The sequence below is a fragment of the Amborella trichopoda genome, chromosome 9 (assembly GCF_054954075.1).
Source record: "Amborella trichopoda isolate Santa Cruz 75 chromosome 9, AtrichopodaSantaCruz75HAP2 v2.0, whole genome shotgun sequence".
NCBI classification, from domain to species: domain Eukaryota; kingdom Viridiplantae; phylum Streptophyta; class Magnoliopsida; order Amborellales; family Amborellaceae; genus Amborella; species Amborella trichopoda.
This window is the reverse complement of record NC_142344.1, coordinates 44,055,862-44,121,647: the sequence shown is the minus strand read 5'-3', so window position 1 is coordinate 44,121,647 and position 65,786 is coordinate 44,055,862. Positions and strand designations below refer to the sequence as shown.

General features: G+C 37.9%; 1 protein-coding gene and 2 long non-coding RNA genes across 5 annotated transcripts; 1 reads left to right on the top strand and 2 right to left on the bottom strand.

Annotated features, from left to right (window-relative positions):
* Positions 1 to 23,848: 23,848 nt before the first annotated feature.
* Positions 23,849 to 32,249, bottom strand: LOC148780545 (uncharacterized). Of its 2 annotated transcripts, none has more exons than XR_016040528.1 (2): positions 32,021 to 32,249; positions 23,849 to 23,999 (listed from the first exon to the last, which is right to left on the bottom strand). It is a non-coding gene; the product is annotated as an uncharacterized LOC148780545 (long non-coding RNA). The 2 variants fall into 2 exon arrangements; XR_016040529.1 differs by lacking the exon at positions 32,021 to 32,249 and adding an exon at positions 27,347 to 27,426.
* Positions 32,250 to 38,709: 6,460 nt separating this feature from the next.
* On the top strand, positions 38,710 to 39,888 carry LOC18439021 (transcription termination factor MTEF18, mitochondrial). The gene has a single exon (XM_088847814.1). It carries the CDS (start codon positions 38,710 to 38,712, stop codon positions 39,886 to 39,888), a length of 1,179 nt encoding a protein of 392 aa, XP_088703940.1.
* Positions 39,889 to 42,864: 2,976 nt separating this feature from the next.
* Positions 42,865 to 49,988, bottom strand: LOC148780544 (uncharacterized). Of its 2 annotated transcripts, none has more exons than XR_016040527.1 (6): positions 49,550 to 49,988; positions 47,743 to 47,992; positions 46,850 to 47,586; positions 45,463 to 45,983; positions 44,284 to 44,648; positions 42,865 to 44,017 (listed from the first exon to the last, which is right to left on the bottom strand). It is a non-coding gene; the product is annotated as an uncharacterized LOC148780544 (long non-coding RNA). The 2 variants fall into 2 exon arrangements; XR_016040526.1 differs by having other exon boundaries at positions 47,750 to 47,992; positions 49,550 to 49,986.
* Positions 49,989 to 65,786: the final 15,798 nt, after the last annotated feature.

Below are 65,786 nucleotides of genomic sequence, written 5' to 3'. Positions count from 1 at the left end.
GATTTTTGTTGTTATTATTGGGTGTTTTGGACGACGATTTGATGTGAGGCTTTATTTTGTCTTCATAGAGCCTAGGCCTTATAGAAACCTCAAAACAGGGCTCAGGGCAAGAGGATACCATCAAAGATGACTAGTTAGCAACCCCCTTTTCAAGGCAAACCTAGGCCTCCAAGGTCATCTACAAGCTCCCTTCTTCTTAGATGTCATACGTTACAGGAGTTGATCGACTTTGCCCTCATCTTCGTACAGCTAGCCAGTCAAGAAGGGAGTCAAAGTCAGTTCCAATTATGGGAGAAGGTCTACTGGAATTTGCAAATTAAACAGACAAAGAGGATGGAAGTCTTGCTATGAAAGGCCGAAGTAGAGTCTTCAATCTCAAGGGACCCACTACAACAAAATCGGTTCTACTAATTGCAAAACATGGAGGAACTTGAAATCAACGACATTGTTCATTGCTACGTCATCGAAGTACAATAAGATGGACACACTCCATCCAATCTGCAGCCCCAAGGCCATCACGAGTAAGTGAAAGACATACGGCCCCAAGGCCGTTTTGAACGATGGCCCCAAGGCCTTCAAACGCCAAGCCTAACAATGATAGAGCCTCAGCGGCCTCTCGAACCTAACTTGAGCGAAGGAACTCAAAAAAGGGGAGCCCTTCAACATATGAGGCGTGCCATCAGCTGGTATTTCGTCAAGGATGTACAACAGCTCCGGTTGACCAAATATGGTTGCGATCAAGAAGAAGGCTAAAAACAACCCAGAGGCCAGCCCCATCTAAACCCTGAGGAAACTGCCAACTCTCCTGAGTATCTATGATGCCCTGATGTTGTTTAAAGACTTTCAAATGGCCCTGGTATAGGCTCTCTCCAGCCCTAAAGTATATGAAACTGAAGTCGAATGGGTCGAGGTAGACCCTTGAATACTCAACACTTGCATGGCCATCACGTTCTCAGACGATGACCTACAACTATGAGAGAAAATCCACAATTGACCTATTTTCATGACTGGTGAGCTGCACGCCTGTTAGGTCAACTAAATCATGCTAGATGGGGGATCAATAGTGAACCTTATGCCTCGAAGGATTCTTACCCGGATTGGGTTAAGTCTGGAGCAGCTTTAGCCTACAAGCCTAACAGTTCAAGGATTTAATCAGTCCGGAGAAAAGCCGGTTGGTACCATCTGTCTTAAGCTTAAGATCGGGGATTTGGATGCCTCCACATTATTCCATGTTATTCATCCTACTGGGCCGCCCTTGGCTACATGATCATGATGTGGTTCCATCCAAAATTTATCAATGTTTCAAATATAGTCGGAATGGAAGGCAACACACGGTCTATGCTGATAAAAGGCCGTTTCCCGTTGCTGAGTCACACCATGCTGATGCAAAATATTATTTTGCGAAATCCAATACGCTTCTAAGAGCCGGCATTGCCTGTGAAAATCAATGCGGACCCAAAATTGAGAGAGACTGCACCAACTTCTCATGAAGACATGGAAGACATGACAGGATAGCTTAATCATATTTTCTAAGAAGAAAAGAGATATGGAAAAATAATCCCTTTGATATCGGTTAATGGAAATTTCCCCACAACCCCAAAACACATGCCATGAAAGAAAAACGAAGGGGAAACCTCACCATCTATTCCCTCTGTACGAGAATGTCTACCGGTGGAAACTTATAGTGAGCATGTCTACAGTTACTCATGCTCATAATGGCATGAAGGTGTTACATATCCCCATCCCCTTTCTCGAAGCTGAGACGACACACATGATTGAAGAAAATAGAAAGCCGACCAGAGGGCTTTGCACATTCCAGTCTCCCTAAGGGGGGAGAATGACGCTTCCTCCACCCCTCAGGACGACTATTCCATAAAGCAGCTCAAGGTATTACAAATACCTAAAGTCCTGCACATTGAAAAGGACGGTGTAAATTGGTTTCATTCCTTCCTTATACATCGGCAAGACTCCCCCAATGTCCTACAGATCCCTGAAGTCCTGCCTATCCTAGTCCTTGAAAGGAAGGAGACGATGCCAAGCTCACAAACCAGGTTTACCACACGGGAGACTCTCAAAAGAATCTGTATTTTTCAATCTTCGTGTTGGAAGCTCGAATTGGCTGTCAGGAAGCAAGAAGTGGTTCGTCCTCTCCTGTTCGCAATTTCACTGTCACCTTTGATCAGCAATATGAGCCTCAAAGGCGAGTCTTGATTGTAGCGCCAAAGGAACAGGCACAAGAGTTGCCTGACCAAGACGAGGCTTTAAGAAAAGGAAAATCTAAGACGAAAGAGGTTGCCACCTTGAAATCCATTACCGCTCCTTTACCGGGTTTAATCCAAGAAACCCAGGAAACAACTGTCCAAGTAATCCTCTTCTAGATGCCGAAATCATACCCAGATGGGACTTGTACTGTCCCGAAGCTAATCAAACCATGAGAAAGATGGATTATAAGTCGTTCAACAACCAAGGGTTGAATGATGGCAAGGGGATGCTAGCACCCTTGGTTGTCATCGAAACTATGACGTCTCAGCATAATCAAAAGGAAGGCCTTGGTTACTCGGGGCAGCTAAGCCTACCCCCGTGCCTCTTCTTCACTAACCACATCTCTCATGTGACGATGTCACAAGAGGTGCCACCATCCCCTCGAGAACTTACTTATGAGGAAGTCGCTTCTCGAGAACCTCAAATGGTGATAGAGGTTGCTCGAATCAATCAAGAGTCTACGGGTTTGAAGACCGAAGAAACAAAAGAAGAAACACCACTTGGGGGGTGGATAGTCGAAGCGCTTGAAACGCAAGGGTTGACTGTCGACCCACCTCCCCTCGGTGAAGAGGAGATATACGAAGCCCCAGAAGTCTTAGAAGACAATGGCCAAGTCATGGCATATGACTTAGAATAAGTAAATTTGGAAGAGGAAATTGACCCAAGGCCTACTTTTATCTTAGGCATTATGCCTTCTGAAGAAAAGAAGGATGTAATGACCCAAACCGCATTGATGGGGTCGTTGAGCTCGCACCCCTCATGCTTTTTGATCTTCTAAGAATTGCCTGCGTGCACTCCGGTGATCACGAATGTCCCCTCCCAATTAGTTTTGAACCTGCCTAAAAGGTGTGGGTTTGCAGGAATGTGAAAGATTTTCTTGAGTACCATGTCCCCTTCCCTGAACTGTAAAGGAACCACTTTACTTTGGTAGGCCCTCTCAATTCTACGCTGGTAAGTTTAGACATTTTGTGTTGCTCGTAGTCGTCTTTCATCCAAATTAATGAGGGCAGCGATTCGTGCTTCGATCTTTTGTTCCTCATATGAATCTTTATGAATAAGCACTTGGAGAGATAGTATCTGAACTTCAATGGGTAACACTTCTTTCATACCATACACCAATGAGTACAGGGTCATGCCAATAGAAGTCTTCTCAATTGTCCAGTAGGCCCATAGTGCGTCATTTAGTTTTTCATGCCAATCTTTGTCACCTTTTTGTTATTCTATCTATAATTCTGAGAAGTCCTTTGTTTGTAGCCTCTGCTTGTCCATTTCCTTGAGGGTAGTAAGGTGTGGAGAATTTCTGCGTTATCCCAAACTTTTTGCACACCTTAGATACCTTTTCACTTTTGAGATTGGATCCATTGTCAGTAATGATTGACTCAGGAACATCGAACCTGAATACAATATTGTTCTTTATGAAACTGGCAACATGCCGTCCCTCAATTTTGACAAATGATGCAGCCTCTACCCATTTGATAAAGTACTCTGTAGCCATTAATATAAAATAGTGGCCATTTAAGGCTTTCGATGAGATCATTCCAATGATATCAAGACCCCACATGGCAAAGAGCCATACAGACGGTGTTGAGTGGAGTGGTACAGACGGTGCATGGATGAGGTCTCCATAAAGCTTACATTTAGGACATCTCTTTACGAACTTCCAACAATCTTCAGGCATGGTGGTCCAGTAATAGCCTTGACGCCTGATTTTCTGAGCTAAGGCGACTGCGCCAGAATGACCTCCTTCATTGTCTAACTCTGTCAGTACTTGATCGATTCCTAACTGATCAAGACACCGTAGAATGATGCCATCGAAGGACTTTTTGAACAAGAGACCCCGTTTTACTAAGAATCCCATAGAAAACCTTCGAATAGCTTCTTTATCCTTTTGGTGGCTCCTTTAGGGTATAACCCATCCTTTAGTCAGAACAAACATCATCGAACCATACTTTTGCCTTAAATAGTGCATTGAAGCCACGAGAGACACTTCTCTATCGTTCTCATTTGCTTGCTCTATTTCTTCTTCGATCCTTAGTGGGGAAGGATCATGTTTGTTCCTGATATAGAATGACAACGTCGTGATTTTTTAAGGAATATCAACCATTGAAGCAAGGGTCGCAAGGGCATTGGCGAACCGATTATTTTTCCCATCTATTCTTGATAGGGCTTGAGCTTTTCTTCTTTCACCTTCCAAATCTCTTGAACTTGGTTTATGATGAGTAAGGAGTCACCAATCACTCATATTTGTTGGATTTTCCCATGGCGTTCTCGACCTCGACTATCAAGGCTTCAAATTCAGCAACATTATTGGCATATGAGAACTTCAATCTGATGGCTGTTGGCATTAAAATTCTCGCGTGAACATATTATGACTCCTATACTTGACCCGTATTCATTCCTTGCACCATCGAAGAATAGCTCCCAAATTGATTCCTCAATTGTGAAGAGGCTCTCATCAGGGAGATCCGTGTTGACGGGAGTGTTATTTGGCAGTGTGTGTTCAGCTAAGTGGTCAGCAATGACTTGTCCTTTGATTGATTTTTGAGTAACATATTCGATCTTGAACTTACTCAATAGCATTCTCCACTTCGCCAAACGTTCGTTCAGGACCGGTCTCTACAATAGGTACTTGAGTGGGTCTATTTTTAAGATGAGCTTGACTGAATGAGATAAGACATAGTGTCTTAACTTTTGCATGGCCCACACAAGCATCAAGTAATGCTTCTCCACATCTGTGGATCTTGTCTCATAGTCCACCATAGTCTTACTGATGTAGTATATCGTTTGTTCTTTTCCATGGTCATCATACTAACATTATCCTCATGGTCTTGTCTCTCACTGACATGTATAGGAACATGGGTTTATCTAAACTTGGAGGGCTAAGGATGGGAAGTTTCGTGAGGTACTTCTTGATTTGAGCATACACTTCTTGGTACTCATTATCCCATATGAATGGGGTATCTTTCTAGAGTAGTCTATTGAACGGCGCACACTTATCTGCTAGTTGTGAGATGAAATACCTTATGGCTTGTATGCAACCTTGCAGCCTACGAATTTCTCTGATGTTCCGGGGAGAGGGCATTTCAGTGATGGGTCGTATTTTGGATGGGTCTACCTCAATGCCTCTTTGGCTTATTATAAAGCCTAGTAATTTGCTGGATTCAACCCCAAAGGCACATTTTTGTGTATTGAGTTTGAGTTGATGTTTCTAGAGCCTTTCGAAATGGTTTTCAGGTTGGTAAGATGATCGGGTCTGGTCCTCGACTTGACGAGAATGTTGTCGACATAGTCTTCCATGATGGTGTGTATTAAGTCGTGGAATATGCTTGTCATTGCCCACTGATAAGTTGCCCCTGCATTTTTTGAGGCCGAATGGCATGACTTTGTAGCAGTAAGTTTCCCATTACGTTATGAATGAAGTCTTGGTTTGGTCTTCTTCTACCATGAAGATCTGGTTGTAACTTGAGAAGTCTTCCATGAATGACAACATCTCATGCCCTGCAGTGTTGTCGACCAAGGCATCTATGTTTGGTAATAGAAAATTGTCCTTTGGGCATGCCTTGTTGAGGTCTTTGTAGTTAACACACACTTGGATCCTCTCGTCTCTCTTGGGTACGACCACTATATTGGCCAACCATTTTGAGTAATCGATGGAGGTAATGAACTTCACTTTGAGCAACATGCCAATTTCTTCTTTAATTTTGAGCTCAAGATGGGTCTTTTGGCGTCGGAGTTTCTGCCTTACAGGTTTGGCCCCTTCATATTAGGTGATGTTGCACCAATGTGGGATCTAGCCCTAGCATATCATCGTATGATCAGGCGAAGACATCGTGATATCCTTGAGAAAGGAAATCATATTTTCCCTCTCCTCAGGAGATAGGGAGGTTTCAATCTTGGTTAACCTTGGGTCATTCTTAATTCCTAGGTTTATATCGATCGTCTCTTCAATGATAGCCGTTAGGTCACCATCAAACCTCTTCTTAAATTGCTCAACATGGGAAGTTAGTTCCTCAAGTTGAGGGATTTCTTCAGACTCTTGGCTCTCTTGATCTTCGTCTTGGTCATATCATCAATTGAGTGTTTGCCGTTTTTGAAAATTCTTTTTCATTATCATCAATTTTATCATGTTTTGATTTTTCAACGGCTTTGAAATAGCACAAGAGGTGTCCCTTATGAGACTCGCAAGAGAAATGTTGGGGACTGGACGCGCAGGGTGGTTAGATGGCCACCCTACGCTTATCCGATTTTGGCACTAGAACTTGAAGGTGCCGCTGGTATGCTTCCAGCGATTCTCGAGATATGGGAGCGATTGACCAATTCTTTTCCTGGGTTTGAATAGGTGGATTTGCACGCTTGGCTGTGTTAGAGCCGATTGTGCATACCTTCAAATCTAGGTCAGCTAAGAGGTCTTCAATTCTCAGTCTTGTGTATGCTGAGATGTGGAAGAAGAGTTATTCCCTGTTGGGGATTCAAGGATCACCTTAGGCCGTTTTGAAGGATAGTCATAAAGAGGATCGAGACTTTGAATGCCTCCAGATGCAAAGCCCGGATAGCTTGAAGGCTTCATTCGGCTTTGCAATAAGGTGAGAGAACACTCGAGACCTCTTCGATCTCCATTTTCAGTTTTGGCTTCGAATGATTCAAAAATTGCCTCTGTTACGCATTACCCTTGACTACCCAAGCCTTGGCCTAGTTGGAAGCCTTGGGAGAAGAGCATGTGTCAAGCTTCGAGGGACCCAAAACCGTATCGATGTTGACATTGGATAATGTCATCCATCGATGCAGAAGTTTGCAAAATTTGAGGAACAGGATTGCCGACCTCTAGGAGTAAGGTGACACAATCGGCTTGCTTGAAGGAAGCGAGCGGGATTTCTCCGAGCTCGACTCTTACAACTAGCTTCCCTATATGTCTACTAGGATTGAGAAAAGTAGGGTGTTCAGCACCTACCTTTGCGACGCCGTTTTTAGTTAGAAATTTGAGGTATTGATGGAGTGTAGAGGCGACCACGAGGTTTTCATGCAGCCACGGTCTTCCTAACAGCATGTTGAAAGAAAGTCTTATGTCTAAGACATAAAACTTTATCACTTGGACGGAAGGGCCGATCTTGAGTGTGAGAGGCAGTATGCCTTCAGCTTGTCGCTTGGTCCCGTCGTATGCAGCGATAGTTAGTTGACACGGCTCAAAGTCATCCGGGCCTTTGCCTATTCATAGAGCATATGTTTAAGGATGCCCCACACTCTTCATATCTCATATCCTTGCATGAAGATGGTGATGTGCAGAGGTTGGACGTGAAATCGGTTGAAGCTGGCTGGGATGTCATTGTTTGTGAACACGATTGGTGTTGGTGTCATCAGCGGGTCGATCATTTCGTACAACTCATCCGACTGTGTGTTGCTCGGGATGTGTGTCTTAGCGAGGACCTTCTCGATCTGAGCTCTATGTGCTAGTGAATTGGCGAGTAGCTCCAAGATGGAGATTTGAGTCTGGATCTTCTTGAGATGAGCTAGTAGATCATAGGTGGTTGTAGATCCTTGAATTTCCTTGTTCGGCTCGTATTCTACGACCCCTGCTGATGTTTGGTTTTTGAGGTATTTCCCATTTTTTCATCGAGAGTATCGGCCATCAATTGAATGGGTTTGAACACTCGGCCTCTTCGGGTTAAGGTGTCGACCTTGCCAGCCTGAAGCTCAATAGGAGACTTTGGGGTGTTAGCCCCTTGTTTGGAAGATGACGCCTTTTCATGAGTCCTGACCATATCAATCTCTAGTGTGTCATCTTCGTCATATCGGTCCCATTTGGGAATGTTATCGAGGTTTTGAGATGAAGGGCTTCCTCTTAGGAGGCCCAAAAGATCTTCTTCGGGTTCTTAAAAGTGATGATCACAAGCCAATATGAACTCACTGGGATCCTCTTCTTCGTCTCAACACTCAATCATGTGAATGACAATGTTCTCTTCTGATTTGTCTTGAGCTCCCAGCTTTTCGGTCATTGTGACCATATTTTTAGGGAGTGGATTTGTGAATATACCTATCTATTGATTAGGCTCTTCGACATATTGATTTCTAATTGTGACAGTGATGTCCCCCCTATTGATTAACCTTTGAATGACCCGTTTCAAATATATGCTATTTTGAGTATCATGAGCATTACCACCTGCTCTTATCCCTTGCTTGAAATGGTGGTTCAGATGGTGGCGGGAGATAAACCATATTCTTAGCCAAGAATAATTCCAACACTTCTTCTAATGGGTCTTTGAGAGGGGTGAAATTATCCTCTTACCGTTGGTTATTATCCTCTTACCTTTGGCTCTAGGTTGACCCCTTCGGTTTTGATTCTGATTGTTGCGTTGAGCAGCTGGACCTTGGGCCGATCCGTTAACGAAGATCTCATTAACCTGACCAGAAGCATTCCCTTTGTTTTTGTTCTTATTTTGGGGAGTTGTTATGGGCTTGTTGTCGGGCTTGGTGTTGAGGGGTGTCCCTCTGGCCCTTTCCTGTCGTGCCACCCGATTTATCATGGAGTCGAAAGAGTGGGGGATAAGTCTTTGGTTGAAGAATGTCATATACTTGGGAGCAGCATTCTTTAAGACTACGAAGATCTTGGCTGGGTTTGTAAGTGGACATTCTATGACCTACATTGCCACCTCGCGGAATTGACCGATGAAATCCTCAAAGGATTCTCTTGGGTTTTATTTTGTTGCATTGAGTTCACGTAGGTAGATAGGTCTTGATGTCGACCCGCAATAGTGTGAGACGAATAGGTTGAACATTTCGTCTGGAGTGATGTGTGGTCTAGCGGACATTGTTCTCCGATGCAAGTTCAAGGCCTCACCGGTCAATATTTGTGAAAGATGACCTTCAGTTGGTTAGGCATATCTCGCAAAGCTCGAACGGAGAGGAGGTACACATTGACGTGATTATCTCGATCGCTCTTTCCATTGAACTTATTTTTAAATTCTGGGACGACAAATCCCAAGGGAAGGTCTTCTATGCCTCCAAGGGTCTCATGAACATAGGCCTTTGGGGGTAGAATTTCACGCATGCCCATTCTTACAAGTATATCCTGTATTGCTTTTAAGGTGACTTCTTGTTGAGTATTTGGCATGGCAGTAGGCCCACTGGTTGGTGGGTTCCCAAGTGTAGACTGATAAGTTGAAACTTGGGGTATATGTTGGCCTGCATGGGCCTGAGATTGATGAGCAGCAGTCACCGGGGCAGTTTGATACATTGGTGCCTGAGGGGTGTACTGACCCATAGGTGTCGCCATGGGTTGCGAAAATTGCACGGTTTGTTGGACCGGATGAACCAGAGGGACAAATTAAGGAATCAGCCGACTCGACTGTGCTAAGGGTTGACCTACACCACTAACTTGGTTTGGGATCGACCCGTAAGCTGGGGCATGAACAGTGTAACCTAGGTCAGCTAGACTTTTGAGGGCAGCTTGGATGCCTATCTCACCTAAGGGTCGGTTTGAGTCGACACCTTTGCTTCGTATAGGGTTCAGGACATCATGAGCTGTACTATGGTGGCTCGAGGTTAGGTTAAATCCCCTAGACCTTGGTGGGTCTTGGTTTTGAGATCGCTGCACCTTAGAGTTATCTTGGTTCGAGTTACGGGAATTGGCTATTCAAGGTTTTTCGGACCACACAGATCTCAAGATTATGAGTGGATGCTTGGGAATCTGCCTCTAACTGAAGACTTGGGCATTGGATAATGGATTGTCCTAAGGTCAGTTGATCACTCCAAGGGATTGTAGCATACTGGTCCCTAGGTTGGGCAGCTTAAGCTTAGTGTCGGTCGTGGAGTAGTCATCATGGTCGCCTTAAGTGACTAACATGGTGAGTGCATTTGGCTGGGTTCTAAAATCTAGACTTAGGTAAGATCTAAACTGGACGACTTACGGCAAATCTAGCTTGACACTAGGGGCAAAAACCTTAGCTAAGACCTAGGCTAAGACTAGATTGAAACCTAGACTTACTAGACTCAATGGATTTTGGTTAGGACCCTGAACTAGGGTAAACATAGTCTAACTCTAGAGGCAACTCTTAACCTTAGACCTATGCTAAAACCTAGACTAAGGTCTAGACTAGATGGTGCACAAGTCTCGGCTCGAACCAAGAGTGGGTCTAGGTTTGGAGGGGTAAGCAACCCTAATGTATTTTTTTAAAATTTTTTTTATCTTTTTAATTTTGATGAAAAAAAAATAAAATAAGCATGGTGAAAGCAGGGAAAATATGATTTCAGTCGAAATTAACAAACTAAAATAAAATCAAAAGGGCATAAACAAAACAGATCTATCTGAAGCAATTTTTTTTTTTTATATTTTTAAAAATTTTATTTTAGGTCAAAACTTGGTCAACATGAAGCCAAAAGTCCCTGGAATGTTCTTGTGGGGTCCTATAAATGTTTTGGGATACTTGCAGTTGACACCACCCGGGCGGCACTAGTGGTGTCACCCTTGCAGGGTGGGCGACACGGCTGGTGTCGCCCAAAACATTATTATTTTTTATTTGTTATATATTTTTATCTTGTTAATATTGATGAAATAAGACGAATTTAAACTTGGACGAAGAATTAAATAGAAATATTTATGATGAAATAGATTAAAATAAAGTAAAATAGAAAAGCCTAGATTGAACTGAAAAATAATTTTTTTTGTATTTTAAAAAAATTTATTTTGATATGAATTTTTTTTTGCAGTCACAAAAGAATCTCTAGAACAGATCCACAATGTTTCAGAGGTTTCTGAGATCTTTGAATTTGGGCGACACTGGGAGTGTTGCCCAGAAAAAGCAGGGCACCGTCACAGCTGACTTTTGGGACCTTTTGTGATTGAAAACAGTGAAAAACAGTAAATAAAAATCATATTTTGAAGCTTGGATCAAGCTCGAAATAGCCCACGGTGGGCGCCAAACTATTTACAATGAAAATCTGACAGATCTTCTGATGAATATCTCTCGAATTTTAACACCTTTAACTAATTAAAAAGATGTAAATAAAGTGGTAGAGAAAGTGGGACAGATCAAATTTATATTTGAGGTCAGATTTGCCTGGAAATAAGTAGATCTACTCTCAGATCTGTGGTGGAGCCAGCACGATCCAAAGCATTAAAATCCGAGTTTCAAGACAAGTTAGCCGATCAAAAATAAATAAAAGAAGAAAAAAATTTTAAAAAAAGAAGAAGGAGAGAGGAAGAAATAATACCAAATCCGACCGGATGGCCCAGGACTCCCGAGCCTTCGAGGGCTCGCCCGTATCAAAACCAGTCATCTTTCCTCTCTAATTCGAATATTGACTAGCAGATCTCTGGTGTAGAAGGGTTAGACTAAGGGTTGTTGTGTCCTAAGTGTAGTTTTGATCTAGGGTTGTTATGCACTAGGTCTAGGTTTTCTCAAGCTTCGGGGTTAGGGTCTCAAGAGGCTAGGGTTTCTATCTTCTCTAGGATTTTCAATCTAGAGATTTTTCTAAAGCTATCGGTCTTTCTAGTGTCTGAAGGAGAATTTTCTTAGCTTTTTAAAGGTTTTGTATTCTCTAGAGGCTGAATATGAATTCTTAGATTTTTTATATTTTTTTGGGATTTTTGGAGATTTTTCTTAAATTTTTAAGAATTTTCTAAGAGTTTTTCCTATTTTGGGTAATTTTCCCAATTTCGAGAATTTCTAAGGTTTTTTTGGTATCTTTTTCTCTCTCCTTTTGCGTTAGGGAGAGCGGGTATTTATAAGATTCAATTGGTGATTTTTCCTAAATGTTTTGGAGTTTTTTTTCAGAATTTTTTGGATTTATCTTGAAGTTTTAGCCTTAGCTAATTAAAGAAAACGTGTTTATTGCATCATCAGATGCATTGATTGTGTCATCGGCTTGGGTCTGGGCATGTCAGGCCCATTACCGTTCAGCCCACGGCCCGACAGTTGGGTCTCACAGGGACTAAATTGCTATTTGTTATATCTTTTTATCCGTAAGTTTGATTCAGACGATTCTTTGACCGCTGGAAAGCTCTTGGGTTCTACTTCAAATTGGGATAGGATATGGGTAGTTTTAGGGTAATTAAATTGGGTATACTTGGATAATGTAGTCTTAATGGTCCAAAAAACCATAAAATTTGCCAGATTTAAAATTGGGTGTCTACAAAGGTAAGACCTCCACCTTGAAGATATTCACAGGGTAAAAGTGATCAGAGAAGTGGTGAGACTCTAAAGACCTCCTGTGGTGGTGTCGAACAGAACCATCTAGTGCAATGTGCCTCATGTGGGAAGCAGGGTCACGTGGCTTCCGAGTGTTGTATAACGATGAAAGCATGCTTCAAGTGTGGCAAGTCAGGCCACTTGATTAGGGATCGCCCAATAATCAGAAACAAGTCTAAACTAGGAACCCAGGGATGGGCTGTTGCACCTGGAGGAGAGGAAGCTTTAACCTCAATTTTGAAGACTAGAGGTATGCTTTTGATTTGTGATGTAGAAGTTAGAATTCTGAGTCTTGATCATGTTTCCTCTCACATTTTGCTGCGCCACATTTTGCATACAATATGAATGTTAAACCTATAAAACTTGATTGGACATTGGTAGTATACACACCTATGGGAGAATCTATAAAACACTGACACTATTTATAAACATTGTGAGGTTTTGCTTTAAGGGTGTGTGCTGTCTATAGATATAATATTGTTAGATATCCAAGACTTTGATGTTATTTTGGGTATGGAGTGGCTATCCACACACCATGCTACTGTAAATTATCGTGATAAGATTGTAACCCTTAAGCGCATAAACCAGTCTAAGCTAGAAGAATACCGGTGGTGAGAGAATATCCAGAGGTCTTTCTTGAAGAATTAACCTCTCTGCCCCTAGTCAGAGAAATAAAATTTGAAATAGATGTGGTCCATAACACTGCCCCCATCTCTAAAGCCACTTATAGGATGGCCTCAGTGGGACTAAAGGAATTAAAAGAACAATTGCAAGAATTACTGAAGAAGGTTCATTGGGCCTGGTGTGTCGCCCTGGGGTGCACCCATCCTATCTGTTAAAAGGAAAGATGGGTCTTTGAGGTTATGTATTGACTATCGGCAGCTGAACCAGGTCACTGTGAAGAATAAGTACCCCCTCACCGAGAATTGACGACCTTTTTGATCAACTCCAAGGGGCCCAAGTATTTTTCAAGAATTAAAGAAGAGGCTAACTAAGGCCCCAATATTAACCTTACTCGAAGGAAGGTTTTGTGGTCTACATCGACGCATATCATAAGAGACTTGGGTGTGCGTTATTGCAGCAAGGAAGGTCATAGCTTATGCCTCCAGACAATTAAAGCCGCACGAGCAAACCTACCCAACTCATGACTTAGAGCTCATGGCTGTGACTTTTTTGCCTTGAAAGTTTGGAGACATTACCTTTATGGGGCTAAGTTTAAGTTATTTACAGACAAAGAAGATGGATGGATCTACTGAACAATTATGATTGTACCATTAATTACCAACCGGGCAAGACCAATGTAGTAGCCTACGCTTTGAGTTGGAAACCCTTAATATCAGTAGTACATCTGATGGCCCAAGAAATGAAACTGATAAAACATGCAGTGGAGTGGTGCCCGACAGTACCCTCTAGTTCTGAATTAGGAATAACTGTGGGTATAAGAGTGTGACCTCAACTCTTTCAACAGATCAGGGTAGCCCAAAATACAGACCCCCAGCTTATGAAAATCCTAAAAAACTTGAAGCAGGAAAGAAATGATAATTTCTCTATCAGTAGTGATGATCTTTTAAGATTTAAAGAACGAGTATGCGTTCCCAATGATGACAATAGAAATAGAGTCATTTTGGAAGAGGCACACCACCCTTGTTACACTGTACACATAGGAAGCACAAAAATGTATCAGGATTTAAGTAAAACTTTCTGGAGAAATAACATGAAGAGGGATGTGACACAATTTGTTTCTAAATGTTTGACCTGTCAGCAAGTAAAGGCTGAGCACCAGAGACCTGTTGGACTGTTGCAGCCCTTGTCTGTGCCTGAATGCAAGTGGGAGCACACTTTGTGTCCGGTTTGCCAAGATCAGGCACTGGACATGACAGTGTTTGGGTTATTGTGCACAATTTAACTGAGGTTGCACATTTCTTATCGGTCTGCACTACCTATACCCTAGACAAACTAGCTCAACTGTATGTCAAGGAAGTTGTAAGGCTGCATAGAATACCTATTAATATTGTATCTGACAGGGACTCTAGATTTACTTCAAGATTTTGGAGTAGTCTGCAATCAGCTTTGGGGACAAGACTAACTTTTAGTACTGTTTTTCACCGCCAGATTGATGGACATTCAGAATGGACCATTCAGACCTTAGAAGATATGTTGAGGGCCTGTGTTACAAACTTTAAAGGGAACTGGGACGATCACATACCTTTGATAGAATTTGCATATATCAACAGTTTTCAAGCCAATATTCAAATGACACCTTTTGAGGCCTTGTATAAGAGAAAATGCAGATCGCCAGTATGTTGGGAAGAAGTTGGCGAAATAAACCTGTTAGGGCTAGAAATTGTTCAGGTAACATCAGAAAAGATCACCCTAATTCTTGCAAGGCTTAAAACAACTCAAAGTCCGCAGAAGAGTTATGCCGATAATCGCTGAAGGGACCTTGAATTGGAAGTAAGTGATCGGGTCTTTTTTTTTTTTTTTTTTGAAAGTGTCACCAATAAAAGGAATTATGAGGTTCTGCAAGAAAGGGGAGCTAAGTCCACGATTCATCGGACCCTTTACAATATTAGAAAGGATCGAAGTCGCAGCATATTGACTGGCCTTATCACTCAAGTTGGCTAATATTCATGATGTCTTCCATATTTCATTGTCGATAAAGTATCAGCCCGATCTGTCCCATGTCCTGAAGTATGAACCAATGCCGATCAGGGAAGACTTAACTTATGTTGAGCAGCCAAAAGAGATTCCCTTAGTCCGGGTTTTATGGCAGTATCATTCGAGGAAATAATCGACATGGAAACGAGAGGATGAAATTCGGGAAAAAAAAAATATCCCCAGTTATTTGATTAACTAAGGCACAATTTTGAGGACAAAATCCTACTTAAGGGGGGGATAAAGTAACGACCCAATTTTTTTTAGCCTGATGAAGTCGCTGTCGATAAGAGAGAGAAGAAAAAGAGTGCGCGCGGCGATAAGAGAGAGAAGAAAAAGATAGTGAGCGCGCGACGATAGTGAGGAGCACGCGACGATAGTGAGGAGCGCGCGACGATAGTGAAGAGCACGCGACGATGGTGAGGAGCGCATGGCGATAATGAAGAGCACGCGGCGATAGTGAAGAGCGCACGACGATGGTGAGGAGCACGTGGCAATAGTGAAGAGCGCGCGGCGAAGAAGAGGAGCGCACGACGATGGTGAGGAGTGCACGACGATGGTGAGAAGCGCGCGACGATGGTGAGGAGCGCGCGACGATAGTGAGGAGCACGTGGCGATAGTGAAGAGCGTGCGACGATAGTGAAGAGCACACGAAGATGGTGAGGAGCGCACAACGATAGTGAAGAGCGCGGGGCGATAGTAAGCGTGCAACGACAGAAAAGGGCACGGCAGTGTGCGCACGACAGTGAGAACGCAGCACCGCGAGTGAACAAGGGGCATCACTGTGAGGTAAGGAGTAGCGCCATGCAAGGAGAGGTCAGTGCCGTGCTTATACTACCATGAGTGTTGTGGTTAGACCACCAGGACTGTTGGGGTAGGGTGGTCCTTGAGGGACTACCTCTTTTCCCTCTTTTTCCCCATTTTATTTTCCTCTCCAAGTGTCACCCCTTGTTGCCACATCATCCCCTTTCATTTGCCACTTGGAGGTGGCTTGTTGCCACCTCTCTTTCCCTCCTCTCAAAAGTCATTTAACCCCCCAGCTCTCATCTCTCTCTCATAGAGCCTTTCCCTTAGGACTTTTATGAATCACTTTGTGGCTTGAGGAATTGGTTGGAGCTTGGAGAAGAAAACTGTGGAAGGAAAGATTGGAAGGCACTTTTGTTGTTCAGGTAAGTGGATTACTGCCTTGTAGTTCCCTAAATGTAAGCCTAAATGTAATTTAATCATGAACTAGCATGCAAATGGAGATGAATAATAGTACAAGTGATGGAGGTTCCTGCCGCTGTTAATTTCCAGCAATATAACTTGCTTTTGCATGATTACAATGAGCATAAAATTTACCTTATTCTTCATGAAAAATCTGTGATTTGGTGTTCTTAAGTATCTATTTGAAAATTGGAGGTTTATGTTAAGAATTTGCACATGTAAAGGCCATTTGGGTATTGTATTATGTGGTAATGTGACTGTGCTCTGAATGTTCAAGAAGTTTTCATGTTTTTTACAATCCACTTTTGACCTATCAAACAAGGTCCAATTGGCTTCAAACCCTATCATTGGAATGATTTATGAGTCTATTTCAATATTCATTTTCACATCTTGTTCTGATTCTTTATGTATGTAAAGCTATACTTTAAAACATACCAATAGGTCACTATGGACAGTTTTGGTAAAAACATGGAACTGATGTCTCTAATGTCATAAGTTTTGACCAATAAAATGAAATCTGTTTTCCTTCAAATCATTCCATTTGAAAGATTTAGGAGTATGCTTGAGATTACATGTTGAACACTTTTTGAAATTTCTTATCGATTGAGAGTTATAAAGTAATTTTCAAAGAGATGTCACTATCTTTACTATATAACAGATTTCTGATGGAATGTCTTTATTTTCTTAAACGTTTTAGGGGCTAAACAAGGTCCAATTGCTTTCAAACCTCCCCCATTTGAAAGATAGTTTTGTTTAGAGTAAAATTGGTTTCGAAACCATCTTTAAATTCCAAACGACTTAAAAGTTATGACCCTATTTTCGATCGGATGTCACTGCCTGGAATTGCAGGAAATGTGACCTCGACACTGAGATACTGTGACTCTGATAATGTGATCATATAATATTGATACTGTTATAACATGATACTTATACTGTTATTCTGTGACATTAACACTGTCATTCTGTAATACTGATGTTACTAAAAGGTGATACTGATATTGTTATTCTGTGACATTAACACTGTCATTTTGTAATACTGGTGCTGCTAAAGGCGATACTAATATTGTTATTCTGTGACATTAACACTGTCATTCTGTAATACTGATGCTGCTAAAAGGCAATACTGATATATTATTCTGTGATATTAACACTGTCATTCTTTAATACTGATGCTGATAAAAGGTGATACTGATATTATTATTATGTGACATTAACACTATCATTCTGTAATACTAATGCTGCTAAAAGGCGATACTGATACTATTATTCGGTGACATTAACACGGTCATTATGTAATACTGGTGTTGCTAAAAGGCGATACTGATAATGTTATTCTTGACATTAACACTATCATTCTGTAATACTGATGCTGTTAAAAAGCGATACTGATATTGTTATTCTGTGACATTAATACTGTCATTCTGTAATATTGATATTGTTATTCTGTGATATTGATACTATCATTCTATGATATTGACACTATCAGTATGTGATACTGATACTGTCATATTGCGATATCGTAAATATGACATTGGGATTCTGTTATATGAATATTGATATATGTATCATGAACGCTATGCAATGGGTCCACCATTGGTATTGAACTTTCTGATTCTACTATATAAATACTGATATCTGACGGCTACACAATGGGTCCTCCATTGGTAGTGGATACTATGATTTTGTTATATTGGTATTGTTATGTCATGACCGCTACACAATGGGTCCTCCATTGGTAGTGAATATTCTGACTCCGTTATATAAAAACTAATATTATGTGATATGACCACTACGGAATGGGTCCCCCATTGGTAGTTGGGTATATCGTACCTCAATTCCTATGATAGGAGTGGAGTAGATATGTAACTGTAAATAACTGGTAGGTTCGCGCCCCCCAATTGTCATAGGCACTATGCATTGGGTTCTCCAATGTAGTGTACCGCCCTCTCGCTTGAGGGCATAAGGAGAGGATCGTGTCTTGCAAGGCCGCAGCCTATTGAAAATTCCAAAGCGCACTGGGATTGTGTGCGTGAGTGAGGACATTACGAAGTAGGGACCCCACTTGTCATTGTTCTCCTTCCTGAATGAGGGTAGAAATCCCAAGTTCAGGAATGGTTTGGCCTGATCGATGTGGCTTCTACTTCGGGAGTATCTTAATCTGTTTTGTTTGTCTGAATTCTGTATTCTGTATGAACATCTGACTATAACTGTGATATGCATAAAGGTAATGTCATCTTGAGAACAACTAATGCTTCGATAACTGAATCTTACCCTCTTTACACAACAATTATATGTACTCTGATGTATGACCATACTCTGTGTGACAAATGTGATTTCTGATGGACTATGGGTATGTTATTATGTATTTACTGATAGTCGAAAATGCTAGGGTAGTGATTTACTTACTTGGCTTATTGCTCACTCCGCTTATTTCATATGTGTAGAGTGTTTGTAGCTGACCACGTGTGGTGAGCCACAGACCAGTGATAGCAGGTGTTCGGAGTTCAAACCACTTCAGAGCTTTTTTTGGCTTTGTAGGTGTCTGGTGGCGTTGCCACATGTTGTTCTGTTTGATGTAATATTTTGAGATGAATGTTAGGCTTGTAAGCCTTAAACTTTATTGTAAAGACCTTTGAGGATAAATGAAGTTAATGGTTTTAATTTATTCAGTTTTTCATGCTTATTGGATGAGTTTTTATTTATTTCTCGCGGTTTGCTTTGATTTCATCGTCTTAACACGTGTTGATGCCACTCCCACGTGAGTGACGCACGCGACCTCCTATCACGATCTCGTACCCTGTTGCCCTTCGGTTTGGGACGGTAGGGGTCAGGGGGCAGGGTCGTGACAAAGGAATATACTAAATTCTTGAGGGCCAAGTGAGATGTATTTGCTTGGCATTATGAAGAAATGCCAGGTCTTGATCCCCAGGTGGCTGTCAACAAACTAGGGATGATCCATCCTCCAAGCTCGTCAAGCAAAATCGCAGAGGTTCAAAGAAGATTTAGAAATCTAGATCGAAGCAGAAGTCAACAAGCTTAAAGCGACACGTTTTATTTTAGAAGTCAAATACCCAAAATGGTTGGCTAATGTCGTGCCAGTCAAGAAGAAAAATGGACAAGTTAGGATCTGTATTGACTTTCGTGATTTGAATTCAACTTGTCCCAAAGATGATTTCCCACTCCCCTTCACAGAGTTGTTGATTGAATCGACCGCTAACCACCAAGCATTCTCTTTCATGGATGGCTATTATGGATAAAACCAAATGAGGATGGCCCCAGAAGACGAAGAGTCCATTGCTTTCCTAACTCCAAAGGGAGTCTTTTGTTACACGGTGATACCGTTCGATCTCAAAAGTGCCAGAGCCACCTATCAAAGGGCTATGGCCACTGTCTTCGAAGGCATGCTCCATGAGGAGGTGGAATGCTACATGGATGACCTTGTGGTCAAGTCCGACCGAAGAAGCAATCACATAAAAACTTTAGGAAAAGTCTTTGAGAGACTTTGCCTCCATCAGCTCAAAATGAACCCCTTGAAGAGTTCCTTTAGCGTACGATCTGGAAAATTCTTGGGATTCATTGTCAGGTATCGCTGCTTGGAAATAGAACCTATTAAGATTAAAGCCATTCAAGAAATGCCATCGCCAAGAAATCTGTGAGAGCTCAGATCTCTTCAAGGTCAGCTGGCTTACATACGGAGATTCATCTCTAACCTGTTGAGACAATGCCCCCTTCTCCCATCTCTTGAAGAACGATACACCCTTCGAATGGGATGAGGCGTGTCAAACGGCCTTTGACGATATTAAAAGTTATCTGCTGAATCTTTCTACACCAATTTTGGGGTGATCCCTCATTCTATATGTGACTGCGTTGGATGAGTCACTCGAAGCGCTGTTAAGCCTAAAACAATGACGAGGGGAAAGACGGCTCTATATTACTTGAGTCGAATAATTCAAGGGGCTGATGGAAATTACTCGCCAATAGAAAAGATGTGCCTAGCCCTCATCTTCGGGGTACAAAAGCTTGGACACTACCAGCTCGCTCACCCGGTTGAGCTCATTTCTCGAGCTGACCCTATAAAATACCTCATATCGCACCCTTGCCTATCAAGCCGACTCGCAAAATGGCTACTACTTCTCTTGGAGTTCGACATCACGTATGTGCCATAAAAAGCTGTCAAGGGCAAGCCCTCAGAGACTTTCTGGCTGCTCATCCTCTACCAGCTGGTACCCCCTTGATCGATGATTTATTAGATGAAGAGGTCTTCCATGCCGAAGTCTAGTGCGGATGGAAGATGCATTTTGCCGGGGCATTCGAATTCGAGAAAGGAGGTGCAGGAATGGTGTTCTCTACCCCTCGCGATGACCTTTTCCTCTGTCCTTCTCTCTCCCGGGGATAGAGTTGCATAATGAAGCTGAATATCAAGCACTCATTATAGGCTTGGAGATTGCCTCCCATATGGACCTGAAGTATCTGAACGTCTACAAGGACTCATAATTGGTGATTAAACAACTCAAAGGGATATATGACGTAAGGAAAGAAAATCTCAAACCTTGCTTGAATACTGCCAAGTCATTGATGACCAAATTCGAAGAGGTTACTCTTGAGCACGTACCGCGAAGGCTTAATGCACAAGCTGACGTGCTTGCCAAATTAGTGGCAACTATCCAAATGAGGCCGCATTATAGGCTTGCCGCCAAATATCAAGCACTCATTATAGGCTTGCCTCCCATATGGACTTGAAGTATCTGAACATCTACGGGGACTCAGAATTGGTGATTAGACAACTCAAAGGGATATATGACGTAAGGAAAGAAAATCTCAAACCTTACTTCAATACTGCAAAGTCATTGATGGCTGAATTCGAAGAGGTTACTCTTGAGTACGTACCGTGAAGGCTTAATGCACAAGCTGACGTGCTCTCCAAATTAGCGGAAACTATCCAAATGTCACTAAAAGCGGCCACACTAGTATGGGTAGTGGAATGGAGATGCACCGAGTTCGTTGAGGAACACGACAAAAAAGACTAGGGGCTATTATTAGAACAATGCCCTCCTTACTCATTTGAGGCAGGCGCCGTTGATGAGGGGGGCACACGAACCTCATGCCGCTCCCCAAAATCCTCCATGATTAAAGAGGAAAAAGAAAAAGAAGAAGAGTCAGGATCACTGGAACGCACATGTGCAGAAGTAGAGCCAATAACTGACTGGTGCGCCCCCATCAAAGATTATGTGCAGCATAATCGACTTCTTGAAGATCCTATTAAGCGAAATAGGATCTGAAGGTCAGCAACACGATATGTGTCTCCTACAACGATATGCTACTTTGATGCATCGATCAGGAAGAAGCAAACTGCGTGCTCAAAGAAGTCCATGCTGGAGTCTGTGGACCTCTTCACCCAACAGTGGCATTTTGGCCCTTTGCTAAGTGGGGTATGGACATCATAGGTCCCATTGATCCACCTTCTTCCTCAAAGCACATATTCATACTTGCTGCTACATATTACTTCTTTAAATGGGCTGAGGCGGTTCCTTTAAAAAAGGTCTCTGGGCTCGCAGTGGCCAATTCATACGTCACCATATCATAAACAAATTCTGTGTGCCTGACCGAATCATTTCTGATAACGGCCCCCAATTTCAAAGTAATCAAATCGATAGACCGGTTGATCAGTTCGGTTTACATGGAAATACTCGACCATGTACCTCCCAAAAGCTAATGGTCTGGCCGAAGCTTTCAACAAAAAACTTTGCGACGCCCTAAGAAAATCTGTCTCTGGCACTAAAAGAGATTGGCACGAAAAGCTCTTCGAAATTCTATGAGCTAACCGCATTACAGCCCGAGGCCCAACTCAGTCGACCCCCTACACTTTGGTATATGGGGGTGAAGTCATGTTACCCTTAGAAATTCAATTGCCTTCCCTCATAATAGCCCTTCACTACGGAATGACAGTTGAAAAACGGGCTACCCTTCGCTATCAAGAACTAGATACACTTGATGAAAAGAGATTGCAAGCACAACAAGGCCTCCTGATTCATAAGAATCGTATGTAGCGAGCCTTCAACAAATCGGTCAAAATAAGATCATTCGTAAAAGGAGAACTGACCTTAGCAGTAAAGAGACCTACTGTTCGTCATGGTTGAACTAAGGGAAAATTTGAACCAAAAGGGGAAGGCCCATTTGTGGTAAAGAAGCCCTTTCCCAATGGGGCTTATATGCTTGTTGATTCTGAAAGGGAAGAGGCTATGCCCCTAATCAATGGGAGATACTTGAAAAAGTATTATCCCAAAGCTAAGGTCCAAGCTACACGACTACTAAACTGTTGGTGCATGTCCTAGCTGTACGACACTAAACTACGCTACATATGATCGCGAAGACATGAACTAAAACACACCTCTCATCGACCCAACTTTTTATACCGAGGAAGGATTGCATATCGTGTAAGGCAATGAAGTGACATGTGGACTAGTCACGTAGAAGCGCAAACGTCACGCGAGAAAAACGTTGCATGATGCAGGTGCATGAAAGCACAAACGACATGTGAAGCGAAGCTTCACACGAGTGAAAGGTCACACGTTTCCATCACATAAAAGCACAAGCGACATGCAAGCAAAACGCCACGCGGTCCCGTTGCAGCTGAGTACCAACACTGCATGGACCTGTCACTCGACACAAAAAGACCACGTGGTTCTGTTGTTTCGTGGCCACGTCTCTGTTCGCCCAAATAGTGTGCACATTTCCAGCGAAAACACCACTCATCTCAGGTACTCAATACTCCCTCTCGACCCACACAAACTTCAGGCCTACCCTAGGGTTTCAACACACACTCGTGCACCACTACACTGGATAGATAGGCGACCTATCTTCCTTGTGTTATCCGCACACACAGGACCCTTGCAGGTCAAGTGCAAAAAAAAAAAGAAAGAGGGTCCTAGTGAAAGCCAGAAATGGCACACACCTAAGGGCTCAAATGAAAACCCGAAAGGGCATTCAAACCATTCATGCTAGACACTCGGCATGCCCCCCCTTGAGGCAAAACAAGCCTCTTAGTCCATTTCTTATCCCCGCCATCAAAGAGGGATAAGAATTTAGCACATAAGGAAAGAAAGGCGAAGAAAACCATGAGAGGAGAAGAAACTCAAGCCACAGAGAAAGAGGATTCAAACTAAAAAAGAAGATCTAATTCTTGAACAAAAAGAATTACAAAGCTGTGGTCACAATAATTTGTAGCTACAAAAAGATAGATCCGTGCTGAAATGAGTCCCCATCCGGAGTTATAGCCCTCCAAATGTGCGATCGCGCTCTAAAAATAAATCCTTGCTTCTTTTCACCCTCGCGTGAAGGCAAAGAACCAGGAGGCAATTAAAGAAGCAGCAACAAGCAAAAATCTAAGCAGAAAATCTCCTGCTCGACATGAGAGAGTTTTCACCTGATCCTTATAGAGATGCTCATTCATGATGTCCCAAAATGACCAGTTGAGGATTACACTCCTCAAATCAATTATCTCATTCTTCTTACTCTTCTTCTTCTTCTCTTTCTCAAATTCTATCACCTCGGTCTTCTCACTATTCTTCTTCTTCTCCACTTTATCCTTGTTATCAAATTGAATCACATCCTTCTTCTTACTCTTCTTTTCCACTTCAACATTATTCATATTGCCAATCTGAAACACCACATCTGTCATCTTAACCTCATAAGACCCTGGCAAGTAGAAAATTGGTAACAATATATGAAATTGTAAAAATAAAAATATCAAAGAAACTCAGAAAAAACTATTTAAATAACAAATAAACTGTTGCTATCTACCTTTAAAAAAAAAAAAGACAAAATGATGCTGAAAATAATAGAGGTCAAGTTACCCCTCACTCAAAATTCAATGTAAAGGAAAACTTGGTATGGTTAGGACCTCCTTGTTTTTCTTTTTTCTTTTTGCCTTTTTTTTTGGCAATCACAAGTTCACAGCCAATCTTTTCTTTTAACATGAAAAAAGCTAAAGAACGCTGATTAATCATTCTATCCTATGCACACAATAGCTTCTAAGCTGTGAAAATTATAAAGAATAAAGAACTAGAATGTGCAAAGCAGTGAAAAAAAGATAAGAATCAATATAATAGTGCCTTTAAGGTACCTGCATGGAGAGAGAGAGATTTGTACAGAGCAATGTGGGGTTCGAAGTAGGACTAATTGGTCTATAGAAAGAAGGGAAACAAGACATGGGATAAAGAGTTGCAGGCAGCTGAATCAACCACATTAGAGAGAGACAATAAGTGCTCTTAACACTTATGCTCAGGCCAAATTAGTAATAGAAACAAAATTCAAAATAGTAAAATACACATTAAAAGATAGAAAAGAGATGTTGGTCCTACCTTTTGGGATGAGATATTGCATGTAACAAAATTAGAAAATGTATATTACCATTATATATACAATGAAAGAACCACCACAAGAGATAAAAGTGCAAACTGTTGACACTGGAAAATCACTTCTAGAAAAAGTAGTTGTAGAGAGAGAAAAGAGGGACGTATTCATTCAAACTAGCTAGAGAGAGAGTTTCACAATCGCGCTCAATTAGTTTCTACTTTTTGCAGGGAGAGAATAATAAATGCCATAAGCGGTTTTAAAAATGGGAAAGTCGGTGATCCAGACCGGAACTGGGCGGTTTAGTTCATGAACCAGTTGATTGGGAACCGGCCAGTTCTACCACCTACTTGAATTTTGTAATATTTTTATTTTTTATTATCTAATTTTTTAAATTTGTATTGATTGGTCACTTGGCCTGACCTGGGACCCAACGGGTAGACCTAACCTAAGCCGGGGTATGGATCCAGAAATTAAATCTGACGGGTCGGGTTTGGGTCCAAGATACCCAAGTCTAAGTATGGGTCAAAAAATTGAACGTGGCGGGTCGGGGTCGGGTTCGGGTTCGGATCCGGGTTCAAATCTTAGACCTGAACACTATTGGGGTTCGGGCTAGGACCATGTAGGCCCGACCTAGACCTAACCTTAATGGTGCCGATATTTTAAGAATATTTAATCTATGATATTTAAATAATATTTAAGTAAGGAAAATGTTTATATAAAGTAGCAATTTTTTTCTTTGACAAGACATATACGGTTGCAACCTTAAAAGGTAGAAAAGATGCACATAAAAAATCTATCGAAAAAGGTTATTTTAATGTTAAAAAACCTTTTAATTGAGCATTTAGACATCCAAATGTATGAATATGAAAAAAAAAAAAAAATTTGAGTCCCAAAAATAATGCATCTTGCAACACATAATCTAGACCGTCCATTTTTAATATTTTTATCACCGTCTATTTTTAATATTTTCATATGTTCATAGATTGATTTTAACCATTTTTAAGATTTAAAATTATAAAAAAAAAAGATTTTCAGATCAAGAAAAAGTTTATATAAGGATGCTACTTTATATTGTAGAACTACGGATGCCCCTTAAAAATCCATAGGAAAAGGTAATTTTAATGTTGAAAAACCCTTTGATTGATCATCTCGACATCGAGATGTATGACTATGAAAAATAAAAAGATTTTAAGTCTCAAAAATAGTGTATTTTACAACATATTATCTACACCATCCATTTTCAAGATTTTCATATGTTTATAAATCTACTTGATTTTAACCATTTTTTAAATTTAAAATTTTATAATTAGATATAAAAATAGATTTTGAGATAATCTTAAAAACATTTTACATCAAAATTATATACCATGATAATATTTGAAGGTTCACCTTACCTCTACACCTACAGATGTATCTATATGCAAATTGATGCCTTCAGATAATCCTCAGAATTTTTACACCTAAATTACATGTTATAATAAAATTTGGAGGTGCGCCGTAAGTGGATTGATGCCGCAGCCTTATAAAAACAATCCGGCTTGCGCTTCCCCACAGTCTAACTAACTTGCACGTGCTGGAGAGCATCTAGCTAACTCGCAGATGTGAGAGAGCACCTTGACCTGGAAAGTTTCAGTCTTCTGTTCAAAATTTATCGGAGAAATTTCAGTCTTCTGCCTAGCCCATTTTGGTCGTGGGTCTCGTGACCCAATCTTTTTGACAAAATGATTCCTACTCCTTTTGTAGTATACTATTTATCTACTCTCTTGGGGAAAACTTCCGCTAGAAATATCCATTAGATTCCAAATTTTAGGATTTGGTCTCTATAACCCAACAACCAATCTCAAACAAAAATAATAATAATAATAATATCTCTCACTTTCTATGTACATAAAAAAAAAAAAAATGGAAAAGTTTATATATAGCCGAGGTTCTAAACAATCAACTTAGAGCCTGCCTCAAAAATTTGTTGTTTTGATGCCTAAAATTGATCATCTCAACATCAAACAATCAACTTAGAGCCTGCCGCAAAAATTTGTTGTTTTGATTCCCAAATATCCATAATTGATCATCTCAACATCAAGATGTATTGATATGAGAAAAAATGGATTTTAAGTTTTGGAAATAGTGTATTTTGTAACGTATTTTTGGACCGTCAATTTTCAGATCTGTGGAGCTTTAAACTTTATAAATAAAGATGAAAATATATTTTAAAACTATCACAAAAATTTCTAGCATTGAAACCACATTTTAGGTTCTAATTTGATTGTTTAGAGCCTAGGCTCTATACAAACCAGAGCCTAAAAAAAAGGCTTCATGAAATTGCACTGAACCGTCCCATCTTTCGAGGGATTGGCCTTGATGTTTAACAATAATAGAGTTATAATTAGATGGATCACAAAATTTCAAAAAAGGAAAAGAAAAGGAATCTCCTATGTTAGGGTTTTGCCTAAGGGACTAAATATATAGTATGTTATAATTAGATGGATCACAAAATTTCAAAAAAGGAAAAGAAAAAGAATCTCCTATGTTAGGGTTTTGCCTAAGGGACTAAATATATAGTATGCTCACGAGTGAGCAAAGTATACACATATTTCTTCCCCTTTGATGGTGCAATCCACAAAAATGCCGTAAAATTAATTAAAAATAGAAAGAAAATATATGAGGTAAAAATATATATAAAGTGTTACCTAAAAGTGTTGATGTTCTTTTCTGCATGGCTTGTTGACACCTCTAGACACCCAAAATCAAAATTAGACTAAGATTAATGAGCTCATGGCCTCCATTGTAAACCCTACAAGCATGAGAACAGTTTTGTAAAGACAATCACGAGAATACAATATATAATATATTTTGTATTTTAATTTTAAATTTTTATAAAGTATGAATCAACGCAATTTTTAAGCGTTTATAGATCTAAACAAGGCCCATCTTATATAATTAGCAAAAGAAATATTTTTTAAAAATAAATTAACTAAAATACCTCTAAATAATCTAACGCTATTTGAAAAGATTTTATGATAAAGCATGATGTATATATATTTAAAAAAATTCTTTACCCCTACACCGGCAAGATCACTAACAATGTCCAATTATAATCAAACCACTATTGAAATAAATAAAATCAGTTCTCAATTCCTATCTTTTCAAATACAATTCTTTATTCAAGAAACAAAACTAGAATTTATTGCTTTATGGGAAGTGAAATAAATATTTTAAAAAATAAAATTACCGGAGGTTACCACAACCGGGCTTAATACACCCACATTGAGTCTTCTCCTTCCGATGGGGCTCGAGATCTATGATCGGTATGTTGATTTCCTTACTATGACAAAAATCCACCTAATGACTTAATCTTCCTCAAGCCTCTTAGCTTGCCACCCACAAAGAATAAACTTAAGGGCTTAATCTTCATCAAACCTCTTAGCTTGCCACCTATAAAGAATAAAAGTGGTACGTGCCACCAAAATATAGTGCAACTTAGAGAGAGATAAAATTAATAGTGCAACTTAGAGAAAGATAAAATTAGGGCATGCCTCCCTTTTGGAAGAGAGGGGGATTTTGGGTAGAGAGAGAGAATCGTTAAAGAGATAAAAAGATAATACGTATTTATGAGGGAACACTTCTTTTTATAGATTTTCTATGCCATAGATTTTGCCTCAATTCGTAGGTCAAATCTCAACCGTCGATCTAAAGAGACTTGTGGGGTAAGAGATTTGAGTCGTCAATCTCTTTAATCTACCATCAAGATTCAAAGAGATGAGCTAGTGCCCTTATCCTCCCTTTCCTAAATCTATTTTTATCAAATAAGGAAAGTTTATATTTTAATATATCAAATCCTTATTTATTTGATAAATCAATCTTGATTCTCAAATATTCGACCTTATCACATGAGTTATATAAGCTAACCAAGAGGATAAACATTCTTCCCAAAATGTTATGTGGATGAGTGGAGGCGTGCCACCCTTTTGGTGGCCATGTGTAGCTCCACCTAATCCACATCCTTTTAAATTTTGGGCCCCATATTTTATGACGTCCCAAATATTTTATTTCATATTTAATTTAATTTAATTTTTTTAAAATCTTATATTTTATTTAAAACATTGAAAATTTAATTTCTCTTAATTTATAAATTCAAATGACAAAAATACAATATCATAAGATTCACAAAAATTCAAATAAACATTCTAACAATCACATAACATGATTAAAACTAATTGATCTTGAGGAGAATCAGAGCTGTTAGATCTAGGAAATAATCAATATATGGGCACACTCCATCTTCGACTGTGAATCACGATCCACCTAGCTTTCTCAAACTGACTCAGCAGTTTCCATGACCCACAATCCACTGCAGGGGTTCATGATTGGACTACCAAAGTCTGCCAATAGACTAGGGGACGTAATCTCAGTTTATGGATTTCAAGTTCTCCCTTAGAGACAAAAATCATAGTCCTCCAGACCATGATGCAACCATGACTCTATGGTGTATAGGGACAATCTCTCGCACATGTATACGCTTTGCCCTCATTGGTGAATCTCAAAATGGTTATCTATGTACACGTCGTGTGATGATATAACGATGAGGTTTTAGCCATGTCTCTAGAGGCTATTCATCACATGCAAGGACCACACAGTCTCTTGGCTCTCATTTGGGCATACTCCGACCTCATCGAGGGATAACCCACTAAACCCTTCTCGGTAGATCCCTATGCCCAGATATCTTGGGTTTTTCTAAACCTCGGCTGGCCTAGCTCGTCAAGCCTAGTCCGCGTATCAGCAAATAACATTGCCTAATATGGTCCACAAAAGGACCACACTCCCACTGAGTTTATGTTCCAGTATATAAAATGCTTATACAAGCTCTCATAAGGCCTTTAAATGCTACATAAACCCAACAACATTTTGGTTAAGTTATGCTATCCAAACTACTTTTTTTGCTATTTTTATAAGATAAGCATTTCTAGTAATATATATTCCTAAAATTTCAAGTTGATTTGGTTTTTAGAAAAAATTCAAATTAAAAAATTGAATACATTATTCATCATGTGATTAAGACTAATCTAAATTACCATTCATTTTAAGTGACAATCTATTGGTAAATTTTTCTGTGCGTGTGATATTTAAAACAATAGAGCTAGCTGCCCCTCTCATGGCAATCCAACCCTTGAGGATTACGTTAAACACTTTCAAATGTATATAATAAAGGAAAAGTTATAAAATACGCCCATTAATTATTTAATATTTTGCATATTTTTCATCTATTTCAACTCTTAATCATGTTTATTTTGACAAAAGAATGAGTGAAATGTGCAATTTTTATTAATTTTCCTATAATAAGATATATTTTTTTTATTCACATGTATTGTACAATTCAATTGACTCATGAAAATCATAAATTTATCTACCTTATTTTAAAGTAACTAAATTATACTATATGTACAAGTTTTCACTAGAAAATAAAATCCATAAGAACTAGTCTTATCATATCGGATGTTTTGGATGAAGTATCACACCAACATTCATGTCAGTGTCCATTAACATTAGGGAAATGTTTCTATACTTCCCCTACAATATAGAAGTTCTATCTTCCCCCTACCATCAAGTGGTTCAATTTTGATCAAGAGAGCCACTCACCGTTTGATCTTAGATCCGACGTCTCAAAGTATTTTATTTTTATACAAATTGTATGAATATAAAATTTGGTACTTGTCATCTTCTCATTGGGGCGCACCTATAAAAAATATTAAAATTTTTTTTTCGATAAAATATAATGACCAAAATACCTCTTGAAATTTTTAGAGATATTTTGATCATTTTATTTTATTGAAAATATTGGTTTTATATTTTTTTCTAGTGCGAGTTTAACATAGGAATGGAAGTCCAAAATTTGGTGTCAAAATAGTTTATAAAAAAAATATTAAAAATAAAATAGTGTAAAGACGTGACATTTTGATTGGAGCAATCTTAGCCCTCCATTCAAAATGGACGGTTGGATAAGGGGGAGGATAGAACTTCTATGCTGTAGAAGAAGCATACAAAGCTTACCCTTAACATTAATGCTATGTTAAAATAAAGAAAGAGACAAAATACTTAATTGTAGCGAACAATATGTGTAAGTTATGACTGAATCTCTCTTTTCCTCTTAATAATGATGTTCTAAGTTTAAATAAATTGAAGATTTTTCATTGGGTTAGTCTTCCTCAATTTTACCTACTATTTTGATGATATGGTTGGGTGGATCACAACACGAGGGATCCGACTTGTAAATATACTCATTGGATAAATAATATATTTATTTATTTTTATGCTTTTTATCATTGTGATAAAGATTGGAAAGTATTTTAGCCATAAATACTTTTTTTCACATTTTTTTATCTTTTTTGGATTATTTCAAAAATATCTCTAGTCCCATGTTGATTTTTTAAATTATATTTTTTAGGAAAATTATCGCTAATGTACCTTAATTTTAACAAAATTGAAAAAAACCCAAACTTCTCAAAACCTCGCCCACACCCTTTTTCTTAAATTTTACGATTTTTTAAACGAAAATACCTTTTACGGTAGTCTTTTTACCGTAATGAGCATTACGTACTCTTAATACCGTACTAAGCATTTTGGTACTCTTAGTATCGTAATGCTCTTAAACTTCTTTACCGTCATAAAAAGACCGTAATGGTCAAAAGTTCGTTGAAATTCTAGTGGACTTTGGACCATTTTTATGATCGTAATGCTCTTAAACTTCTTTACGGTCATAAAAATAATGTAATGGTCCAAAGTCCACTGGAATTCCAGTGGGCTTTGGACCATTACGGTCTTTTTATGACCGTAATGATCTTAAGGAGCATTACGGTACTAAGAATACCGTAATAAGTATTATGGGACTCAAAGTACTGTAATTCTATCATGCCATTATGGTATAAAGACTACCGTAAAAGGCATTTTCATCCAAAAAATCACGAAAATTAGGAAAAAAAGTGTGAGCAAGGTTTTGGTAAGTTTAGGGTTTTTTTTCCAACTTTGTTAAATAATTTCACTATTTTTACTGCTTTTTTAACATCATTTCGAAGTGTTTTGGTTAATCTTACTTGAAAAATATATATATTTTTATATAAATTTTTAAACCTTTTACTTTATGCTACATAATCTCTCTCTCTCTTGCATACACACATTAGTAACATAGTTTTTTAAATATTTGTTTTTTTTCACCTTACAAATTAGGAGCAGATAACAAACATTAACATGTTAAGGCCCCTAGGCACAATCTAGAGAGAGAGTGAGAGAGAACAACTTCATACATTTTGAGAAGCTGAACTCTGGCCAAGCGTTTCAGTAAAAATTCAGAGAGAGAGAGAGTTTTTTACTTTTCAAGAAGCTGATCGCGATTACCGAAGCCTCAAATATGATATTTATGGAGGTCACTCAATATGACATCTGAGAGGAGTTTGGAGGGGCAGTACTCTCCCTCATACCATTGCAGGCAGAGCAATCTGTCCTCCATATAGACAACCTCCACCTTCCCCCTTATACCATTACAATCAAACAGAGAGAGAGAGAGAGAGAGAGAGAGAGAGAGAGAGAGAGAGAGAGAGAGAGAGAGAGAGAGAGAGAGAGAGAGAGAGAGAGAGAGAGAGAGAGAGAGAGAGAGAGAGAGAGAGAGAGAGAGAGAGAGAGAGAGAGAGAGAGAGAGAGAGAGAGAATTTTTGTTTTTTTTTGTATGGATGATAATCTCCCATGTTCTGCATCAGATCTTCAAACTGGACTGCCCTTTGTCGTCGAAATCGGAGCTTCATATATAAATTCATCAACAGTTGCTTAGCAATGAAGAATTTATGTAATGGACAAATAAAGTGGCATTAAAGGAGAGAAGATGATTACTTTCTTTTTCCTAGAACCAAACCTTAACAAGCTTTTGTGGATGTTAAGATTCCACTGTCATGAAGCCTTCAGGATGGTTCCTTTTATTTGCTTTTTTGAGCGGAAAAAGTTTATGTAAGGGTGAGGCCCTAAATAATCAAATTAAAGCACACCTCAAAATTTTCACTAGGAGAGGTTGTTTCAATACCCAAAAATTTTCAAATTGATCATAATGACCTCAAGATGTATGGAAATGAGAAAACTAGATTTCAAGTATTGGAAATAGTGCATCTTATAATGTATTGTCTGACTGTCAATATCCAAGATTTTCAAGTGTTCATAAATCTGCATGATCAACACTATTTTTTAAGCTTTAAATTTTATAATTAGATATGACATTAAATTTTTAGGCCATCATAAAGATTTTTAATATTGAAACAACATCTTTCGATTCTAATTGAAGGTGTGTCTTACTTTGATTGTTTAGGGCCTCGGCCTTATACAAAGCACACCCTTTTAAGAGACAAGTAGTTGTCTAACTTTTAGAGGACACTGTGTCTATATATTTGTCGGCTCACTTGTAAAAACCGTGTCTTGTCCGTGTTTAGAATATGGCGTTATGCAATTAAAGTTATGTCCGTGTTTAGAATATGGCGTTACACAATTAAAGTTATAACGTCCTTGGGTTGTTACCATTACAATGACCCGTGTGATGTTTTTCAAGACCAAAGAGAGTAATATCTTGACGAATCTATGAAATCTCTCCCTAAATATCCGTTATTATAAAAAATCCTTTTTTTTTGTATTTTTGTTTATATAATTTTTATCTTTTTTTTTTTTTTCACTTGCTTTCAAATCTTGAAGGTTAGAAGTCTATTCATCTCAGCCCTTTGAGGTTGGAAAAAAATTATAGGACAATTTGGTAGGAATGAAGTCCAAAATCTCTTTCTAGGCCATCGGATGTAGTACCACTGTGATCTCAGCCACTTTTCCCCGAAAAATATGTACATAAAGCAAAAATATGAGGGGACTTTTAAATAACATGAGCATAAATTCTCGAACTTCTTCTACTTGTAATAACAACCAATGGTCATAGTAACGGCCGTTAAAACATGTTCTTTAAACAACTTTCCGTGTATGCGTGCACTCGTAGAGGAACAAGATTCTGTACAACCATACTCCTTAGGCACACCGGAATCCAAATCACTGCATACCCTACTCAACAACTCCTACGAAATCAAGATCCAAGTCAAGGTCAGTATAAAATAAGCAATTAAGAAAACAAGCTATTGGTATGAGAAAATTCCGGGAAAATCCTCATAGTAATTGATGTGGTTTAACCTTTATCCTTGTGATAATAGATATGCATCATCCACCAAATTTGCCCGAGGCTTTGGTCCGGTTAAATCTGATCCCGGTCAAATCAATAGAACCAGATTCTAAAAATTACAAAGGTTTAGGAAAAATAGTTTAAAAAGAGGAAAAAAGTAATATATGTACTTTCACTTATATCAAAAGTATATATCTTTCATTTCCTAGTTGCCCCATTTAAATGAAAAGTCGATATGGTTGTAATTATAATATTATGCCTGTTTTGTTTTTAACTTTTGTCTCCATAAATCATTTTGACATGAAATTTGAAGCGTGCCTGTAGAGTTATCGGGAATCCCAAATACCGAGATCCCACCCAAGATCGTGTACTCAATTGACCAAATACAAACTAAGATGGACACAACTATAAATTGAGTGCGAGAAATAAAGCAAATATAAAAAAACACACTATAACAACACACGATTTATGTGATTCACCCCGTAGGGCTACATCCACGACTTTAGCAACTAGAAATTCATTATCACAATGAAGATTACAGTTTTGGGTTACAAAAGATAATATCTATCTCTAAATATTGGTAAAAGACCATCACTGATCTTTTTTTCTAAACATGCTCTACCGATTAAGCAACACCGTCGATCAATATCATCTTTTCCACCACAATACCGCTACTAGAAAGATATCCTCAAGAGTAACCGATTGACTTTCTATATCTAGAAGTGGAAACCTTATCAACCAAAAACTCATAGAAATATCGCCTCTCTCTTGGTGGCCATGTCTCTCTCTCTTGGAGACCCATCTCCATATTAGAGATTCATTCTCATAACCCCCAAATGACCCTCAAAAGGATGAGATATTATGTCTTGATTGAGTCTCTTATATAGATATCACTTTCTTATTTCCCAAAACTGTCTATTTTCATTTTATCATAATACCCTTAATTCTTAGAAGAAAATATGGGTATGGTATTTGGCTATTACAAAAACCAACAATCTCCACCTTGAAAGCAAAATCATCATAATTGCGTTAGCGACCTTCATTGCATATATTTCTTGATTTCATCTCACTTGCCTCCATTATAGAATTTTCACAAATACTTTACTTTCATATTTCTCCATGTCAAATCATATATCCATCAAACTTCAAAATTCATCTTTTTCTCAATACTAGCCTTAGCCCCATACACACCTTGCGATCTGATACAAATTGTAGAGCTCTTAAGAACCCATAACTTGCGGAATCGGGAAACTCAAATACTGGGATCCCACCCAAGATCGTATACTCAATTGGCCAAATGCGAAGCTGATGAATACAACTATAAATCAAGTGTAAAAAATAAAACAAACATAAAAAAATACATCACAATAACACACGATTTACGGGGTTTGCCTCTTAGGGTTACATTCACGGCCTCGGCAACTAGAAATCCACTATCACAATGAAGACTACAGTTTCAAGTTACAAGAGATAATACATATCCCTAAACGTCGATAAAAGACCAACACCGGTCTTCCCTTCTAAACCCCCTCTCCCAACCAAGCAACACCATCGATTAACATCTTCTTTTCCACCGCAATACCGCTACTGAAAATATATCAACAAGAGTAACCGATAGACTTTTTCTCTCTCGAATAGGAAGTCTTACCAACTCAAAACTCATGAGAATACCGCCTCTCTCTCGGAGACCATGTCTCTCTCTTTTGAAAACCCATCTCTATATTGGAGATTCATTTCAATAACCCCCAAAGGGATGATCCTTAAAAGGATGGGATATTATGTTTTAATTGAGTTTCTTATATAGATATCATGTTCTTACTTCCCAATAATGTCTATTGTCATTTTATCATAATACCCTTAATCTTTAGAAGAAAATATGGGTATGGTGATTTGCCTATTACCTAACCCAATAGTGGCCACTCCTTATAAAGGTCACCCAATAACAAAAAAAAGAGAGATAAAATAGATTACTAAAATATCCTTAGAAGTTAAGAAATATTTTAGACATTTTATTTTATTATGAGTTTTTTTATGTGTCCCTATGAGAAGTCAATGCACATCAAATTTCATGTCAAAATGATTTATCAAAAAATCAAAATAAAATACTTTTAGCTATCAAATGAAGATCAAACATTCATAGGCTAACTTGTGATAGTATAGCTCACCCATTTAACTCAAACTAGAAACAAGTTTTATGCAGTTTTAACAAGAAGCTTACATGCCTAGTGTTATTACTATCACTGTCTTTTAGGAAAAGAGGCAACTTTAGTGCCCTAGAACTTGTAATAGTTGTGCATTTAAATTGGCAAGTTAAAATCCTCAATGCTCTGCGCCTGTGCATCCTGAAGATAAATTTGCTTGGTAAAAACATTGATGCACACAAATTCGCTATGCGCCTGTGCATCCTGAAGATAAATTTGCTTGGTAAAAACATAGATGCACACAAATTCATATTAGGAAGAAGCAAATGTTGTCTTGAGAAAGTGATTTGTTGGACTTGGGATCAAAGAGATTAAAGCTTATTTGTTTCGTTTACTTTTTATTATTTTGCCCAATTTCACCCAACATTTTTAGCATATATTTAGTTGTTCAAAAATCTTTTTCCATATTTAGAAATTGGAATATGTTTATGTCTTCGGCTCACATTAGTGGATCCAAATTACCAAATATATAACAAATCCAAAAATAATATTTTCAATAAAAATATATTCTAGGTGTGGAACTCATAAGAAATAAAAGTATTCATATCATTTGTTTTGAATGAGTGGAGTGGCTCAAATTATTAAAATGCCCTCACTTGTGTAGGCTTATAATTTCAGGACAAGGTTAGCTTGAAGTTCTTTAAACAAAATTCGAAATGACGTTCCCAATAGGAATCATTCATCTGGTATTTCAAAATATAAGATGGTTCAACTGTTGATAAATATAATTTGATATCTCTCTCTTTATTTGTTGAGGTTGATCTTTTTAAAGCGGGAATTATAAAAACTACCCAAATTGAACTTTCTAGACAATCTCCCCCCCCAATTAGTTTTTTTATTGCAATTTTTATCCCAATACAAATATTTATAGCAAATACCTCAAAGTAAAAAAATGATAGTTCTTTGGACCAAAATGTCATCAACTTGGTCCGACCATTGTACATGTGGTCTGGCAACATGGGCCATACTATCCGGCATATTTGCCATACGGTCCACCATTATGTTTCATATAGTTTAGCATATTTGCCATACGGTCCACCTTTATGTTTCATATAGTTTAACATCTTTGCCATACGGTCCGATAATATATTTTGTCGATCCAGCAGTATATTTTGTTAGTCCAATGCTACTGACACCTCAATATGGCATAAATTGCATGCAGTTTGGTAGATTGTTGACCTCAGTATGGCATAAATTGCATGCAGTTTGGCAGATTGCTGTTGTAGTCCGGCAGTTAATGTGATATAGGTTCCGGTCCAACATTAATATGTGCGTGATCGTCTTTTGGTGATTGAGTGTTTACGAGAACGTACTCTTTCATACTCGCAAAAGTATTAGGGGTGATTTGAAGTAAAACTTAAGAGTAAAATACATGATCGGGGGAGGTTATAAAGAAAGTTTGCGCAAAAGGGTTTTAATAACTTTTCCTATATTTTCTCCAAACAAGGTTCAGGGCCCGCCGAACCTCCCTTAAAGTGCCGACGACACAGCCAAGTTCACGAAGCTCAACAATTTTCAGACGATGTCCTAAAAAACCCTAAAATTGCAGAGAAAACCAACCTCCATCTATTTTCTCGCTCGTAGTTTTGGGAGACCGATTCGATCCTGAGATTGCAGAGAAATAAAGCCATTTTTTCCTAACCCTAAAACTTTGCAGGGAAAACACATTATGTATCTAATGGTGGCCTTCTAGCTTGTGTCGTCCGTAAAGGCTCATTCTTTCTCAATTGATCAGCACCCCATTATTCTGCAACTTTCCATTATCAAACGTTCCTTCACCTATAGAAAGAGGGCCATTGCGATGCTTGAACAGATGAAAGGTCCAGGAGTTTGCCAGAGTGTTTTTGAGAAAACGTAATCCGAACACTAGAGTTGCAGAGACACCCGGTCAATGCAGGCTTGCGAACTGTTCATAGATGGTAAAAAAACGCTTTACTATTACATTTTCACATTAGCTCCCATTGTTCCGCAATTCGTCATGACCCATTGTTCCCATTCCCTAAAGAAAGCAGCTCATAAAGTATGCACTGTGTTATTACAACCCAAAAACCGAACTTTTTCCACAAATCTTTTGGATGAGACCCTAACCCGAAATTTCCAGGAATGCCCAACTCTTTCCCCAAATCTGTTGGCTCGAATGCTAACTCTAAATTTGCAGAAAAAACCAATTTGCCACCAAAATCCTTTGAACAAAAACCTAACCCTAAATTTGCAGAGCAACCCGTTTCTTCACTGGCCAAGAGCCGTACATGCCTCTGCTGATTCCATTCCAGAGGAGACTCCATCAACCTCTGCTCACTCCGGTCCCCGAATCTCTCGGTGTGCTCGAAATGAAGCTGAAGATGCTCTCTTGGACTATCTCCACTGCACGAGATGCTTAAGTTTCCCTGACGCAGAGCACATAAGCAAGAATTCACCCACTTTTATTCACTACCTCTTATCAAAAGTTGAGAACAAGCAAGAGATTGGTCGCTCAGTTTCGAGGTTTTTACGATACCATCCCATTAATGAATTCGAGCCATTATTTGAAAGCTTAGGGCTAAAACCTTGTGAATTTGCCTCTCTACTCCCTCGTGGCCTTATGTTCTTAAGTGATGATCAATTATTGTTAGACAATCTCCGTGTTCTGTGTAAATATGGTGTTTTGCATAGTGAGATAGGGAATATGTACAAGGAAGAGAGAGAAATTTTCAGGCATGAAGACGGTGTCTTGCTTTCGAAGCTCAAAGCTTATGAGGAGCTGGGTTTCAGTCAACCTACTGTTGTAAAGATTGTGGCTTCTTGTCCTTCTCTTCTCGTTGGGAATGTTAATGAGGAATTTTCTAGGTTAATTGTAGAAATTGAAGGTTTGGGTATTGAAAAAGATTGGATAGGGGGGTTTTTATCCCCAAAGAACAAGTATAATTGGAAAAGAATGTGGAGATTATTGTCTTTTTTGGAAAGGATGGGTTTCAAGAAGAGGGAATTAGCTGAAGTTATTGAGAAGCACCCAAATTTCTTCTTCGAAGGTTCAGGAGAGAATATGTATACTCTAATTGCTCTATTGATGAAATTGGGTTTTCACATAAATGATATCATGAGCTTGATTTGGAATTTCCGGAGAGATTCAAGCCCAAATCTAGCGAAGAATTTTTGGCATGGGATACATTTCCTATATGAAGCTAGGTTAACAGTCGGGGATATAGTTAGGCTCGTGCACTCACACCCTCGTGTCTTGAGTTCATGCACTTTAAAAAGGCCCAATTCGGTGCAGAAACAGCTGAATGTGGGGATCAAACGTTTAGGCTTGATAATTTTAGAGGACCCAAATCGATTAAGAGATTGGGGATTGCGGACGAAGCTCCACCCAGTTTCTGGTCCCTCAGAGGATGAGCTATCATTACTCAAGAAGACGCAGTTCTTGTTAAAATTAGGATTTGTTGAGAACTCAAAGGAGATGGTCAATGCTTTGAAGCAGTTTAAAGGCAAAGGGGATGAATTACAAGGGAGGTTTGACTGTTTAGTAGGAGCAGGATTTGAACCTAATGAAGTCTCTCACATGACAAAGCTTGCTCCTCCAATATTGCAACAAAGCCAAGAAAAGCTCCGGATAAAGATAGATCTCCTTGTAAATAGATTTGGGTATCCTCTGAAATGTTTGCTGCCTTATCCCTGGTTTCTTTGTTATGATGTGGGAAGGATCAAGCTTAGGTTTTCAATGAATGAATGGCTCAAAGAGAAAGGGGTAACCAGCCACACATCGGCTATAGGTAGTATTATTGCCTGTTCAGAGAAGAGGTTTATAGAGAGGTTTGTCAGTCTCCACCCTGAAGGTCTGGAGGTTTGGGAGGAATTAAACAAATAGATGATTTTGGGATGAGGTTTTATCTTTCATTTTGATTAGTTGTCTCGATTTGCAGAGATATATGCAAGCTTTCAATGATTTATCTTGTAATCCTCACTTTGCATCCTGTATTTTTCTCTCTGCATCTTTTATCAAAAGGATTCATCATACTGCGCATGATCTTGGCCAGAAGGCTATAAATTTTCATGATTATACAAATAGCCAAAGGAAAAAAATGATCCAGTACCTATTTTTTTTGTTGTGTAGCTGGGGCTCTGTCTTGGTTCAAACTTGAAAGGATTCTTTCCTTATTTTTAAGGTGGCGTCCCTTGAGCATATTTTTTCAGGAGGAGGTCACACTTGTGAGGCTCTGATTTTCTGAAAATTTTCATACCAAAATGTTTGTAAGAGAACTAGTTTATTTTGGATTTGTTTGGAGAAGAATTGATGATGTGATAGTGATTAGGGCCTTACAAAATCTTACCAGACATTCGAAGGTATGGAGGTTGGGCAGGCATTAAAGAAATAAATGTTCTTGGGATAAGGTCTTATCTTTCTATTTGATTCAATTGTGTGGATTTACTGAGCTATATGCAAGCTTTCACTGCTTTATCTTCTATTCCTTACTTTTTCCTTTATGTTGTCTCTATACAATCTCTGATTGAAAGGCACTTGATCTTAGCCAGAGGGCCAAGAAAGGTATACGGTTTCATCATCATACATTTTGCCGAGAATAACATAAGATGGATTCATTAAACGGTTTCTCTGTTGTGTTGCTGACATTTTGTCTAGGTACAAACTTGTAAGGTTTCATTTTTATGGGCTTCCTTGAGCTTATTTTCTCTGAAGGAGGTCACACTTTCAAGGCTCTGATTGGCTCAAAATTTTCTTACCAAGGCATTTAAACTTGGGGCATGAAAAAACTAAATCTATTTTAGATTTGTTTGGAGAAGAATTGATGGCGTGGATGAGTGCCTAGGGATTGGACAGGTTGAATTTCTATCTGAAATGAGTTAATCAATTAAGTATTGGTTTAGAGGGAATATGAGGTTGAGATCCAAGTCAAACATAAGAGATTTTGGATGGAGAAAAAGAATGGAGTATGCTATTTGGTGTTAGCCTTTTCTTAGTGGAGTCATGTGTTGTTCGTATAGTGTCTTCCTAATGTGAATCCAAATGAACTCTATAACAATGAGTTTGAAACAGTTTATATGGCAGGTTACGTTTCAGGATTCTGCAAAGATTAGCATCGCTTGTGCTATATAAACGGATACTGTTAAGTTATATGCCTGTCAACCATGGCAAGATTGGACCTCAGGTGATCGATGACATTTTTTTGTATGTGATCATACTCCAGTCATTTATTTGGCAATCCTACCATGTTTATTTCTAATGGTTCTCCTTTTTTCATAAGAGTAGGGTCGCATTTTCTGCTAAATTTTTGGACCTATTAAATCTTTATTATACTGTATGAACCTCGGTTTTTCTTGGAGAATTTGCTGATCAAAACTGCACTGTCCTTTCTTTGTTATTTATTACATCGAAGATTTATCAATAGCGATAATGAGTGGTTCTATTTAAAGTATCCAAAAGACCAAATTTTCTATGAATTTCAAAGTCTCAGTAAGTTTTGACTTGAAATCTTTGGTTCCTAGGTCTTAGACATCCGAAAATGTTTCGATCACCTTTTACTGGAATAAACCTGGTTCAACGTTTTCTAATTTTATTTTGAACAAGGTTATGCATATCTAGGAACAGATGATTCATGACATTGGATGTTATAGGTCCGAATGGAATTCATAGGCTTACTTTGTTGTGATTTAGCAGAAGTGAACTTGGCTGAAATGAAGGGCCTTTTTTTTTTATTTATTTTTCTCATAATGACGCATTCTGTCAATACTAAAAAAAATAAAAAAGAAAAACGGTTTTTTTCTATCAAATTCATTTTTCATATGTTCAATCATTTTCTTAACATTTCTTAAAAACTTTGATGGCGTTGTAGCTAGAACACGCTGGGTTGTTAAAACCATCCATTTCTTTTCAATATGGGCCATCCATTGAAAGAAAAAGAGTGGTACATAGAAGTTTTTTCGGTATGGTGATTGCAGATGTTGTTTTTTATTAACATAATCATCGTGCTTATATGATTTTATCTCGTTTTACTTTATTGTTACAGTTTCTCCTTGTCATGCAAATGTTTTTCTTGTATCATCTGAATTCTTCGGAAAATTTTCTTTACATAAATTTCTGATCACTTTATTTATTAATTTTCAGGTTTTTTGGGTAAGATCACAAACATGACTTGATTCGGAAATCAACTGTTGCATTGCGTTGGAGTGGAAGCTAGCCTCCCCTCGAAAGTAGTGAATCCTCAATTCCTCATACACTCGTTGGAGTGAAAGATGATAGCTTCCACTCGAAAGTAGTGAATCCTCAATTCCTCATACAATCGATGGTAAGTTTTGTGTTATTCTTTCGTTTGGCTTTGTCCATCTCATTTTGTTAATTGGTGTATCAATTCTTGTAAAAATTTGTGAGGCAGATATTTCACAATCGCTGAGGGTAAGGTATCTATAGGATATAACAGATCATTTTCTTCAATCATATTCCACAGAAGTAAATTATCGTACCCAATCTGGTCATGGATCTTAACAAGAGAAGATCAAAAAGAAGGCGCCATGAAGTGGACCCAATACCCTGTCCATGTGGCCAACTTATATGAAACATTAATTAATGATATGAATTTGAGGCTTTGATCTCTGAATCGAGTTCGTAGCAGACAACTGGTGTAGCCCATGAAGGAGCTTGTGATTTGTAACAAGGCTTGCTAAAAAATGTTCCCATAAAGCTTTACGTGGGTCTTAGACTCTGAATTTCGCTTGGATATATCCGGGATAACTTTTCAAATAAGAAGGAAGCCAGTCCGATAACATCCTCCAGAAAACCGTAATCCCAACTTCTCAATTCTTACTCAGAGTATATAAACCAAAGGGCAAGCTTTCTACGCTATCCCTACAACATAAACCTTATATACTTCCTTTTATCCAACCCTCCATTGTGAATGGAGGGCTAAGATTGCTTCAATCACAATGTCATGTCTCTATACTATTTTTTTTTCTTTTTTTAAACTATTTTGACACCGAATTTTGTACGCCCAATTTTCTATTAAATTTGCACTAGAGAAAAATATAAAAATAATATTTCCAATAAATAAAATGACCAAAATAACCCTAGAAGTTTCAAGGTGTATTTTGGTAATTATATTTTATCAAAAATTACTTTTAATGTTTTTTATAGGTATGCCTCAATGAGAATATGACACATACCAAATTTCATATTCATATAATTTTTATAAAACAAACTAAAACTAAAATACTTTGAGACATCGGATTTAAGATGAAATGGTGAGTGGCTCTCTTGATCAAATTTGGCGGCTGGAAAGCGGGGGAAACATAAATCTTCTATGCTATAGGGAAAGTATAGAAACCTTTCCCAAAACGAAATAAGGCCTCATAGAGAGCATAAAGGCCAAAACCATAATGATTAACATAAGGAATTGTTTTGTACGGGGCTTTTTTTGTTTTTTTTCCCAAACATGGATCAGATGGCTCAGGCTCTCAGTTCAGACTGAGCTCAGCAAGATGGCCCCATAATTCATTGGCTAAGTCGTCTGCGTGCAAAATAAAAAAAGGTTTCATAAATAATTCAACATTCCTATAATTAATCAGTAGTCACAAAATTATAGGATACATATTATTCGATATAGACTTCGAACAATTAGTATCACAAGTACAAGAAGCAGTTTTTAAGCGAACTGCACATGAGAGCATTATGGAAGTAAGTTTAGTAAAGTGAGATAAAGATGGAATAAATAAAAAATATTTGACACTACATCAAAACAATTATGTACAATTGAAAACTCATACAAACATAATATAGAAGATGCAAGGAGAATATTAACTTGGCTTAAAATACAGAGAGTGTAAACTAAGGGTGCGTACCTGCAGATTCGAAGATTTTGCCGTGTGATTCTTTGCCTGTGAAATTTCGGCTGGCTTTAACCAAATCAGGGTCCTCACAAACCAATTCTGACCAAATACTACCACTTTTAGTCAAAGTCGGCGCATTGCCTGCAATCCAGAGGCTATTTCTGGTAGGAATAAAAACATACAAATCATAAACTCACCAACACTGAATGAACAATACAACGACGAAATTTAAGGGAATTTATCAAAATACATCTAAGGGATGAACTATTTAATATTTTATTCATTTTAAATCATTTAATTTCAAAAGCCCAACAAAATGTTAAATAGTTGAAAAGGAGTAAAATGTTTGAATAGTTGAAAAGGAATAAAATGTTAAATAGTTGATAAGTTAGGTGTATTTTGATAAATTAATGAAAAAAATGCTCACCTTGCCCTTTTCAAAGCGACGTTAGTCCTGTTGAGATTGGAGAGGAAACCGATAGACCCCAATTGATTTGCTCTAATAGTAGAAAGTAGAAAGCGTCATGAAGCTTCCCAAGTTTAAGCACCAAATTCATTTTGATTGAAGAAGGTTAGGGGCAAGTGAGTCCACAAAGCACTAATACAGTCCTTCATTAGCAAAACTAGTTTAGTGAACTTCTCCCTGAAAGCCCCGACAAACTTTTGCCTCTATCTCTTTTCCAAAGAAGGATCGTATTCATCAACATAAGACTGAATATTTTTAATTGCTAATGCTATCTTTTCTTCCAACCAGAAGGGCCAAAGCAAAAGCATTCTTCAAGTGCACGAATCCTGTAATCGATATAGTTATCACCAATTTGATTATCAACACCCAGTCTTTCCTCATTTCCAATCAATAAAATAAAATGTCTCCTAAGGGAAACCCAACCAATGAAGTCCCATGTAGTGTAGTGGTGTTCGTGATTTTTTTACTAAATCCACCATACATACGGCTTCCAATTTCATTGATTGCTACATTAGTCGGAGCACAGGTAAGAGTCGCACAATTCATATGCAAAGCTACCCAAAGAATTGAACAAATTGTTCTACTCTTCCCTGTGCTTGGAAGACCCAATATGAGTTTCACAGAATAAGTGTGGTTGCATCGAATTGAAGATAAAGCAGAGTAAACAGCTTTAGTTTGTGAGTCATTTAATCTTGATTTCAGGTTCTTATCAAGAACTCCTCGAGAGCATGAATCACAAGTTTTCTTCCCCTCTTCAAGAAAGCAACAATAATGCATACACACAAAAGATAATTCCACTCCGAAGCAGAAAATTTTGTAATTTTGAATACTCACATGTAAGAAATCGCATTCAGGCGGAAAAAAAGAAAAAACGTAGCAAAAACAGTTGCGATTTGTGGAAAAACATTCCAAACTCGGATCAAAAGAAAAAACTGTAAAATAATTAAAATTTGCACATTGCAACACAAGAAAACAATATCACCCTGAAGAATCAGGAAAAGAACAAAAAATAACGAAAGGAAGAAAACTGCTAACAGAAAACATACTAAAAAAACATAATCACCAAAAAACAAACACAAAAAGAAACAAATACTCAAAAGCAAACAAACTTCGCAAAAAAAAAAACTAAGAAAGTCATACCAAATAGCTAGAAGAACACAAAACCTCGCCGAAAATTCCAAGAGCTTCCTCTTTTGCTCTGATTCTGTGCAATGATTTCCAAATTTGCAAACTCGGTGTCAGAGTCATCAGGAAGATCGCTACGAAACCAACATCAAATGGAGGAACATCCAAAAGCTTCTTCTTCATCGCGAAAGGAATTACTTTACAATCAGAAGAACGTTTGTCATCAACCACAGAGATGACACCCAAACCGTGGTATGAATCAGTTCTGAATAAGTCTTCAATGGAGTTGGGTTTTGTTGTTGATAAAGAATGGCATCCCCACAATGTGGTTTGTAGCCATTTCCAAAGCTTTCTCCACTGTTGGTGCTTAAAATGTAGGTCAACTTCCCCCATCTCTCTAAAACCAAAGTCCATGGAGCTTTTGAAATGGTTAGAAAAGACTGATTCAGTTGAGCTCGTGTGTCTTCTAGCAATGGGGAAACAAAGGAACCAAAATAATGGTCGAGAGATGAGAATCTCTGTGGAATATCGATGACCTGAACAAACCATGCATAAAAGAAGAAACATGAAAAGAGAGAGAAAATGAACAAGCAACATCAAATTATCATATGTTGTGTGAGAAAATATGGAAGGTGAGAGAAAATAACAAGCTATCATAAATGTATACTAAGCTAATCATTTCATCACCTAGGTTTAATGGGTTTAAAAGATACCCTTTTAATGTGTGTTTTTGAAAATAATTTGGTTTGAGATTTTCACTTGAATAAAAACTAAAGTGATTAAAATCACTAGTATACTTATAAAAGTTTTTAAAAAAATATCTCATTAGTATATACATAAAACTGTAACACAAAAATATCGACCATAGACATCTCTCACTATAACATAGACCCAGTACCAAGATGTCTTATCTTAGCTCCCCCAACATGATTATCTTGCAAATCTCTCCCTCTCTCTCTCTCTCTCTCTCTCTCTCTCTCTCTCTCTCTCTCTCTTTCTGAAGAATAACTAGAAAATTAAAATCCTAAAAAAAAGCTCTTAAAATTTTTTAAGAATAACTTCAGCCATTTCAAAATTTTACTTCCTCTGGATATAGAAAAAGTGACTAGGTCAATAAAAAGAAGTAACGTGAAGTGGTTCGTTCCTAATCTGGAAGAGAGAGAGATAGAGAGAGAGATCTCAAAAAAAAAACTGCTGAGAGAAGGAGAGCTCTAAAGAAGTACTCTGTGTGTGTGTGATGTGTGTGTGAGAGAGAGAGCTATAGAAGAACAGCTGAGAGAGAGATAGCTTTAGAGCACAATTGCTGAGAACAGGAAGAGAGACCTCTAAAGAGGTATTGCATAGAAATAGAGAAAGGGAGGGCTCCAAGGAAGAATTCCAGAGAGAGAGAGAGAGTTTTCACCTGATCCCTGTAAAGATGCTAATTCATGACGTCCCAAAATGACCAGTTAAGGATTACACTCCTCAAATCAATTATCTCATGCTTCTTACTCGTCTTCTTCTTCTCTTCCACTTTAGACTCCTTCTCAAATTCTATGACCTTAGTCTTCTCACTATTCTTCTTCGTTTTCTGCTTCTTACACTTCTTCTTCTTCTCCGCGACTTTAGCCACTTTCTCAAATTCGATAACCTCAGTCTTATCACTATTCTTCTGCTACTTACTCTTCTTCTTCTTCTCCTCCACTTTAGCCTCTTTCTGAAACTCTATGACCACAATCTTCTCACTGTTCTTCTTCTTCTGCTTCTTTCTCTTCTTCTTCTTCTCCTCCACTTTAGCCTCCTTCTTAAATTCTATGACCTCAGTCTTCTAACTATTCTTCTTCTTCTTCTGCTTCTTACTCTTCTTCTTCTTCTCCTCCACTTTAGCCTGCTTCTCAAATTCTCTCACCTCAGTCTTCGCACTATTCTTCATCATCTTCTTCTTCTTCTGCATCTTACTCTTCTTCTCATTCACTTTAGAATCCTCAAATTCTATCACCACAGTCTTCTCACTCTTCTTCTTCTTCTTCTTTTTCTCCTCCACTTTATCCTTGTTATCAAATTGAATCACATCCTTCTTCTTATGCTTCTTTTCCACTTCAACATTATTCATATGACCAATCTGAAGCACCACATCTGTCATCTTAACCTCAGCAGACCCTGGCAAGTTAGAAAATTGTTAACAATATATCAAATTGTAAAAATTAAAATATCAAAGAAACTCAGAAAAATTGATTTAAATAAGCAATAAAATATTGCTATCTACCTTAAAAAAAAAACAAACAACAAAATGATGTTGAAAATAACAGAGGTTACCCCTTACTCAATGTGGTAAAAGAATGCCATGCCCACAATGTGGTTTGTAGTCATTTCCAATGCTTTCTCCATTGTTGGTGCTTAAAATGTAGGTCGACTTTTACCATCTCTCTAAAACCAGAGTCCATAGAGCTTTGGAAATGGTTCGAAGAGACTGATGTTGTTGAGCTCGTGTTTCCTCTAGCAATGGGTAAACAAAGAAACCAAAATAATGGGAGAGTGATGAGAATCTCCATGGAATATCTGTCACCTGAACAAACCGTGCATAAAAGTCTATAAGAGAGAAGAAATATGGAAGGAGAGAGCAAATGAACGACTAACATAAAAGTCTATGTATATTGTTCAAGAAAGAATATGCAAGGAGGGAGAAAATAACAAGCTAGCATAAAAGTATACAAGGAGTGTGAATATGAAAATTAGAGATAGAAATAATATAAAAGTATTTTTTTTTTTGGTTTTTGGGTAATTCACAAAAACTCTGCCCGTTTTTTCAATACATTATTGATTGGGGAGTCATATTTTGAAAGTGGTGTTTATTGAGGGTGTTAGCACCGCAACGACCCAGCCCCTTTCCTTTCCTGTGCATAAAAGTTTATGAGAGAGAAAGAATAGGGAATGAATGAGAGAATAAGAGGCCATGATTGAATATGGAAGGGAGAGAAAATGAATATGAAAGGAGAGAGAAAATGAAAGGCACGGATAAAATAATTGTAATTTATTTATTAATTTATTTATTCAACATGTACTATTTGAAAAAACTAGTTGGAAAATTTAACTTTTTAATAGTACATATTAAAGGATTTTACTTGAATATATTATTAAAAAAGGAAAGTATAGGACAAGACATTTGGTTTCTATATAAATAGGTCCTAGCCACTATGAACCGTTGGATCCCAAACCATGTGGCTTAGAGTTTGCATTGTCATTATTCAAAGTTCAAAAGAAAACTTTTGGGATTCATAAATAATCCAGGTCATTGAAATTCACATTTGATAGGTAGGTTTGATTGTGACATTCATGGTTTCATATATACAATCCCTATTAAAAAATATAGAATTTATTTTCTATGGAATAACTTAGATAAAATTCTTGAATTAACAAAAACATCACTAAAACATTTATTATTTAATATAGTATCTATGAATGCATCAGATTATTTGCTAGGTATGATACAATATAAATGTCTAGATCATAAATCAAAACATGCGTGGAGCATGTGCTAGTGTGCATATGCATGTGTGTGAGTGTGGGTGTGTATATATTTTAAAATAGGTGGTTGTAAAAGTGTCCTTGAATTGATACAAAAGTCCATAACAAAATTTCTTGAGATCCTGACTCACCTCAAACTATCCAATTTGACATCTAGTAAGTGAGAACTATTGTAACCTCAGTCTACAAAAGATAAATAGTAGTGAAGAGGGGAGGGTGGGTTCACCTTATCTTTATAGAGATGTTCATAGTCTCCTCAAACGACCGAGGACTACATTCCTTAAATTAATTATCTTGGCCTTCTTACTCTTGTTTTTCAACTCAACATTAATGCAATTTGAAGCACCCCATCTGCCATGGCTTATATATAGACGGTTTACGAAGGAAATACACACATTACTACTGAGTTATGACCTACACAGATTAAACCCAAAATGCAAAGCAAAACACACGGCACAGCTAGTGATACTAAACCAAAAGAAAAGGAAGACAAGAAAAAAAAAAAAGTTAAAATAAAGAAATGGATGTCAAATACAAAAGAGTTTACAAGATGCGTGAGAGAGAGAGAGGGAAACTGCATGTGTTTGAAGATAAATACCCCAAGCATGTGAGAGAGAAGTTACAGGAAGCGCTTTCCCTGAGAAAATAAGAATTGAATGTAGCTGAAGAATCGGATGGAGCAAGAAAGAGACCGAGTTTATTAAGAGAGAGAGAGAGAGAGAGAGAGAGAGAAGAGAGGGCTGAAATTCGATTTTGGATGTAAGAGTAAAATGGAAGAAAAAGTCCCTGAGTTTCCGCTACACAAGAAGTTGCAGGCGGGCAGATAGCGGATGAAACAGTACTAGAAAGAGTTGCATACCCATTTGGTTTGGACTTTGGACTTCAGAAAGAAAAAGGCTAATAACGTTCTTATATGGTTTTCAAGAGAGAGAGAGAGCTTAAATGGCAATCTTACAGTGGTTTATAGAAGTTGAAGAGTTGCAACAAAGTTAAAAAAGAGAAAGAGAGAGAGGATGGATTAATTAGAGAACGGCGAATAGGTTCAATTTTGTGGAGAGAGAGAACAATAAATAGCACAACATTAGCCACCCTCTTTGTCGCCTTCACATGCAAGGCGTCTTAGACCGCTCTGCCCTTGTGGAAGTTAGAAAGTTTTTTAATCCATTTAATTTTTGAATTTTTTTATTCACTTTATGCTTCGAGAAAATAAAAGATTTTGAACTAAAAAGTTCACATATCTTATCTCCTACAAAATAAATAAAGGAAGTTCATCAAAATACACATAAACTATTTAACATTTCACCCATTTTCAACTATCCCAACTTGTACTTTAATGGGATTTTTAAAATTAGGTAAAATAGGTAAAATATTAAATTGTTTTTCTCATAGGTGCATTTTGAAATGGAAAATTTTAATATAAAGTGTCAACCTTATGCTACAGAAGTAAGGCCGCCTAAGAAATTCAATAAAAAAGTCTGTTCCAACATTGGCAAACCCCGTAATTAATCATCTCAACCTCGATATATGACAATTAAAAAAAAAAAGGATTTTAAATCTTAAAAGTAGTATATCTTGTAACACATTATTTAGACCGTCTATCTTCAAGATTTTTCAATTATTTATAGGCTTGCTTGATCTGTACCATATCCTGGACTTCAATTTTTAAAAGGAAAAGTATCTTTATACTCTTTATTTTTGGGTTTCATATCTCAATAGACCCAATATTTTAAAAGATATCTTATCGCATAGAAACTATAACTTTTATATCTTATAACCCTCTAGAGTAATTTTACTCACTTTATTCTTTTTCTTTTAACCCAAACAATTTGTTTAATGACAACTCTTTGTAAACCACATCCTTTTTCTCTTCCCATGATATTTTCTTTATTTTTCTCTTTTTCTCTTTCCACCGTGACTGTCCCCAACCCCTTCCTTTTCTCACCGTATTACCACTCTCTCTCTCTCACATCCTAATTTTTCTTTCTCTCTAGACAATGACTCTCTCTAATTCCTCTTTCTTTCTGACCATGACTTTCCCCAATTCTCTCTCCACTGTTACTCTTCATAATTTCTCTCTTTTTTTCTCTTCACCATGACTTTCCCTAATTTTTTTCTCTTATGCTAACAAAAGAACTCTTGGTGACAAGAAGACAAGCAAAGGCCACTGGCTATAGGAAATCAAAAGAAATCATAGTAGATACCTCGACGAGCAAAGGCCACTGGCTATAGGAAATCAAAAGAAATCACAGCAGACACCTCTGGCTATATGATCATTTGGACACAGTGTCCCCCAAATGATCGGTGGGTTGGGGTTGCAATAGGACAATAGGGCTTTAGATATGTACGATTTTTTAAGAGAGTGTATGGTATATCAGGGCTGGAAAAAAGGTTAGATAATTTATTGTGGTAGAGAGGAGAAAGAGACAATGTAGAGATGGTCTCTGCAACTTTGGGTATTAGAGAGAGAGAGATGGAGGTTTGAGCGAGAGAGAGAGAAGGTGATTCCAAAGAAAGAGATGGTGTTTTGGGGTTTTTTAGAGAGTGGTTTATTTTTTAGGGAGAGAGGAGACGGAGACGATGTATAGATGGGCAACTTTGGGTACTAGTGAGAGACATGGAGTGTTGAGAGAGAGAGACGCCGATTTGAGAGAGATAGTACTTTGAGAGAGAGGTGTCATTTTAGTATTTGTGTGGATAAAAAATTAACGGTGAAAGGGGTACACGGTGTTGCAAGATAGAAAATATAGACACTTTAATATTTTCAAACCTTGTGTTTGATGTGAAATAGAAGTAAAAAAAAAGAGGTAGGGAGATATTTTTCCTTTTTAAAATTAGGGTGGACATGTATTTTTAGATTACTGTAAAACTTTTGACTCCATAACCCTATGAGGAATTTGAAGATGTGCCTTAATGTAATTATTTAAGATTGATACCTTATATAAACCTCACCCCTATAAATTTCCCAATAAACAATCATATGATATGAGGCATTTGTACACCTCCAATTGTTTCTCTTTTTTGTTTTAAATCAATGGTAATGTGAGGCAAATGATATTTGCAAGATTGGGGTCAAATAATGTATGATGCAAAAATTTTAGTCCTGCAGGACCACCTCCTATGTACTATTTGTTCCAACCCGGCATAGTAAGTACTTAGGGCCAAACCAAAGGTAGGCCCTATTTTCAATTACAAAAATCTACCTAGACTGTTGAGCTTGCACACCTAGGATTTATGTGGATTTTGAATGGGAATACATTTTCATTTTATCTGAAATAAATTTGTAGACCGTGTCACAGGGCATACCTTTTGAAAAGTTGTTTTTAGTTTTTTATTTATTCGAGTTGTTGCAAATCACAAATTTTAGCTTAAAATACCTATAAAATATTTCAAAAGTTAAAGAATTAAATACTATTTTATACAATAAAAGTTACACATCAAGTAACTGACAAAATAATATTATTTAAAATATATTAACTATAGTTAAAAAATTTGTTTTAGATAGAATTAACTATAATTCAATCAAGCTCACATGCTTAAAAAACAATAAACTCAAATTTGATGGTTTTGCTCATGGTTTAAAAAATGTCGATCCAGATTGAGAATCGTCGAGGACGAACTGGTTCATATGAAATATCAGGAACCAGCTAGTCCTGCCATATATAAGTAAGAAATGACCCCAATTTTTTTTCACTTTTTCAAATTTTTAAAATTTTTATTGACCTGTTCGGTAGACTAGATCGTCGATTCGCCAAACCAAATTGGAAATCTAGATGCACAATCTAAGTCACAAATTTGTTTTTTAGAACCTTTGTTTTGCTTACACTTCACTGGAATATTTTAAGGGAAAATATCTTCACAATAGACCCAAGGTCTTAAAAGATATATTGAGCCACAAAAATTATAGATTTTATTTCTTCTAACCCCCTGAGCTAATTTATTCTTGTTTTTTGAGGCCAAACAAATCTAAACAGACATATCGTTTTTAATAGCCATCATCCCAAACTTCGAGAGAGAGAGAGAGAGTAAAGCTTCATGGAGGTGTGATATTATTGGGAGGAGAGAGAGAGTGAAAGACACAAGAAGAGAGAGAAAGAAATAAGTTTGGGGTATTTAAGTGAAAAGAGATAAATGATTCGGTTTATAAAGAACATATTATATCACATTTGTTCAGGTTCAAAAATTGATTTAAGGTGACCAGGGGGTTACAATATACTTTGGTTTATCATGAAATAGAACCTAAAAATAGAAGATGTCGGGATATTTTTTTTTATTTTATTTTAATTCGTTGTAGAAACTTTTAAGGTTGAAAACCATAGTTATGAACCTGAAAGGTGATGTATAAACATATAAAAATATTGAAAATGGACTGTCAACAGAATGTGTTGCAAGAGGTACTATTTATGAGATTCAAAATATTGTATTTTATTTTCATATTCATCTCAATGTTGAGATGATCAATTAGAGGATTTTTCAATATTAAAACAACTTTTTCCAATGGATTTTTGAGGTGCATCTTTATGGAGTGGACGGCTGAGATTTTGGAAAACGGAAGGTCGTGGTGGAATCTGAGCCGGCGATCTATGGGAAATGGCAAAGTGAGACATGCATGCAACATTTCAAATTGATCCTCCAAGAAAAGTCTAGAGAAAATATAAAAATATCATAAGTGCCGTTGGCCATCGACTTGGTTGAATATAGCAACCCCAAAGGCTTCCATACACACGAGTCTTGGTACACGTGCAGCGGATCATCATCATTTCCGAAAACGGATGGTAGAGATGAATTGCTTTACAAACATGACGAACTTCGTGCTGAACCATGTCCACAAATCGGTTCTCTGCTGTCTAATTTCATGATCGACGCTTGATACACAGTCATACTGTTGTATACAGGTCATATGGTGTATATTCCCAATTTTACAGGTCTCGTGCCCAAAACAAGCCACACTCTTTTGGGTAAAAGACATTTTTTCCTTTTTTTTTTTTTTTGTTGAGAAGTGTCTTTAAAATAAGAAAGTATGTACAATAGATTCAAAGAAGGCCATAAAAAATCACTAGAAGGCTTTTTTTTTCTTGCCAATGCAACAGCCACGCTATTGGCTTCTCTATAAACATGTTGAAAAGATAACTCCATACCACTTAATATCTAAAATTTCAGCCCGGATATGCCGTAAATTATAGGATGGCGCTCTTCTTGTTGCACAAATTAATCATTTTTAGGGAGTCACATTCTACACACAACAGCCCCAAAAAAGTTTTTCCCTCACCAGCTTCAATCCTTACAATATTGCACTAAATTCGGCCTTATTTGTAGTGGAGGAGCCACAATGGCCCGCGAAGGAAAATTAGATTCCATCTTCTGAAAGTTTTAATAGACCACCAATCCCAGCCAGCCAACTCTAGGTTTTCGAAAGAACTTCCATCAGAATTTACTTTTAATGCAACTTGAGGTGGTTCTTTGCATATACCTTTTGGTTTCAAAAGTATTGGGGCATTGTTAACATTGTTTCTAAATTAACTAGAATATCCACTTTAGAAATCCTAGCTCCTTCCTTTGTAACTGTTAACCTATTCAACAAACCTTTTCGTATACTATTTTTAACAGCCACCCGACCCAAAAGAACACCCACAAATGTTTTTCTATTTCTTTCTTTCTCCCATCCCATACCACAACAGCTCCAAATATCCTCCAAATTAATGGTCCACACTTACAACTCTATTTGCAATAGAATGTTTTGATGTCCTCCAAAGCACAATTTCAGCAGTAAAAGAACAATGCAAGAATAAATTGTCCTCAGTCTCCCCCATCTTTTTTTTTGCATAACAAACAAATATTAATGGATAGGGTTTCTATGCGGCCAAGCTCGCATATGTAGAAATGTAGGCCTCCTAATAAATCTATTTTTGAGATGGATTTTAAGGCTTAATTTTTAAGGACATGTAATCTCTAATGTGGAGATCATAGATATGAAAAATAAATAAATTTTAAAAACTAGAAATAATAATTCTACTAAGAAAATATTTGGAACATTAATTTGTATTGTTTTTAGATGAAACACCCACTTGCATCCATCTCTATGGTGGATGCTTTACACTTTCTAGACTGCATATGTAGAAATGCGGTCCAGCCCGCGTGAAACAATTTGTTATTATTAATTAGAGTTTTCCCTCTCTTCATTAGATTATCAACAAATTTCTTTTGAGGGAAAAATGCATGTATTTTTTTTTCCTTTTTTTTTTTTTTTGAGTCGATAGGGATTAGATTATCAACAGGGAGTGCTTTACTTGCAATACAATCCACATAAAGCTTGAATTTTGTGTGGGATTGGAATTTTCCAAATATATCTCATGAGGGTTGTGTCCACCTACTTCGTTCATGATAGAGAAGCTTATACGCTTACTTGACAGAAAATTTACCTATCACTCTCCCTCTTCCACACTACTTCATCTTCGAAGTTTGGGGAAATATAAACATAAATCAATTATGCCAATAATAAAGTTACTCTTCGATCACCACATCTGCCACCCTCTTATAAGCACAGTCAATCCTTGAAAGACTTGCTTGTGAGGATTTATTTGATTTTTGAGATCTACTTTAGAATAACAAGAAGGGTATTTAAAAAGGGGGAAAAGGAATTTGAATTCCTAAAGCATGTATAGATATTAGATAGTTTATATTATGTTTTAAGGTTTTAATTTTTTTAGATTTCAATTCGTATAGTTGTGTGAATATTATTGACTACATTCGAAGTTAAAAAAAAAAAATCACGAACTTCATGACACATCCCAAGCCATCCAATTTGACAGCTAATAGTTAGTAGTGGTAAACTCCTAATAATAAAGATAAATTGTCCTCAAAATTTGGGACACCAAACATACACATGTGCAGTGTTTTGCACGAGGGAGTTGGTGGGACTAGAAATACTCATAGTTAGGGTTTCACATGTGGGATTCTATGAACATATCATCTTTGCCAAAAGATTTATTTGCCCCTAAAGAGTATATTGTCCATTCACTCCTTTGGGTAAAACCCAATCTACGAGTACTTTTAAGAGTCCAATAATTTTTGGGATGTAATCTCATCAACCCACATACTAAAGCTTTTCCAAATCACACTTTTTATGGTGCTCGAAAAAAAATAATGCATCAAGATTGAATAGAGACTTTTCAATTATTGATTTTGATCGATATTTAGTCAAACCGGTTTGATCAATTGGTCAAAGACTAGTCATATATTGATTTTGATCAGATTTAGTTAAACTTTAATTTACACTAGACCAAACTAGCCAAAGCACCAACCATCCGATTGGTTAGGCTTCCTGATAACACTAAATAAAACTTTGTTTATTGAATGTGACTTGTGAGAGGCCACGACATCTTATTAGGACTTATTTCTCTTTCCCACAATTGGAATATTCATTTTAGCCAAAAGATTTCCTACTCCCATTGGAGTATACTATTCATCCATTCCCTCTAACAAAACTTATATTAGGAATATCTTTTAAATTCCATATTCTGGGGATGTGATCTTTAGAACCTGGCAACTAATCTTAAAGAAAATACTTTAAACCTCTCACTCTCTATATGGCTAAAAAGGGCATCCAACGATTGCCTAGAACAATCAAATTTTTAGATGGAATAATGTAGATGTTCAAAACTCATAATCCAATTTTTTTTCTTTGAAAATAAACATCTAGTAATAATTAGATGCATCCCAAAATTTCTCTCCTAAGTGCGTGCTTTGCGTGAGGGGGTAAATATGTAGTATGCTCCCAAAAGAATATAGGATGCACGCTCTTGTAATAAACATGTAAGTGGAGATGAAGATCATGGAGGTCAGAGGAGTGAGAAAAAAGAGAAGACACAGGGAACCATGCAGTTGGGAAATTTAAATTTCGCTTGGATATTATTGACTATGATAAATCAAATCATCGATGCCTGCGCATACAAGGATGTACAATACAAGCTGAGAAAATTACATCCGATAGAAAACCATAATCCCAACTTCTCATTCCTTCCTAGGAGCATAGAAACCACATAAACTCTCCCAAAAAGCACATAAGGGCCAAAACAGGAAAACAATGATGTACATTTGAAAACTGACAAAAATATAAAACAGAAGATGCAATGAGAATATTAACTTTGCTTAAATGACCGTGAGTATAATATCAGGGTGCGTACCTGCACATTCGAAGATTTTGCCATACGATTCTTGCTCGAAAAATTCACGACGGATTTAACCAAATCAGGGTCCTCATTGACTTCAAAGAAGCAGCCTCTCTCCATAGCATCAAAAACCAATTCTGCCCAAACACTACCACTTTTAATTAAAGTCGGCCCACTGCCTACAATCCAGAGCCTATATTTGTGAGGAATAAAACAACGAATCATTAGCTCACTACAAGAGAAGAAGAAATCATGAATAATACAATGAGGAATTTGAGGGAAACTTATCAAAATACCTCTAAGGGATGAACTATTTAACATTTTGCTCATTTCATTTCACTTAATTTCAAAAAGGCAAACGAAATGTTTCAAATGTTCAAATAGTTGAAAAGGAGTAAAATGTTTGGATAGTTGAAAAGGAGTAAAATGTTAAATCGTTCATAAGTTGTATGTATTTTGAGAAATTTATGAGGAAAATGTTCACCTTGCCCTTGTCAAAGCGATGTTAGTCCTGTTGAGATTGGAGAGGAAACCGATAGATCCCAATTGATTTGTTCTAACAGTAGAAAGTATAATAATATCCTCCTCACATCCCTGAAATCCATCAATGGACTTCACCCTCACAGAGAAATTGTCATGGAACCGACACTTCTTTTGTAGCTTCTGAATTGTTTCAACCTGAGCATTATATGGAGAGACTATTCCAACTCTCAGGGCGGAGCCCTTCTTAGCAAGCCAAGGTGTAAATCCAAAATTTTAGTTGGAGATTAGTCCCACAAAATTCACCACATTGAAAGTAAAGTAAATCATTCAAACAACATTCCATAGTAGAAGCAACTATTCCAGCAAAGAAGAAATTATAACAAGGCCAAGAAAGGGAATTGTTCCATTGAGGTGAAAAGAAAGTATATTTATCAAGTCAAATTATGAGTAAAATAAAGAAGGCCCAAGTTCGAAAAAAGTGGAACATGCAAAAGCCAGATGTGTGCCAAGATCTTCAAGTCCTGTATCATAGTATTGGCATTTATGTGCTCATTTTTCTACATTACATCATGCATTTAACCTAGAAATGTTCCCTAGCTTAAAACTAGAAAATGTTGTCTTAAAAATATGGGAAAGTATAGAATGATACGCTTTACCTTTGGTACAAGGTGGTCATGTTAATCTTGACCCTTGGATGTGAAATTAGGTGGTTGCAATTATTCTATTGCGCAAGCTCAAATTTCAAAAGAAATTTTCTCGAACTTGTGACACATCCAAGCTATCAAATTTCACATCAGATGGTATAATTGTGACCACCTTGTATCAAAGATAAATGGTCTCATTGTATACAATCCCTAAAAATATATTTCTAGGACTATTGTATGACTCTATATCAATTTCCATAGAATACATTAAGTAGTTCAAAATAATACAAGTTTATTGCAGGTTTCTGGTGCAGTCTGTATGCAAATCGATGAGGAATGGCTGTCCCATACAAATTTTATAAGGATTTGTAAAGGACATATAGTTAGTGGACGACATATAATATTTGGAAAGAACACATTCACCAATAGTAGGACCTGTCAAGATAGCATAAAAAATACGGAAAGAACACATTCACCAATAGCAGGACCTGTCAAGATAGCATAAAAATTCTAAACTCAAAATCAGTGATTTTAAAATCTCCTCTCTAACTAGGGATCGCCTGAGTTGAATACGGATCGGGATGTGGGTAATTTCGGTTAAGGGGAAACTTGTAATCACCCCAAATCTCCTGTTCTTCCCATTTTTTTTCGTTTTTTAAATGCAACCCACTACAACTTGGCAATCTCATTGAACCGGTTGAATTGGAATCATACCCTTGGGGATTGTGGGCCGAATTCTAAATTTTCAATCATTGCTCAAACTAAGACAATGTGCGAACCTTTTTTTCTCTTAAATAAGAAATATTTGGAATGAGTTAACTATCACCTTTGAAAAGCTTCTTCACTATAATCATGACAATATCTACCTCCAGCAAATTCTTCAAAGTTTTCCCTGAACTCTTCATTTCCTCTCTCCCATCAACAACATTGATGAATGCATATGTGCCATACATGGGGTTGGAGAGGTAGCGCTTTGCATAAGAAGTGCTTTTCACATTAGGCCCATCTGAAATCAACCGGTCATAAAATGTGGCATTTGGGAAGCAACTTATTGAAGGGTGCGTCCGAGGGCTTCCTTTGATAACATGATTAGAATTTCTTCCACGCTAACCACGATATCACGTTCTTTTTCCCCAGATAATGAACTCACCAAATCCATTTCTTGGTTAATACATAGGCATCCCTTGAATTTCTTCAGTTTTATGCCATCGAGTTCAGCAGTCTTTGATAAACTAAGGAAAGAGTCATGAAGCTTCCCAAGTTTAAGCAAGCTGTCACCAAATTCATTTTGATTCAAGAAGGTTAGGGGCAAGTGAGTCCACAAAACACTAATACAGTCCTTCAGTGGCAAAACTAGTTTAGTGAACTTCTCCCTGAAAGCCCCAACAAACTTTTGTCTTTTCTTTTTAGATCTCTTTTTCTAAGAAGGATCGTATTCATCGACATAAGACTGAAAATTTTCAATTGCTGATGATATCTTTTTCTTCCAACCAGAAGGGCCAAAGCATTATGCAAGTGCACGAATTCGATAATCGATATAGATATCACCAATTTGATTATCAACACCCAGTCTTTGCTCATTTCCAATTAATAAAATGTCTCCTAATGGAAACCCTACAGGTGAAGCTTCATGGATTGCTTTACGCGATTTTTTTACTAAATCCACCATACGGCTACCAATTTCATGGATTGCTACATTAGTCGGAGCACAGGTAAGAGTTGCACAATTCATATGCAAAGCTTCCCAAAGAATTGAACAAATTGTTCTAGTCTTCCCTGTGCCTGAAGGACCCCAGATGAGTTTTACCGAATACATGTGGTTGCATCGAATTGAAGATAAGGCAGAGTAAACAGCTTTAGTTTATGAGTCATTCAATCCAAATGAATTAAATTTTGATTTCAGGTTCTTATCAAGAACTCCTCGAGAGCATGAATCGTAAGTTTTCTTCCCCTGTTCAAGAAAGCACATTTACTCAAATTCATTGAAGTTTACTGATACCAAAACAACAGCAAAAGGAACATGGTAAAAAAATAAAAAATAATGCATACACGCAAAATATAATTAAACTCACATGTAAGAAAATCGTACCAGGGAGGAAACAAAAGTAAAAACATATAAAAAAAAAAAGTAGATTTGGGGAAAAAACTTTCAAACTCGGACCAAAAGAATAAACTGCAAAATAATTAAAATTTACAAATTGCAACACAAGAAAACAATATCACCTTGAAGAATCAGGAAAAGAACAAAAAATAACAAACGGAAGAAAACTGCAAACATAAAACATACTTAAAAAACATAATCACCAAAAATGATCACAAGAAGAAACAAAGACTCAAAAGAAAACAAACTTCGCAAAATAAAAAAACTAAGATAAGATAGTCATACCGAATCTCTAGAAGAACACAAAACCTCGCCAAAAATTCGAGGAGCTTCCTCTTTTGCTCCGATCCTATGCAATGATTTCCAAATTCGCAAATTCGGTGTCAGAGTCATCAGGAACATCACTACACAACCAGCATCAAATGGAGAAACATCCCAAAGCCTCTTCTTCATCTTGAAGAGAATTACTTTGCAATCAGAAGAACATTTGTCGTCAACCACAGAGATGACACCCAAGCCGTGGTTTGAATCAGCTCTGGATAAGTCTTCAATGGAGTTGGGCTTAGTTGTTGATAAAAGAATGACATTCCCACAATGTGGTTTGTAGCCATTTCCGAAGCTTTCTTCGCTGTTGGTGCTTAAAATGTAGGTCGACTTCGCCCATCTCGCTAAAACCAGAGTCCATGGAGCTTTGGAAATGGTTTGAAAAGACTGATTCAGTTGAGCTCGTGTTTCTTCTAGCAATGGGGAAATAAAGGAACCAAAATAATGGTCGAGTGATGAGAATCTCTGTGGAATATCTGTGACCGGAACAAACCGTGCATAAAAGTCTATGAGAGAGAAGAAACATCAAAAGAGAAAGAAATGAACAACCAACATAAAAGTATATGTATATTGTGCCGGAGAATATGTAAGGATATGTAAGGAGAGAAAAGTATACTAGGAGAGTGAATATGAAATGAGAGAGAGAGAGAAGAAGGGCCATGCATAACAGAACATGAGAAAGAAAGAACAGTGAAGGAAGGAGGGAGAAGCAAAGAGGCTATGCAGAAAAGTAGGAGATAGAATATGAAGAGGCTGAATAGGGAAGGGGAGAGGCAGAGGCTTGAATGTGCAAGCAAGAACAGAGGACTTAGACATAGAACAAGAAAGAAAGGCTAAAAAGGCTAAAAATATATGGGGAGTGAATTCATGTCAGAGTTTCATTGTCACACTAAGAAATTGAACTCTTAAAAGATCATGTCCATGACGTTTGTATGACCCAAAATTTCAGATATACATTCTCTTTATCCTAACAATAAATTTTAAATAAAAAGAAATATCATATTTGTTTCCTAGGGAAGGTCGAATTGTGTCGGTCTCCAACAATGGACATAGTCTATTTGTGTGGACAATGTGATCTAGGCTTTTCAAGAGCCAAAATCAAAACTTTCTTTTTTGGAAATTTTCATCTAATAGTGATATGTTCGATAAAATTTGGGATAGAAAAAATCCCTCTAATTCCTCATTCTAATCATTTCATCACCTAGGTTTAATGGGTTAAACAGATACCCTTTTAATGTGTGTTTTCAAAAATAATTTTGTTTGAGATTCTTCACTTCAATAAAAATAATGTGTTTAAAATTGGGGATCAAACGAATACCTTTAATAAAAAGTATGTTTTCATTGTATATTATTATTAGATCGCATAAAATCACTTGTATAATTATAAAAGTTTTTAAAAGAATCTCTCATTAATATATACATAAAACTGTAGAACAAATATATTGACCATAGACATCTCTCACTATAACATAGACCCAGTACCAAGATGTCTTATCTTAGCGCCCCCTACCATGGTTATCCTGCAAATCTCTCCCTCTCTCTCTCTCTTTCTGAATAAGAACAAGAAAATAAAAATCCTAAAAAAAAGCTCTTAAAATATTTAATAATAACTTCAACTATTTCTAAATTTTATTTCCTCTGGATATAAAAAAAGTGACTAGATTAAAAAGAGGAAGTAACATGAATTGGTTCATTCCTGAACTGGAAGAGAGAGAGAGAAAGAGAGAGAGAGAGAGCTAAAGAAAACTACTAAAAATCTTATGCATAGCCTCGGACCTTGCTCTCGGAATCTCAACCAAACAATAGAGATCGGAAGGCACAAGCCCACCATCCAGCAAAAATTCATCATCAGCACTTTCGCAGGGTCAAACATCTTCACCTAGGAGGGCAACGTTTGGATGCACTGCAAGAACTGAGACCCGAACGCCGGCCTCAGCAAAAGGCATGGCCTCCCAGACGAACGCTTCAAAATAGAGAGATCTCTGCTCCCCCACTACAGAGAAAAACAACAGCAGGTGAAGAAGCTTCTCGAAGAGAAGGAATTGCCCTCCTGCTCTCTCCACCTAGCCTTTTTATAAACCAAAGGCTCATCATAAAAGAGCGTCGCTCCCCAAGCGGAGGTTTGTTTGACCACATGGACACGTGTCACTATGATGATGCTTCGTCTAGCCAAAGGTCAGTTTCTTGTCACTTCACCTCCCTGACAATGCCTCGATTGTCTGCCAGTAAAATCTTGTGTCGTTTCACCTCCCAAGAGTCACTTTCGACAGATCACGAGCCAAATCTTCTGCTGTTTTGCCTCCCAGGTGTCACTTTCGATGGATCACGAGCCAAATCGTCTGACGCTTTGCCTCCCAGGCGTTGCCTTATCACTGGTCGATATCCCACCATTTCACCTCTTGGGCATCAGTTTTTCCCCTATCTGCAGGCCTATCAAGGAGACTTTCCACCTTCCTAGAGATGTTTCCTGTACATGCGGGCCCATCATCAAAATGTCCCATCTTCCCTCCCTGCAGATTCATTTCACCTCACAAGTCCCATTTTGATAATCAACCGCTCATAAAGAAAAGCGCTCCATGCGCTCATACGTGATGCGACTATGTCACACTTTTATCCGCTGACAGCTCATCCACGGTGTTCACTAGTGAGCCCTATCCAAGCAGGACCCCTCCAAGAGAGAGCCCTTGAGAGAAAAGAAGAAGCCTGGTATGATGAGAATAATCACGAGTAAAAGTAGAAGTTTCAGGTGGACATAGTCATGAAGCTTTGGGTAAAAACTGCCAAAAACCAAAATCAATTGGGCATGGTGGAAACCCATAAGGGCACCATGAGTAAAAATGACAGGCGGGCATGGGCATTTCCATGAAGCCATGAGTAAAAGCATCCTGAAAACAAGAAAACCAGGCATGGCGAAAACCCGCAAGGGCACCATGAGTAAGAATCGAAAATCAAAAGGCGAATGTGACCTCGAAGTCACGTGTAAAAATGCCTCAATAAAAGGAGTTGGCAAAAATCACGCTTGTGGCACTACTCTTACCCAGTTCAAGTGAAAACCAGAAAGGGTGCTTGGATTAAAATAAACAGGTTGATGAAACTGTTAATCAAAAGAAGAAGACCTCAGCCAATTACAAGCAAGAAAATCGCAAAGGCTCTGAGTAAAATCTAGATCAGGCCTTCACCACCGATTAGAATGGGATCAAACGCCCACTAAGGGCACCCACTAGTCGACCCCAGAGCAAAAACAAAATTCCAGCCCCAAAGCCAAAACAAAATTCTAGCCCTAGAGCCAAAACAAAATCCCAGCTCCAGAGCCAAAACAAAATCTTGGCCCCAAAGCCCAAACAAAATCCCTACCCCAGAGCCAAAATAAAAATTCCAGCCTAGAGCCAAAATAAAAATTTCGGCCCCAAAGCCAAAACAAAATTCCGGCCCTAGAGCTAAAACAAAATTCCGCCCCATAACCAAAACAAAATCCTGGCCCTAGAGCCAAAACAAAATTCTGGCCCTAGAGCCAAAAACAAAATTCCAGCCTTAGAGCCAAAATAAAATTTCGGCCCCAGAGCCAAAACAAAAATCCCAGGCCCCAGAGTCAAAACAAAAATTCCGGCCTCAGAGCCAAAGCATCCCCACCAGCTAGATTAGCGCAATGCCCACCGAAGGACCCGCTAGCTGGACCGTTAGGAGGCACCATTGACATGGAATGGTAAGCCCTAGGCAGCCTATCAGTGTGCTCTCTCAGAAAAGAAAAGGATTCCAGAGCATTGGAAAGAAGTCCTTAAGCAAGATCCCCAATCGCTAGAGTCCACTTTGATCACCTCTTCCGAAGGAAGCTTAACATGATCTCCCCCTTAAGGATTGTGCTGATGCCGATGTTCGAGAAGAAAAAAAAATATTTGTTGAGAGGCAATAAAGACGTCTTGGATGAACTTCGATGGTCAATTTTATTCCGAATGTTGCACTTCTCGTTTCTTTCTCTCGAAGCTTGCCCGGTCGTCGGACTCCCTTTTCGGTGATCTCCTGAATTTAGAAAGTACTTCAAGCAAGCACCAAAACAGACAAAATTTGGTGCAAAATGATTGTGGTAGTCTCCCCTTTAATTTGCAGTCAAAATAAAGATTGGAACACCATGGATCGCATTGCATTGATGGCTAAAGTTGATGATCTAGCCAGATTTCTATCTCTCCGAAAAAGTTTGTCTCAAAAGACATCAAACTCTTCAGAATCCATAAGCGTTCGAAAAAGCTTCTAAGATCTAGCAATGGCGAAAGGCCCCTCAGAGAGGAATGGTTTCGTCATTAGCACAAAAGGTTTAAGGGGCATTTTGGTCATTATTCCTAAATTCGGGATTTTATGGTAATTTCTTTTAATTGTTATTAAGCTTAGTTTTGAGCATCCACCCATGTTCGGTGGGTCCTCTATATAAACAAGCTTAGGTCAGTTGTAAAAGGGTCGGATCATTCATTAACGAAATAGAGGCATTAAGCCTATTTCCACTTGTCTTTTGCTCCTAACCCTTGGATCTAGCGCCAAGGAGAGATAAAACTTTCAGAGAGAGAAACTACCCCTGGCCTACCCTATTCAAGCGGCTCCATTATCTCTCTCTCTTCTTTCTTTCTTCTCACTCTCTTCACTCGTTGCTTGCCCTATGCTATAACCCATGTCTGCGGAAAACGTGCGGTCCCGTCTCTTTCCCCTTGCATCTCTAGCGTAAAGGCAACAAACCTACAGCTCCACACAGCATCTCGTTATCCGACATATGCTCGACTCAATACCTTTCAGAGTCAGCCTAAGAGTTCCAACCCTCTGACCATCGCTCTAACTTCCTCTTTGTAGAGTTGAGTTGAGTTGTGAGAGATGCATATGCTCTCTCTCAGTCACTCGGAAGGAGTCTTCCTCAGCAGATAGTCAAGAGAGTTCTAACCCTTTGGTTGCCTTGATCGCCCGAGCGCATAACGTTTGCGTGCATGGGGGATTCTTGTCACCATTTCTCCTACATTCTACTTCTTGCCAGCTAGCCTCTCGTTTGAGTGAACTTTTATAGAGGAGTATCGACGAATCCGCATTGCAGTTTTCTAGCGAAAGAGAATGGAGTGACATGTTAAAGCCTGAGGAGAGTTC

Excerpts from the sequence above, each read along its gene's own strand:
- LOC18439021 (XM_088847814.1), top strand. The coding sequence starts at position 38,710 with ATGTACAAGGAAGAGAGAGAAATTTTCAGGCATGAAGACGGTGTCTTG.